This window comes from Hylaeus anthracinus, unplaced genomic scaffold, assembly GCF_026225885.1.
Source record: "Hylaeus anthracinus isolate JK02 unplaced genomic scaffold, UHH_iyHylAnth1.0_haploid 12001, whole genome shotgun sequence".
Lineage (NCBI taxonomy): Eukaryota > Metazoa > Arthropoda > Insecta > Hymenoptera > Colletidae > Hylaeus > Hylaeus anthracinus.
Window position 1 is genome coordinate 18,961,835 of NW_026534348.1, and position 62,647 is coordinate 19,024,481.

The 62,647-nt window shown below is 34.2% G+C and overlaps 6 protein-coding genes and 1 long non-coding RNA gene across 9 annotated transcripts; 5 read left to right on the forward strand and 2 right to left on the reverse strand.

Moving 5' to 3' along the window:
* Window positions 1–16,536: 16,536 nt before the first annotated feature.
* On the reverse strand, window positions 16,537–19,370 carry LOC128891211 (uncharacterized). Of its 2 annotated transcripts, XM_054150544.1 has the most exons (4): window positions 19,197–19,370; window positions 18,863–19,036; window positions 18,560–18,692; window positions 16,537–18,476 (listed from the first exon to the last, which is right to left on the reverse strand). In XM_054150544.1, exons 1-4 carry the CDS (start codon window positions 19,227–19,229, stop codon window positions 16,738–16,740), a joined length of 2,079 nt encoding a protein of 692 aa, XP_054006519.1. In that variant the 5' UTR covers window positions 19,230–19,370; the 3' UTR covers window positions 16,537–16,737. The 2 variants fall into 2 exon arrangements, with proteins under 2 accessions (XP_054006519.1, XP_054006520.1); XM_054150545.1 differs by lacking the exon at window positions 18,863–19,036.
* Window positions 19,371–19,389: 19 nt separating this feature from the next.
* LOC128891233 (protein phosphatase 1H) lies at window positions 19,390–23,748 on the forward strand. 2 transcript variants are annotated; one of them, XM_054150606.1, is made up of 7 exons: window positions 19,390–19,494; window positions 20,608–20,802; window positions 21,361–21,618; window positions 21,704–21,921; window positions 22,021–22,288; window positions 22,505–22,764; window positions 22,832–23,748. In XM_054150606.1, the coding sequence occupies exons 2-7, from the start codon at window positions 20,617–20,619 to the stop codon at window positions 23,085–23,087; spliced, it is 1,446 nt and encodes a 481-aa protein (XP_054006581.1). In that variant the 5' UTR covers window positions 19,390–19,494; window positions 20,608–20,616; the 3' UTR covers window positions 23,088–23,748. The 2 variants fall into 2 exon arrangements, with proteins under 2 accessions (XP_054006581.1, XP_054006580.1); XM_054150605.1 differs by lacking the exon at window positions 19,390–19,494 and adding an exon at window positions 19,978–19,998.
* Window positions 23,749–33,443: 9,695 nt separating this feature from the next.
* Window positions 33,444–37,422, reverse strand: LOC128891303 (uncharacterized). Its single transcript, XR_008460787.1, has 3 exons — window positions 35,094–37,422; window positions 34,842–35,002; window positions 33,444–34,758 (listed from the first exon to the last, which is right to left on the reverse strand). It is a non-coding gene; the product is annotated as an uncharacterized LOC128891303 (long non-coding RNA).
* A 10,056-nt stretch (window positions 37,423–47,478) lies between these two features.
* On the forward strand, window positions 47,479–48,155 carry LOC128891292 (probable salivary secreted peptide). The gene has a single exon (XM_054150711.1). The coding sequence runs from the start codon at window positions 47,555–47,557 to the stop codon at window positions 47,945–47,947; it is 393 nt and encodes a 130-aa protein (XP_054006686.1). The 5' UTR covers window positions 47,479–47,554; the 3' UTR covers window positions 47,948–48,155.
* Window positions 48,156–49,869: 1,714 nt separating this feature from the next.
* On the forward strand, window positions 49,870–50,550 carry LOC128891290 (probable salivary secreted peptide). Its single transcript, XM_054150709.1, has one exon. It carries the CDS (start codon window positions 49,965–49,967, stop codon window positions 50,364–50,366), a length of 402 nt encoding a protein of 133 aa, XP_054006684.1. The 5' UTR covers window positions 49,870–49,964; the 3' UTR covers window positions 50,367–50,550.
* A 4,343-nt stretch (window positions 50,551–54,893) lies between these two features.
* Window positions 54,894–55,455, forward strand: LOC128891291 (probable salivary secreted peptide). Its single transcript, XM_054150710.1, has one exon. The coding sequence runs from the start codon at window positions 54,953–54,955 to the stop codon at window positions 55,346–55,348; it is 396 nt and encodes a 131-aa protein (XP_054006685.1). The 5' UTR covers window positions 54,894–54,952; the 3' UTR covers window positions 55,349–55,455.
* A 2,010-nt stretch (window positions 55,456–57,465) lies between these two features.
* LOC128891289 (probable salivary secreted peptide) lies at window positions 57,466–58,135 on the forward strand. The gene has a single exon (XM_054150708.1). The coding sequence runs from the start codon at window positions 57,558–57,560 to the stop codon at window positions 57,957–57,959; it is 402 nt and encodes a 133-aa protein (XP_054006683.1). The 5' UTR covers window positions 57,466–57,557; the 3' UTR covers window positions 57,960–58,135.
* Window positions 58,136–62,647: the final 4,512 nt, after the last annotated feature.

Here is a 62,647-nt window from a genome sequence, read left to right on the forward strand (position 1 = left end):
ACACATATTTATCTAATATTCGCAACAGAATATTTTTTTCCGTAGATAAAACACATATTTATCTAATATTCGCAACAGAATATATGTTTGAACATGTAAAACAAAATGTTTATTCAATATTAGGAATACAATATTTTTTGTACATATGAGATGTGATATGTATGTAATATTTGGAACTATTCAGAATTACCTAGTAAATTAATTCTTCTAACTTTTTAAAAAAAAGTTCAAGTCATTTAGACCAATTTCAAAAGAAGGAATTGTATTTTAAAAAGTATCCGAATATTAATGCGAGTCACTATATAAGCCTAAAATATGAGTCAGTTTAGCAAAGTCGTTTATGGGTAAGTAAGGAAGCAGGTTGCGGTTTTGTAGTTCGAAAATCGTGAGTTCGAATCCCGCCGGAGGTAAATAAAAATTTGTTCCGTCATTTTTCATGGAATCCAGTTACAAGAAAATAAATACAGTTAACTAAAATCTACCAACAAATAAAAGAAAATATATAAAATAAAAATTTAATTTTTTTTAAAATCTCAATTTTACAAAGAACGTTCTGGGAATGTCCACATCGGATGTCCCAGGGACGTACATAGAATGTCCACGCCGGACGTCCCAGAGACGTCCTGCGATGTAACTGGAACGTTCCAGGGACGTTCACAGGACGTTCATGGGATGTTTGGACGTTATCTGGACGTCTATAGGACGTCCCGAACGTCCAGTACCGGACGTCTTATGGACGTACATAAGACGTCTCTGTGCTATCTGGGAGTAAAACTCTAAAAATTGTCTATTTTCATAATTTCGTAAAAATGTCGTTTTTCATATATAATAATCATAGAGCATATATTTAAGTGTAAAATAAAAGAAATTTCGTTGAGAAAAATGAAGTAGTTTTCGATTTATTGCGATTTTACGGAATGACCAAAATTCCGCGAGATTCCCGAAAACACGCTCGCTATACGCGTAAGTTCCCGGCGATGTATACCCACATGCAATGTATTAAAATGACTGATTTTTGGTATAGTGATTAACTACATGTTAGTGAATAACAAAAAAGTATTGCCAGACGTTAAGCGCGGAACAATCAGCTATTTCAAAATGATGTAAGTAAAATCGTCACTGACTCTTAGACTATAAGGTTACATTTGCATAAATATCCGCGGTTATATATCTTTCCTCTTGACGCAAATTGTCTCATTTTGATAGTTTTGAAGATGAGCACGCATAATAAGTCTAAAACCTGTACGAATTTTAACACATTCTATGCGGAAAACGTAGACAGTTTTATGTTCTTCGCGGTTTATCTCTTGAATGCAGGTCATGTAAAAGTATCTATTTAGTAGATTTGTATTGAAGACTTTACTACACTGCTCTATACTTACATATTGAAAATCTGTAGGTTTTAAACAATAATCATATCGCACATACTTGAGTGTAAAACAAAAAAACTGTCGTTAAAAAAATCAAAGTAATTTTCGATATATTTCAATTTTACTAAACTTCACAATCCTCACGAATTTCACGAAAAAACGCCCGCTACACGCATAAGTCCGCGGTGAAATATACCTGCATGCAATATATTAAAGAAAGTAGAGGACAAGACTAATAAATAACATGTTGCGGTTATATGTAATTTGTTCCCAATAACGTTACAATATATCAAGCTCTTGCTCTATAATATCGAATGGGTTTCATGTTACAAAATCCGTATTAAACGAGAAAAATCACAAATCGTACCCGTGGTACGCGATTGCTCAAGCGATTGTTGGTATAACGAACTAGGAAATATATCCAATGGGCTTTATGTGAGAGGTAGTTCTCAAAAAGATATTTGACACATATTTTCTTTTATCGGCAATCGTCCATATTTAAGGGGTGAAAACCGTCCCTAAAGTGGGAAGCAATTCTCCATTTAATATAATTATTGTTATATGGTGGAAAACAAAATTTCCAAAAACATGTATTTCTTATTTTAACCTGTAGTTTACACATATAATTTTCATGAACGAGAACAAACATTTAGTAAGATAATTTAACAAAAAAAACATTTTTTCAAAAATAAGTTATTTAAATAAATAAATAAACAATTTCTTCTGGCATGATTAAATTACTCACTCAAAAACACATAATTTAAAAAAAAAATGTTTGTCCTAGCTTCTCTAGTTTTCAAGTTATTTAAAAACATGGATTTCATTCCCCCCCCCCCACTTTAGGGGCTGTTTTCACCCCTTCAATATGGACGATTGCCGATAAAAAAAAAATACGTGTCAAATATTTTTGCGAGAACTACCTCCCACATAAATTTGATAAAAATCAGCGTGTGTCCATTAAACATGTTCCCTTTGTAAGAAAATAACCATTGAATTTTCTCTTAAAACCTCGCTAAAAGTGTTCTTTTATTTAGAGGGTCCGTGGGAGAACGAAGTTCGAGAAGTAGTGCTCCGAATAACGACCAGTTCGTCGAGGAAATTGGGTTCTCGTCGAGATGGAGTGTAAACCAGGAAAAGAGGTAAATGTGTTTCTTCTTAAACGGGCAGTTTATAATCCGCGACAGGGTAAGGGCTCGCCGCCGTTTAATATTCGCCATGCCGTTAAGAAATAATAACCATCAGCTAGGTTTATCTCTTAGCGACCAGGCGAGCATTAAAAGCGTGCTAACCGACGCTTTTGAACGAACCGAGACATGCGGTCGGTTAGCAAATCCCGTTATTTAACGTTCTGTGCAATCCAGGTAATCATATTTAATGGTCGAGAAGGTTCGTGTAAGTGGGGGAGAGATTTCTTCGATTAGTCGCGGACCGCATATGGATGGCGTTCGCGTATAAAGGGGAACGATGCAAATACGAGGTTCCCTCGTGCGCGGACACGAGTATGTCGATTGCATATCGTGAATTACGTTTCCGTCAATTGTGACGTAAACGTTCCTTTGCGCTAATGCATTATTGTCCCGGTCTGCTGCTTTCGTTTCGTGTGCGAATCCTAATGTCTCGGGAGAAAAATATTAACGTATCCGAAACCATGCAGAAGGTTGCTCGTAAATAACTCTTAGAAAGCTATCATCGACTGTGACTGGTGCTACCGATACTCTTCGACTTCTTACGCAACCCTTTGAGCCATCGTATCCGCGAGATCATTAATATTTTTGACATGTCGTGATTGGAAATACAGTGTTGTTCGAAAGCGTCAATAGAGGCTTGGAAAATTCTTGGAAGCTTTAGAGGTATAGCAGTGACTATAGCAATGCCATCGTCGCTCAGGATACAGTTTGCCGAATCTATGAAGCAAAATTAAAAATGTGTCAGTTACATCGAATAGCTTCATTATAATAAAATTCAAGCCTTCAGTGTTCGATAACATAGAGAGTTACTGCTCGTGTGAGAGTGAAATCAGAAACATTGTTATTTTTAAGGTGATGCAATATCTGTAATTACTATCGGAGGTATGTGTCTTGCTGTTTTATTCTTTTGATATAGTCACTAAAGCATCGCTAAAATGTACACACAATAAAATGAGAATTTATATATATGTAGAAGTAGTCATCAAATTTACATCACCTTAAACATGTCAATGTTTCCACTTTAATCATTGTTACTAACAATTATGATTTGATTTTTATTATTTTTAAATCAAAACAAACGAAAAAGAATATCTGAATTGTTTCTAGAATTTGTACACAAAATACACTAGACACTCGTGAGATTTTAAAATAGGTATGATTTGGCATCGATAATGTCTTCAGAAATGAATACAGAGGTAAAATTTTACTGCATTCGAACTTTATTTTTGATTAAAATATCTGTGATATTTTATAAGCCTAGAATGAATTTACGAAAGAATATTTAAATTTCTTTAGTAATTTTGGTAAATCAAGACTACACATATACATATTATAAGATGTAGGATTGGAGAAGGGTACCATTTTCATTGTATTATACCCATAGTAAAATGTGGTGGTGAAAGTGTCATAATCTGGGGCTGTGTGCCAGCATAAGCAGTAAGAGAAGTGTTTATACGCGATGGTCGAATGAACACGGAAACGCGTACAAGCATGTTGCAAAAAATTCTGGAGCCGTGACTACATAACATGGCAATTCAACAGCAGCTGCAGCAGGAACAATTTGTGATGTTTTCTATGCCTACTTCGCCTAAGTAGGACTTCGCCTAATAGAAATTTGATAAATAATGCTAAACGTGGAGAATCAGAAGTCTTTCTGAAGGACGTGCCAAAAACAGTAAATTCATGATAAATGATTTCTCCTAGATGTTTCATTAATTTTTAATCGAATAATTGTTCGTTGCAATTATTATATTTTAAACATACCTCATAATAAATTCATTTTACACTTATATTTATTTATTAATATATATATCCTTACAAGTACACTATATAATTATTTGATTGGACACAAACACTAATTGGAAATTTTCTTTCGTCTCGAGTTGTTCCAAGATAATATTTACTGCATTCGGTTATTACTTTAAATGCAAATACAGTAGTAACTCGATTATTCAAAGGCCAATTACCCGAATTCTTTTTTTATCATAACATTCTATTATTCGAACACTCCAGCATCTTTCAGAAAAGAGTTATACCAAAAACAAGCAATTTGACGTCGGGACTCCTATATTAGACTTTTTTACTGTTTTTTTAAAGAATGTGTCTCTCCGCATTTTGTCTATGTTTGATCAACCAAATTTTTTCGTTTGCCGGCCCCTTAGAAAAAGGTTACACTTCAATTAAAGAGAAGTTGCAGCAATACGCTCAGTTGCGTACAATTTTTGTCAATATTGTAGTTATTTGTTTACATCTGCACACGACCACTAATGTTTTTCGTTTGCCTTCTCTTACCTCCTCTTTAATTGAAGTGAAACTATTTTCTGAAGGGCCGACAAACGAAAAATTTGGTTGATCAAACGTGGACAAAATGCGGAGAGACACATTTTTTAAGAAAACACTAAAAAAGGTCTGTAAATGGGGTGCTGACGTCAAATTGTGTGTTTTTGTATAACTTTTTTCTGAAGAGTGGACAAATGAAAATTGTGGTTGGACAAAGGTGGGCAAATCGTGGACAAACGAATGCAATTTGATTTTTATAAAAATTTGCATTTGGAGTGCCAACTTCACGAAGCTCAACACCTGAATACATTTGCAGGCATTGCAATCTTAGGCGATCCATGGACAATACAATTTAGTGTACAAATCGGTAATGATTCAGTGAAATATTGTAACATATCATAAAACGTGTGGTGTTGTCAAAGAGAGCTAAATACGAAATAATTAAAGAATGAGAGTGGTGACAATACCTACCAGGAAAAAGATACGGTATTGGTAAGTCAATAATTACCATTATTAAAAAGCGGAAATATGCTATTGAGAACTATTTGCAACAGCTACTAGACAAAAAACTGCACAAGTCCCGAAAAATGAAACCTTAGACCTTAGACAATATAGTTTTTGAGTGGTTCATAGAATGTAGAGAAAATGGAATACCGCTTTATGCGGTATTCCAAAAAGCTATTTAATTTCAGAATTTGTGATTTCTATTATCAATATTAACATTCAGCTTTTTGTAATGCATATAGGAAAATCGACATTAAAAAAATACAAAAAATATTCTGTTATCCGTAAATTGCCATATTCAAACATCCATATCAATTAATTCGAATAATAGAAGTTCTACTGTACTTTCAGTAATACGATTATGCAAATATAACTTTAGAAACATTATGTGTCCTGATTCCCAAAAGACAGTCGATCCCTACTCCTTACCGATTTAATTCATAGATCCAGCGGTTCAAGAAAGAATCGATTGTCAAGAAAAGAAGTAGGGTCAGTGAAGACCTTAGAAGTCTTTCTAGAGCAGATACCCAACAACTCTAAAGTTTTGAAACCATACAGTGGGTGTAGTAAGTATTCGTACACCGATCAATTTGCATGAAAACTATGTACAATTGAAATTTATTAACTTATTTTTTATAAACAATGACATTCTACATATTCTCGGAAATCTCTAGAATAGATAGAGTACAAAAGAAAATAGTTATTTATGTAAACTGCGAAAGTAACAAGAAAAAAACAATTAATCGATAGAAATATTGAAGCAATAAGTATTCGCACAACTGTTTAACTTTTAAAACTTAATTAAAAAAAAAAAGAAATTTACATTAGTTTATAAGTATATAATACTTCCTTCGTGAGATGTACTTTTGATTTTATAATTATTGTAACTCTTCTAAGCATTAAATTAACTAAATTATTAGTTATCCGAAGTGGGATCTTCTTCAATTCCTCTATCAGAGCCATTTTTAAAAGTAATTTACTGGAAAATTGAGGTTTTCTAATTCGTACGGAGCAATAAACTAATGTGTTTACTTGACAAACTCTACTGTAAATGGTTCGTCATAAGAATCGTACAAATACTTATTGCTTCTATACTTTTTCTCACTTTTCGCATTGTTTTGTTAATTTTACAAATTATATTAACTAGTAAATGTTGTTTGGACTATATCTATCTTAGAGACTTCCGAGAATATGTAAAATATTATTGATTATAATAAAAGAAGTTAAGAAACTACAATTTCACACAAAAGTTTTTTGGCAAATTGATGGATGTAGGAATACATTCTACACCCACTGTATGTGTTCAAGGCTTGTGTTAAGTCTATCCCCTTTACCCTGACGGTCACGCAGGAAAATTCTCAATTATTTATCCGCTTGGCACGGACGTCGATTTCTATGCTTCCTCGTTCCCTAGAAAACGGCGCGATATTGTCGAGCACAGGCGTTTCCGCGAAATCGAAGCCCGCTTCGCCTCGCTGTAGACATGTCTGGCAACATTACGCAAGACGGTATAAAGTTTTTCGTTTTACAATTTTCAGAATCGTGACTTGGCGGTTGCATCAATCTCTATTGTGCCTTCTGTCGAGTGTCGCGAAAGGGACGAATAAGGAGGTCCTTTCACGTTCGCGCCACTTTTTTTCCACCGATATGTATGTACGTGGAAATCCGCGTTACGTCAGGATGTTTCCCACTATGCGCGCCGAACGCAGCGTAATGTTATCGCGCAATAACCATTCGTGTTATTATTTCCGCCATTTACTCGATTTTATAAGCATTACTTTTCGCCCAGCGATCCGATCCGTCGTTTAATTTACATGCCCGAGCATTATTACGAATGCTCGCGACTCGATTGCTTATGGGAACAGAAAGGCCTCCCCGGTACCTAGAAGCTTCCATTATTTAACTTTTTATGAAAACTCCTACTACCAGACTTGCTGTGCAGTAAGATGTGTACCATGGAAATAAAAAATATTTGAACCATCTAATGCATTCCAAAATAATCTTCTCATAGTTTCGCACAAACAAAGCAATTGTTCATATGTTCAAATACAGTTTCTTGCAATAAACCAGAGTTGCAACATGCGGGTAAAGATAAAGATTCTTCTATTTAAAAAATTGATTAATTGATTACTCTAACGAGACACCAGTATATAACAAGAAACCATTTGCGTAGAAATATTAATATGTACTAACAGCTTAAGCAATGGGGCGAGATTAAACAAAAATTATATCAACATTACGTCCAAATTATAAATAAACAACAATATTATATCAAATTTTCTTAAGTATATGTATATTGCATATGCATATATTTATGTTTCTTTCACTATCTTTTTATTTTCTATGCTATAAAATTGTATACCTATAAAATCGACTTAGCTACCGAGATTGTAAGAGAATTATCTTATTGTTAGATTTTATTTAATCATAAACATTTTTAAAATAGAACGTGATTCCATTTTTGGCAGAATCAGATAAGATAACAAATTATCTGAATGGAGGTGAATACAGGAAAAGAAGCTTAACGATAAACATGAAGTAATTCAAAATGACGACATTCTTCTTAAATTGCAAGAAAAAAAAGGCTTGATGACGAATAGGGAATAGTTGAAGTTAAAAAAGCTAAGATTTCGTTCTATTTTTTCTTTATTAAAATAGATAGAGAAAAAGTTTATTGAACTTTCATATATAAAATATAATTCTCTTTAAGATCTTATTTGAAATATTCGAAAGAATATTTACAAATCATGTATATGTATGTATATAAGAAAAAACTAAACGAGATAACCATCATTACATTCACACCACTGGATCATGGGACTTGCGTGATAGAATAACGATAAAAAAAACACAGATTCATTCATAGAACTTAAATTAGTGTAACTCCTTCTCCCGGCATTACTTTTTTGAATAATGTCTTCACTACAACCACTCTTACATGGTATCCTTTTACTTATATGAGAACAGTTTTCCCACTGCTTAATGTACAATTATAACAAATTAGGCGTGGTTGAATTGTATAGTCGCTTTTTGCAATGTTAACATGAAATGTTTTCTTAACCGCAATCAATTATAGAAATCTCGGCAAAAATGTAACAAGAATTTAGCTCGAATGAGCCCGAAAGCATTCCAGATGGTATCGAGCATCGTTAGAGCAGTATAAACAGTCTAAGTATCAATTTAAATTGATTTCATGTTAACCCAAAAATGGAAGAAACAAATAAAGTTTCACTTCAAGATTGATATCTACTCGGCTAAAAAACATAGTACAATTTGTGTAATCTACCATCTTTCAGCTTTACCTGGCGTTTTTCGATAATGAAGTTTGAAATATCAGGCTGAAAATTACGGTTCAGGCTACTTTACGATACCTCCGTGATACAATAGGAATAAAAAGCAGTTCCATTTAAGGAACTTACATTAGCGTGACTCCCTCTCTAGTTATTACTTTTTCTATAAATGTCTTCATTACAACCATTCATACGACGTGTTTTGCCCCGCTGTTTGGTTCCGTTGCTGTAATTTTTTGCTCTCCGCTCAACGTGAAATTGTAACAAATTATACGTCGATGAATATACAACAACTTTTTACTATATAGTACATAAATGTCTCATCAAACGCAATCACTTAAAGAAATCTGAACAAAAAGTTAACAAGAGCGTAGCACGAACGAATTCGAAAGGAATAACCAGCGGAAAGTGTCTTCGTGCTCGAGGTACTTACCATTAGTTTCGTACGATGCGCGAGAAACGCTACCATAATTGCGATTATCATCGCCAAATAATGTAACGCGGGAAGCGATAAAGTAACGCGGGAATGCGATTACGCGTTAGAAACTGACGTTTTCAGCATGTATGAAGAAATACGTATACCTACTTTTTACTCGCCATAAACCCTTTTTTCTCGCTGAATTACGAAATGCTCTTATTGTGTATTGGTACGCACAATTTGTGCATTCATTCCCTTTCACTTTCTATGCAAACGCGTGAACTTCGTGCGTATGTCAACAAAGCAGAACAAACAAGATCCTACGTTTCGCGAGGGAATAAAATTTGACGAGGCGTTTGTAAATATAGGTAGTAAAAATTTTCAGGTGAAATCGCTGGTGCATTATACCTTTGTGAGATTCGAGGCAAAATGGAATTTAGTATTACCATGTAAATAAAACAAACGAATAACGACAAGTTCCTTAATCAATCTTGTTTTATCGATACCAAACATACAAATTCCATAGCATAAGAAAAAAGAACTAACCTAAAACATTAATTTAAAATTATGATTTGTCTTTTGTTTGGTCTTGCAAGTATCAAGAATACATTTGTGAGTGATGTGTATTCTTTGGCAAGATCGAAGAACTTTAGAATATTAATAAATGTTTATTTGTTCTTAAGTTCTCATATGCACTCAATCAGTTTATGTTATCGAACTTCCATACTTTACGGTTTTTTAAGGCATTCGACCATTACAGTCGTAAATTTATAAGTTAAAAAAATTAATTAAAAAAATACTATATAAATTATAGTATTTCTATATAAATTACTATTCTAACTATTGTTACTATTAAATTTCTATATTAAATACTATATAAATTATAGTATTTCTTCTTGCATATGGTTCTTTATATTTAGTTCAAACTGATTTGAATTATTTGTATTTGTTATTATTTTTAAAAGGCTTTTGTATACCCGTATACCTGTAGAAAGTATTACTACGCAATGGCGCAAACATTATTTGGACAGTAACACACACATCTACATCTAATTGAATAAGTATTTTACTACCTTATTAATTTTGTTTGGTATATATTATTTTCAATACAAAGTACCGACAGTTTCATTAACTTTTCTTGTCAGAGGAATTCCATAATACAAATGTATTGCGTAGATGACTCTAAAAATGTCAATCTTTGCCGCTCCGTGAGTAAAGAGCACCTTTGCGTAAATTCATATTTCTGCGCTCCCATGAAACGAATTTTGTAAATTAGAATGAAATTAACTTTCAAAAACTTCTGTTTATTTAGTATAAATATAAGATATACATATGTGTAAATACATGAAAATAAAGCATTTCCGAAAAAACACTTTGGATTTTGATACGTATCATATGTCACTTATTATTGTATACTTATTCTCTCAGTTTTAAGCGTCACAAATTTCGTATCCATAATATCATTTTCTATCGATATTATTAATAAATCAATTTTGAAATGGCGTCCACCTAAACTGTTTATTTACACTCAGTTTTTCGAACAAAAAAACTTATTCTTCGTACATTATATACGAATAACAGCAATGAGTTTTTGGGAATTATTTCGGAAGGTTCCCACTAATCGGAACTCTAGATAAATGTTTCCTTCGTCTACCGAATAATATGCCACTGTAGACGGTAAACATTTTCTGTCAAATTCGAATTGACAAAAGAAACTTCTAGGAATCTCGTGCAATTAATACAATTTGTTACTGACACACAGAAGAATCGCGTCCTTCCATACTTTCCCCTCTAACTATGGAATCACAGAAGTTGTAGCATTTCACAGGGGTGGAGTGCGACACGTCGTAGAAACGTGAAAGGAGTATAGAATCCTTCGTTCTACACGATCCATCACGTACGTCGATAGACGAGCTTGTTTGCACGAGAAATGATAGTCAACGTTACGTTAATATTGGTACTGTCAACACCTACGCGCTTCGAGTTTGGGTGTTACTTGTACGTTCGAATCTCACCACCCGCTGAATTTCATGAAAGGAGCCGGGGTATAATTACGAGCTGACAAGCAAGAGAAACAAATTAACTGGAAAAGAGAATAATATTAACAAGCACCTAGAATGCATAAAATTATCGTACTGTAAAATCAATAACTTCGAAGAATTTAAATGAACATGTTAACACGGAACAAATTTCTCGTTTAATTAACTCAATTGTAGCGATGCACGGATTGCGACTAAAACGAGCTTGCAAATTTATCGCAATTATTAAGCCATAACTTCGCAAGCGTACGATAAATTACTTCCAGCGACTAAACCACGTCTCTCCTTAATAAAGCTGTATCGAATTCTCCAGAAACGGACAGGCATTTAATCAATGCCGTCGGAAATGAAAAGACTTAATCGTACACTACACTCGTTGCGATAGTTCGTAGATTGCTTGTTCGAATTGTCCACGTACCTGACGTTCAGGCGTCGATTTTACGTTTAATCTACTTCTAAATACGATGCACAGTTTTCCTACCCTAGTAGCAATAAAGCTAATAATAGTAGCAATAATATTGTTGGCATTTTGATGGGCCAGTGACGTGGTATCGATTGGCCAACGGTTAAGATTGTCGCCCTTTTCTTCAACTGAGCCAAAGATCACACCCAATGTAGGCCCCACGTTACTTTCAATATAAAGAGCCAACTGAAAATTTCTTCCCGTAGGGCCAACTCTTGATTACGTACAATAAACCAACAGTAGGCAGACTATTGGCTCTACTACGCTTCAATAAAACAGCTTTCAGAATGTTTCTTGGAGATTATTTCTTTTACATATGGGATTTATATCTTAATTGAATAATAAAATTGAAATAAAAACCAATTTGTATATTTGAAAAATATTTTATTTGAAATTTTGTAATGTTAGTCTTTTATTCAATTTTTGGATGTGTAACGTTCATTAACTGCCATTATTCCCCCTTGTGAAGCTTTATTAAATTTTGCCATTAATTTATATGGAGGCCACATCCATTCTTTTTTTAAAGACGTAAGCTACTCCGATCGTACAACACCAACACTTCCATTGTCACCATCTTGAGTTGCTTCAAATTCAATTACTTTGTACATTATGTAAAAATAAAATAGAAAAAATATTATATACGAAGCGCGTCTAATCGTGATAAATGCACGCGTTCAACTGCATTAGTGCCTCGTCTCTTCCTACCGTCGCCTTCGTCGATCAGTTTTTTGTTTTATAACCGTCGTTGTTAAGAACAAAAATTCACATGAACTAAAAATGTATATTAAATAGAACGCAATAAAACAATACGCATTCCTGTTGTACGAATGGATCTTTCACTTTCCATATTAAATTACTACTTACCTGCTTTACATTAGAACGGATCACCAAACGGACTGCAAGACGCCGTGCAACTGCACACAGTATACATTTCACAAGAAACAGTCATTTCACCTTTAACTCGAAAGATAAAACACTCGCGTTGCGAATTATATTCGTAATTCATTGGCTTTGACTGGCTTCACGCACGTCATTTTCAATCATTATTTGTGCTTTATTGTAAATGTCAATGCGTAACATAAAATAAAGTAATGGATAATAAGAATTAACTGTCTGATGACAACGGCGGCCGCCCAGCATCACATCGATTAAAAATTAAAAGAAACAAGAGTTGAAAGACTCGCCCCGTCGTTGTGCCGGCAACAAAGCTTTTCATTTGTTTTCATTTTTGCTTTTAGTTGATACGACGTAGTATTATTGTTGTAACGTTCTTGCTAGTGTTGCAAGTTTCTTGTTAATTAACCAACTATAGTAATTGTTAGCCCAACATTGGGTATTTGTAGAAAAATTGTCATAATCCTTTTAACGTAGGCCCTTATTTGGGCATTTGTAGGCAAAAGCACTAACTATATCCCAACTGATTCCCAACTATTGGAAACCGTGGGCCAACCATAAATGCTACTAGGGTAATTCTTTATTAGAATATGTACGAAGTTGTTATATATATTTATATATGTTATATGTATAGCTTCAATTAGATTTCAATGATTCGTATCAACAGTCAAGTCTTCTCGTAAGTCTTTGCATATTTAATTATGCGAAATTTTGATTCAAAGATTTTGTATCAAAAGAATTGAACTTGAATTTTGTTGTCAGGATATATTTAAAAATGGATAAGATACAGTAAATCTCCAGGAACGTTTTTTTCAATATACACGATAATTTGAGAACGTTTCATTTGAAACATACCAAACAAATTATTCTGTTATAACTCATCAACATCTGCTGAATGGACAAAGGATTTTTTGAAATTTTGATATTCACCAAAATAGTAGTAGTTTAACTGAAAAACTTCATTTTTCAACGTTCGAAATTTTGCTTTTCCCTTAATAAAATATCATTATGTAGATGCCTCTAATAGAATATCTTGTTTGATACGTTGAGATGAAACGTTCTCAAATTTCGTGTACACCGAAAAAGGGAAAGACGTTCCTGGAGATCTACTGTATCTTAGTCATTCTTAAATACATCATAATAAATCAATTTATATGGTAAGTTCAATACTTATACTCTATAATTATGTTTAAAATCTTCAAAAAAATCTTGAATTTTGGCTACGACAACTGCGTATATTCCCTTAGAGCGAATAAAATAATTTAGTGTCCGATAAATAAAATAATTTATTGTACAAGAAGATGACCACTCTGTGGATAATTGATATCTTTTATGTATCGGTACTAATTTTTCATCAATACATTTTATTCAAAGAAACATACAAAATCATAGAAAAGAGTGCTTGTTTGTAATGGGATCGATTAAACACGATTCAACATAAAATTATGAACTTTTAGAAATATCTTCCAAAGGAATCTAAGCACGATTTAGTAAAGGTTTAATATCGAAATTCCAACTATATTCTACATAATTAATTAAAATTTCCAAAGAAACATGTAATATTTGACAAATTTTCCGCTCGACTCTGCATAGCTTATATTATCCAAGTACAATGAATGTTATAATAGTATATGTAGCGTCGGAACTGAAGTTATTTCTTGAGTTATGGCGTATTGAGTTATTTCGTGATTCAGATAATAAAATGCAAATAAACATGCTAGTAAATAAAAAAACAACAATATTTGGGGGTAAACCCCGAGGAAAAAAGACCTTGCGGTCAAAAAGCTCGTAAAATATGTTTTACATTAAAGAATACATGCATGCATATGAGTGCGTAAATTGTGTATTTATGTATGTGTGCCAGAATGACTGCGTATGGCACAATCATTCTACGGATCATGCATGATCGCTATAACTCGGATGAGTCGTCATCGGCAATACCGATTAACGGTAGCGTTTATAATTTAGATAATTTTATGTTATGCGTTATTGTTTTGTGGTAATTGCGTACCTTTAATATAGCAAGATTGCGGATACAATGGAGACGATGCGTCGTGGATGATGTTTTCCATACAATTGAACGAGACTCGGTTTCTTTTTACAAATTTCATGTTAAACCTCTTTTTTTTTTTGTTTAACGCCGACAACGCATCGTGGTCGGCGACGTTGATTACTTCAGACATGTATAGTATTTGTCTGAGAAGTTTGTCACGACCAAACTAGTCGCGCGATATTCAAACAATTGGATCTGTTTCGATCCAACAGTATATAATCTATAACAATAACAGAATGGAATAAATATAATAATATTTTAAAAGGTCCTGCACAAATTTGAGTAAACATTTGTTTCCAAAACTTCCCTCATTGTCAGTATCTACAAAATTCGACTAAATCATATCCGATACGCAACCCCTTTTATTCAAGTGTTCTATGAAAAAAGTAACCGTTCAGCAACATGCTTCCGTAATTGGTAACAAATTGTACTCCCGCGTGGAGCACAGCTCACTCGGCTAATCGCTAATAACATCACGTTGATGGCGGAGTTTAACCAGAAACAGATAAACAACATTCCATGAGGAAGATAAACGCAAATAATTATACGACCTCGTTACTAAGAGCTATTTTCCATATTACGCGAACCTAATCTGAGAAATTCCTTGTCGACGAAACAGTTGCAGCGTTTGTGACGTTCAAATTTATCGCCATATTAAGTGGTCTACCGGTTCGCGGTATTGTAAATGCAACTTTCATCGGAAGTAGACCATCCAGAAATTCCCGGTGTTGCGCAACGACGGTGCAGGATTACTCATTTAAATTCTACTCGAACCTCGTCAACAATCTGTCTCGCATGATGCAGAGCACTATCGACCTTTCTACTCTCCTCGCGAAGTTGTCGGGCTCCCAGCCTTTTGTATCTCTTATTTGCATCGTCGCGGAGAAACTTTCCAAGTTCCACGGCACCGGAACCACCCATCGCGATCGAAAGTTTCTTGTGCCAAGACCGTCGCTGGTTCTGAAAAATCTTTCCAACGGTACTGGTGTCGTAATGCTCCCGTGCAGCATTCAGAGACATGCAACGACAAAGTCAATGAGACTACGTGCGTACCAGTTACCGCATTTCCTAGGTCGTGCAAGGATCATTTATGCGCCGCGATAAATGCATACCGCTTTTCACGCGCGTCTTGGCTCAGTCGACTTCCGCACTGTCCACGTGCCGATTGAATTGAGCCGTACACTATTTGTATATAAATGGGTTGTTCCTCTTTTAGAACAAGATGACAATACCATACTATTTGGTTGACCCAATAATTATTTGCTGTATTTCAATTAGATGAGAAAAAAAAACAAATTTATTGATAGAAGGAATTCACGAAATGACTTATCACCATCGTCTTGCAGAATATTTCTAGGATTACAATTCTTATTAGACAAATAATATAACGATCTGCCGATGATGTAGAAGTAGCTGAGATTGTAATTTTAGAATATCGTTCCTCTTATGCTAAGACTATGAATGTGTGATTCAATAAATTCTCGAAGTCGAAGTTCTGGCATTGCTACACTGATCTATAACTCACACTCATAAATCGAGCTTAAAGTAGGTATAATTGCACGTGTTATCTGACGTGTAGATTTTTCATTTCTGCATAAAGATAAGAATACAAAAAAACATTCAACAATCCAAAACACATATGCATTTACTCAAAAAAGGGAAAATCCTATATTTCCAGTATATGTATACAAAACATAACATACATTAAAAATGTCTAATTAATTTAAGGACATGATTAGTAATTAAGTATACACCTAATTAAATTATTTACAATACAACAATAGGTTGTCTGCGAAAATAAGGAAAGCAATGATCAGATCTTTGTATTTATCACATACACGAACAATACATATCATCTTGAACATGGAGATTGAAATCACATTGTAAAGTATACTAATATACCAGCCGGATCAACAGCTGTTATTAATGTAAATTAATGTGGAGAGATCGCGTTAGTAGAATCGCAGATTTCAATATCCGACATGACACTACCTTATAACATAAATATTAATGTTATTAAAAACTTTATTTTAAAATCAAAAGTGAATTAAAGCTATTTATTACGATGTCTGTATATACAAATAATTGTTATCATTAATACAATAATACATTATTACTTATTTAAGAATCTCGATACATCATACTATAACACTGTACAATTTATTTATCCTATTTCACATATTACATAGATGACTTCAGATTCAAGCAGTACAATTATGTCTTTGATATTCAAATTGTATTAGTCAGAATGTGTACTAATAATTGCACTTGTTAGCTTGTCTTTTTTTATCATACTTGAGTTATCAATATTTGCATTATCACCTAAATCAGTTTCTTTGTTAACATTGTGCTCCTCAGAATGTACAATTGATGTAGAACTACTTTCAATTACTGAACTCGTGTCAGTACATGTAATGGAAAATGCATCTTTATCTTTTAATATGCTAGAATCAGTATTATTATCGGTAGTACCGAGACTTGTAGCAGTAGTTTGTTTTAAAGCTAGATACTCGTTAACCGAACCTAATGGATCTTTCTTCATACCTATCTTAGTTCCCGTTTCTATTATGGGAGACGATGATAGAGAATTTGTATTTGGAGATGTACTAAGCTTAGAAAGTCTTTGACGTTCCCTCAAACGTTTACGAATTTCTGACTGTATCTTGGATTCTTTTATCACATTTTGAACATCATCTGTTTGATAGTATCGACTTGCCCAAGTTTCAGGTCCATTTGTTTTTTGAGTAGAACACATTCCTGCTTGAAATTTGGAATCACCACTTTTGGTAGTTACTTTATTTTTATTTTTATCATTTTCACTGCTTTCTATATCATCCATGTCATCGCAGTAATTATCTAAGTCAATTATTTCATCTAAGTCGATGGACTTCTCCTCATCTAATAATATTTTTTTCTGTATATTTATTGCTTCTCCAGAATTTTTATTTTTTGTTGAATTATTGTATATTACTGTTGATTTAATATCATTTTCTTGTTCATTTCCATTTAATTTTATATTTTCAGGTACATCATCTACTGACAAACACTTATCTTTCTTTACACTCTTTGTATGTTGACTTTCACTGCGTGATTTTTCTTTCTGCATATCTATTTTAGAACTAGCATTTTTTGATTCTTCCTTAGTATGTAATTTTTTCTTCATTTTCCGTCTCTTTCCATTAGATTTCGACTGAGTATCATTATTAGCTATATTATTGCTATGAACTCGTTTAGAAATGTCAGTCTTAAGTGTATCTAATTCTTTATGACTTTCTGTTCCATTTTTAGACACTTCATTTTCTTTCAACTTTTCTATGCTATTTACATTATGTATATTGTTAGTATCTTCATTCTTAGCACCCTCAATATTGTCCTTTGTGTTCATAACACGTTCGTTCTCCAATTTTTTATTAATACGTACACCACCATGAGACTCTCCGTCACTTTCACTAGACAATAATTCAATAGTCGGAGTTGGTTGAACCACTAAAACTACATCTTCATCCTCAGCAGTACTACTCTGTTGAGCACTAATAATCCTTTCCAACTGTCTTCGACAATTTTCTTTTTCTTTCATTTCTTCTTGTTCAGCTTTAGATACAGCAGTACCAGTTGCAGCATTGTCACTTCCTTTAGATTTAGATGCATTTGGTATTATGTCTTCCTCTTTCCTTATTAAGGCTCGTATTGCTCTTGCACGCATTTCTAATTCTAACAAATCTAACAAACTATCACCTTCCTTTTCTTTACTTATTTCTGCCTGTTCCTCTTTCTTTATTTGTATATTTTTATAAATATTATCAGGAACCTTTTTATGATTAAGTTTACTATCGCTCCTTTTATGTAGAGATTTTCCTTTTTGTTTAACTTTATCCTTTTTTACCTTTGCTTTAAGAGATTGCATACCTTCTTCCTGTTTTATTATATCCTCATCAGTAAACCATTCCTCAGTGTCAGAGATGATTTCAAGAGAAGGTCCTATTACCATAAAAATATATTATATACAACACTTAAATCTTTACACTTTTGTCTACGATATATATGCTAGTTTTTCTACATACCTGAATCATCTGACTCAGTTGTATCAGATGATTCTACCATGGCTTTCCCCTTTAAGATACACAATATACGTGCCTTTGACATACCACTTAATTCATTAGCACACCATTCCTCTAACTGCTCAAAATCCATTTTCTATAATAAAGTAGTATAACAAAATTCTAATAAACTTTTGAGAGTTAATACTTAAGATACAAAGAGATAATCTAAGAACAATCTTTATACAAACATAGCTTAATGCATTATGTTTTATTACAGAAAAAGCAAACAAAATTTTATTTAGCGCATTATGTTAATAAACTTACTCTTAAAACTTGGGGTAACATCATTTGTATTTTATCTGCTTTAACAGACTTAAACAGTTGACGAGCTAATTCTCGACGATTTGACAAATAGTCTCTAATTGGTTTTAAATCTTGTGCATCTATTTCGTCCCCTGACGATGGGGAGGTAGATGTATCGGATGAACTACTGACATTCTATAATTTTATTTTATCTCATTACAATAATTTATTAGATACACTTTTTCGTAAGTATAAAAATAATATTTTGAAACAATTTATTTTCCAGAAGGATATTGCACAGATATTGTTCATTTATAGACTAAAGATAAAATATAGTACGAAAAAGGTTAATTACCTCACTATGTGCTATCTTCTTTACTTTAGACATGTTGTCAATGAAATATTTCAAATACAACAAATTTGTGTGAACTACCTTTAATTCGATTAACTTCCACTACATTTAAGGAACATTTCCAATTACTTATTTACCCCACAATTCTATGTTATTGTAAACATCAAATAATGAAAACATCACGTGACTACGCGAGTACACGGTCACTGCCTTAACCACTCAGCTACGCACGAATTTTGTTATCGATAAAATAGAAATATCCTTCACAGTAAATATCAACAAAATTGTAATCACAGACGAGGTAAAAAATAGATTTTACCTCTATTTTTTATTGTTATCATTAATAGAGCAGAACTCTTCTTTTATTTTGAATTCGTAACATGAAAAGTGACACGATATTGATAAGGGAACTCACAAATCCCTTTACTTTTTCCTGATTGATTACATTTTTTTACGTATCCTACATGTCCGTCTTTCGATACTCAATGAATCACAAAGATTACAAAGATTTGTCCAATGTAAAAATTTTTACTTTAGTACAAATACAATTGTTCAATATATTAGCAACAATGGAATGAAATGGTTCTTAGAATTACTGTCTCTGAGTAAATAATTCACTTCAAAATCATTAATTTCTCACGAAGTCGGTAAGTTAGTCCACGGGATACAGACTTAAATGACCGATCTATCCTAGACCTTGTCGGTGTAATAATACATAGTCACTTCATAATCAGAATAAAAATTAGTAGTTATCAATTTTATGTAAAACCAAAATAGTTGCGTAACAAGAACGTATAAAATGAAAGTAAAAAATTATACAAAACTATTAAGAACATTTTAATGATAGAAAGACATGCAAAAAATTTTCCATTACTTAAATTGCTTAACTTACAAAATAATTAAAAATTTATTGCAATTAAACTTGTTTTTGAAAAGTAAATGTCAAAATAGGAAACGGTTCGAGTGATTAGGTGTCGACAGTAATGGTGTCGCTATGTAAAGCTGCTACCTGCTACTCGTGTCAGGATATAACCTCTGTCACTGTTGACAATTATTTGTCAACAAACTATTATTAATCAAAGAAATTACAAATCTATAAACAATTCGATGTTTAATGATTCCTATTTTTTAACATAGTGTTGACGAGTTTATATGAATATTGTTTTTAGTGCGAAATTAATTTTGTGAGTTAGAACTGACAGATGACAGATAATCAAATCAGCAATTACAACTTTATTATACTTTTTCGCTAATGTTACCATACATATACGCCAATGATTATACTCTAATACGAAATAAAACATAATTGAAATGCTGTTGCCAAAAATGTTATTTTACTTTTAAGATATATGTTATGACAGAATGTATTAAATTTGTCATATACCACATTTGTTATTTTTGTGTTCATAAATAGCGACAAAACATGCTAAACAGATTTAAATCAGCATTGATGAATGCTGTAGGTGCTACTGAACTTGGCCTACAGTATCCTAACGATTCAGACAATGACGCATTAACAGATTATATCAATTCAAACTTTATCGCAAAAGTAGAAAATAAACCGTATAGTCGACCTAGTTTCCTAGGATTAACTACAGAAGAAACTGAAGTACGTGCATTAATATATAATAGATATTATTGTTGACAATTGATATTATTTCATTCAAGCTGCTCATACACCTAGCAATAACAGCAACATGATCTAAAATAATGATTAATTAAAAATTGACTATACATAAATTGGTAGAAAGATATTTCAGAGTATTATCTAGTATGCAGACCTTTTGTGCTAGGTCTATTCATCAGAATAATTAACACTATCTTTGTTTTTTATGACTAAGTGATAACCATAAATAGTGTCACCTATTGACCAATGCCATTTTGTTACACACTCTTCTACTTTGTCTCATTCTTTAAACACAACTACTAAGCCACAGGTACACATAGCTGCGTCACTAACAATAAGTCGGACTTCCATTGAAGTATGGAAGGAATGAAGACTTGTGTATCCACTTCTGGAATTTCTTTCTTTTACCCAACTTTATGTATATTAAAATTTTACATTATATTACACATCTAATTTTGTTATCATCTTATAGTTATATTGCTGAGGTGAATGAATGATGTAAAATAATCAAAATATATTTAGTGTGAATATGATCGATAGGTAAGTGCTGATCATAGAGTCAGACCAATTATAGTTCCAAGAGATTTAAGTCGGTTGCCATGGTGTGCTGGTTATGCAGAATGTATAAATGCTGGGAAAAGTACATGGAACGAGGATCAAGCCTCTGCAACCAGAGGAGATCTCAAACTATCAGATGTTAATATCACATTGCCTTATATTATGTTTTCCATGTTTGATGGACATGCTGGATACCAAGTTGCTTTAACGGCAAGATTACACTTACATAGGATAATTCTTGTAAGAGTAACAAAAAGTTTTGTGTACCATTGTATGTATTTTATGCTCGTAAATCATGTTCTTAAGTGTATGTAATTGTTTCTAGGAAAGGTTAATGGCAATACCTGGAAACATACTACTAAATGAAGATGAAGATGAACTAATAAAAGGACGAGATTTAATTATCGGTGCTATTGAGTTAGCATATAGACAAATGGATCAAATGGTAGAAGCTCAAGCTCAAGGTGGAGGTGGTGGTTGCACAGCCATCACTATTTTATTTCTCAATGGAAGATTGTATGCTGCAGGTGCTGGAGATTCAAGGTAAACTCATAAAATTTGGATGCCTAACATAGATAACAAAGAGCATGTAATATAAATAATAAAGACCTGAATAACTTATAACAAATAATTAATGAATAGAGCTGTACTTGTTCTGGGAGAACATCAGTGTGCATTGACAAGAGATCACACTCCTGATTCAGAATCAAATCGTGTTCGAGCATTAGGTTTCTTAAGTAACGAATTATTGAAAGGACATTTCACACCACTGGAGTTTCGAAAACGACCTATGCAAAAGGAATTGGGTTCCACAGTTCTGTACAGAGAACCTTACATGACGGGTTGGGCATACAAAGTATTAACTGATTCTGATTTAAAATTGCCTCTCATCTCTGGACATGGCAAAAGGGTAACTAATTTTCATATACAAAAAAACAATGATAGTTCTTACAATAGACATTTAAAGCAATTTTGATATTTAGATGTATAACATCTAGGAAAAGTTAACAATTCTCATTCTACTAAAAAAAGGAAAAAATTAATAAGAAAGGAGTACCTTATCTTAGATGTTATATGTTTAGTTTAAAACCAACATGTAATTATGTAATCTTCATTTGATATATAGAGTCGCGTTATGGGTACTATAGGAGTGACACGTGGTTTTGGGGATCATGGTTTAAAAGCAGCTAATACAGGAGTTAATATAAAACCATTTTTATCGTCACAACCTGAAGTGCAGTCCATACATTTAGACAGTTGTAATCTCACAGAACGTGATTGTATTATTGTAGCTACAGATGGACTTTGGGATGTTGTATCTGACAAGACAGCAGCAAATATACTTAGAAAGACGCTTGCTCCTGACACACCTTCGTTAGAGTACAGGTACTGTCTCTTAGAAATTAAAATGTATATTTTAAAAATAGGAGTTACAAAAACATGTTAACTACAGGCTCACAATGGGTGCTCAAGAATTAGTACAAGCAGCAAGGGGCAAGTTGATTGGACGAGTTTGGGTAGGTAAATCAGAAAATCCTGAAGAAACGGATGAGAAATTCTCACCTATGGCATCGGTTGATGATATCAGTGTTCTAGTGGTACCATTATATCCCTATTTGTGTGAACATAAGCAATGGTTGAAAACAACACATCAAGAAAGAAGATATTCTATGGATTCATTACACATATCAGTTAATAATTTAATTTAATTATAATTATGTATAATAGATAATGAAAACTGTAAGAACTAAATATTTTACACTTTAGTAGGAAACTTACAGCTGAGATCGAGTGTATATTCGCAAGTTAACGTGATAATGAATCACAGAAACATAATTGCTTTTACATCGCTTTTAACAAATAGTATTTATATGTATATTATAATTTTAATTCAATGGATTTTTTTTGGAGTGATAGTCTATTATATACTGCTACTTTTTAAAAGTGTGGTTAAAAAATGCCATTATTATTTAACAGAACATTCCAATTTTAAAGTGTTTAATATAATATAAGTAACTTAATTTTAAATGTTATGCAGCATCCAAAGTAGACGTAAAGTCTGTTTAATTTCTTACAATATATACATAATTTTGAATGCATTACAAAGAACAGTAAGGAAACAGAAGTAGCAAGAATTTGTACAAAATTAATCTTACTACAAATACATATTGCATCTAGTTCAATGATTGATCCATTCAAGCCACTAAAAACAAAAACTATAAATAAAATGTGCATTGCTTTATTTGCAAGAATAAATAAAGAAATGTACGTTTCATTATACCTTTATACAATTTAATTTCTTTCTGGTGTAATCAGTGTAATTGAAAAATGAAATAAATGTAATATTGCATTCATTTAAGGTATTTTTAACTCATTTCAAACCAACCTTATTTCAGATTGGTAAAACAATCTAATACAATTGTAACAAAATGATGAAAGTGTTATTTAGAAGAAAAATATATTCTATTACGAACGTTGAAAGTTTACTTGACAGGAAAAATATTTCTGCCACTCTTCGTTCACTACATCGCATACACAAACGCATACACACACATATATACATACACTTCATATTAATTAGACAACAATTAGATAAAATTATAATACTATCTCAATTTGTCCGTTTTTCTCAAACGCTCGTGGGAAACAACGGAACCTTGTTCCGTTACAGTTTGCAGTTTGAACTATTCCAGTTCTGCGCATGCGCCGCGTCTATTTCAAGTTGCGTTACTTTCAAATTAGAAATAACGTGCATTTCTCAATTTCGTATATCGTCGAACTATAACGTGAAATATTTACAAGTGTATTTACAATATTTACAAATATTTACTGTGAAATATTTAAGAGCAAACTGTTTATAAGACATGTATAACTTAACTATTTAAAAGACTTGTTATAAATCTACATATACCCATATTACTTTATAAAATCAAGTAACTCTAATATTTCCCAAATTTCATCTTCCTACAAAATACTTAATAAATCAAAGTTTTTAGCGCATCTTCTCAAATAGCCGTTTATTATTAGATATTTACTAAAGCAATGCACACAAATTAGTATGAACAAAATTGTACTCCTTTTAAATTAATAAAATAAAAAGATAAAATTGTCTGTTCTAACTTAATTTATTATTTTACGTTCATTATTTATATTGCAAGTGAAAGCTCTAATTATTAATTTCGTCCATATGAATTTATTGGAAAAGTATTAGCCATTTACATGGTCATATACTTGTTTATTTAATTTGATCTTTGTGGTATTGTAATTGATGATCTCCATCCTTAGATAAACATTGTATATATATTCCAATCGACATTGTATTTTAGTAATTTCTTTATTTTATACATTGAATACCTATTTTGAAGGTCTCTGACCATCTCAGATCGTCATCTTCTTCCGAAGAGGATCATATGTACTCTTCTCTTATGATCCTGGAATGAACAGTTTATGTGTAGTTATAAAACGTCACAAAACGTCAGTATAATTAATTCTAACAAAACGGAAAGTAATACATTTTCAAAGAATGTGGACAGACAAGGAGAATAGATTTGAAAGGATTAAAATATAGTTTGCGAGAAACTCAGATCATTCGTGAATCGTCGAAAGATTTCATACAACTTTATTTTAAATAATGCAGATGTGTGTGCACATGGCACACGTACGCACAATGTCTAGCGCCATAATAACGTCAAATGGATTTTAATGCGTCATCAATGCCGTTCCATACCAGCAGCGACAATATAAAAGGGCACAAAGATAAAAAGCGTCGCGAATCACCGTAGGTAAGTGCTCTCCTTCACGCGGAAGTACGCGCGCTGCCTGCGGAAGCTAAAGCCACTGTGACAGCTCCCTGTTGACCTCGGCGTCGTCCGATTTTAAAAAGCCACCGCGGCTTGAACTGACAGCTTTCCGAACTCTTCCTCCCCGTAAGCCATCAAAATTTTCATCGCTGTGAAAATATCATTTCTACCTATCCCAGCTTAGCCAACGAATTATACATGGCTGAAAGTCGCGTTATCGTTAAACAATTACCCTTTCAAGAGTTGAGATTGTACTTCAAGAATTAAAGGATTATACACCAATGAAAGTGTCACTTTCCATTTCACGGGACATTTAATGTAGACATAGATAGAATTTTCAATTTTTTGAAATAATGAGATATTTTGCTAGTTTTTATTAGAATGTCGGTATATGAAGAGAACGGCGAAAATGTTGTGAACATTTTTAAGTCGTTTAAGCAAGCATTTATCTTCTGTTATTGAAATTAACAATTTTCTTTGACAGGACGGTACATGAAGATAAAAAAAGGTATACAAAAATAAAGATACAAATGGAAGTAATAAACAGAATTCAAGAATAAATTACAGAAACTAATATATATATGAAAGTGCATACGTGAAATATCTCTGTGAATGAATAATAACAAATTTTCTCCTTGAAACAAAAATTTCTTGTCTAATTTGAGCAAGAATAAATAAAGTATAGTATGTAACACGCCCCATTGTTTCATTTTTATAAACCACGTCATTTACAAGAAATAACTTCCTTTAAAACATTCTATTTATGCACTTTCTTTCATACAATTTTTTATTTACGATCTTCTTTCAATTTTCTCGTATATATTTATATTCTTTATTTCTTATTCTGTATTTTATAAGCATTTTTAATGCTAACAAATTGGACATCATTTTCTCCCCTATCTCCAGGAATGTTTTCAGTTACATAGTTTTAACATAGTGCAGAATAAAATAATTCCACAAATACTTTTAGAAACGTTCTGCGTAAGATGTATTCAATCCTTCGTAAATGGCAACAAAAAGGTTATGCGTTTGGTTGTAATCCGCACGAATAGTTTACTTTATCACGGGAAAATTGATGGTGTTACAGAATTTGACCGACATAATTTACGTCTACCTTTTTGATCGAGAAAACGAGTATGCGTTACTTTTTTAGCAAATGTCAGACCGCAAGATACGTTTTTCGTGGCGGGCGAGTTATGACAGGCTATCTGTCACGGTCATCATCGATGGTAACTCCGTGGATACCAAGGGACGCAATGCTTCTCTCGGCGAGGGGTGGCGAAAAGAAAAGATAAAGGAGAGAAAGCGAGAAAGAACGAGTAACTTACGGTGTATCGGAATGGCCGCAAGTTAGGGGTCTGGTACCACCTCGATACATCATCGTTAGAGAACTTTGGACGGCTTCCCGGTTACGCCATTGATGGCTTCCTCCGATAGGACATGATGTATCTGCCTCGCATTGCTGCAACGTGGAAGTAGCAGCCGGATGCAATTTGAAAGTAAAAATACAAATTAAGTGGTAGTAAAACATTTGTCGGCGGTCGTGTTTGTATATCAATCATGTTTCTCCATACCACGCGGCGTTCAATCTGTCCTTTACATGGGCTGACGCATAAATTATCAGTTAATTCGATCGCATTACATACAATTAACGAGATTCAAAACATGTGTAACTTGAATATATTAGAAATTCCTTTCACCGACATCGTTGAAACTTATAAAGAAAAAGCTAGACATAACACTTTGAGTATGATCAAGGACCAAGGTGCCTTTAAAGGGATGAAATACTTTCAATTATATTTCAATGACAGTAGCAGACCATGGTACTTTCGCAGTAAACATAAAAGAGAATTTATTGTCACAGTAAATCGTATCAGGTCTGGCCATTATAATCTTGCTGCCTTCTTGCTCGCATTAAGATAATAAGCGACCCTAAATGTAAATGCAGCTATGAAATCGAAGGCATCAATCATGTGATTTGGCAATGCAGGCTCTACGATAGCTCAAGGATCAAGCTAATTAAGAAGCTTCAAAAGAAGAAACAGTGTCTCTCACTTAATGTTGAATCGCTTGTCGCGAAACCTAATATTGCAGCTTGTCTATGTATTTTTGATTTCTTAAGAGAATGTAAACTGCGGATATAATGTACACGTAAACTGTATTATACATACTACTGTATATATGAACCTTATCTGAGGTTCTTAAATAATAAAAAAGAAAAAGTTCTAGAACTTTTACAATAGGTTCCGTTGAAACAGTTGAAATGGAATTTTGATAATAATAGTTTTGATATAATATGTTCTGATGAAAAGAGATAAATAAGATAAATAAAAATTCATAATAATAATAAATTTATTTATTGTCGCATCAGCTTGTAAACCATTAGCGACCACTGTGAGTTACATTCTCCACATTTATATTCATACGCGTGTCATAAATAATTAACACGGGTAATGAATATTTGGATTCTCCTTCAAATTTATATTATTTTTATCTAATTTCGGACAATACACTATACAATAATACTGTTAAAATAAAATACATAATCTAAATTAAAATTTTGTACTCTTTCTCCAGCGGTAAAAATGTAAAAGATATAATTGCTGCAGACGGATTCAACATTTTCGGTTGTTATGCTTTGTTCTGTTATCAGTGTTGTATATGTTATGTTTATTAATAATTTGGTACATGGTTATTGCGGCGGGGGAACAGTAGAAATAAAGTTATTTCGAAAATAGAGGCAAATAAGGCATCGAACATACTTGTCCATTGTGGAAGTGTATTTTTGTTAACATGGAGATGTATGTATTCGAGATATTTTAAGTAATGATGTTAAAGGTAGCGCATGGAGAGTGAGAGCATAGGTATACATTTTATTTGAGAGAAGAACTTTCAGCTTGTGCAAGTGCGTCGGAAACGTAGGTTTTCGGCGGCCTTGTAAGCCATACGGATAAGGACATCAGTCCTTAGGCCAGAATAAACCTCGATAGGGTCGCAAAATGCGCCCGGTTATGCAGGTAAACGAGGACCGGTCGACCCTATGGTCGATCCGGGGCCGTCAAGCTACCCCACGCAAGCATGAAAGTTCGCGCCTTTAGAAATTTTGCCAAAAAGGAGAGGGTATAAGGGAGAGGGGATAAGTCCGAGGTATTTTTGCCGGGTTGATCGAGACGAGGCCCAGTTGCGCCCGAGCTCTTCAAGCGCTTACTTCATACGGTTTAATTAGTTCATAAACGATATACAAAACCAAATTTTGCCTTTTCCTTCTCCTTCGAACACTTCCTTTCGTTCTTGTGAGTTACAATAATGTACCGTAAGTGTTCTACGAGTTTCGTTTCGCATGATTTTCAAATATTCATAAAGGATTTCGAGTACCTCGATGTCTACAATTTTGCTAAGACTTCGAATTCCCATTTTGTACAACCGGTCTTGACTATAATTTGTTTGACACGTTTCTCAGTATACGAAGTCAACTTCGTCTCGTTAGTTGCTCAGGTGGCTCGTGCCTGTTGTCAACTCTCTTAGCGTCCCTGTACCTAATGTCCCTTAGCGGCAAACTAACGCCTAGTTGCCGAACATGATGCAACGGATAATGCGACAAGTTTGCTGCCGAGGGATTATGCGACTGACCAGTTACCTGCTCGAGTCCCCTCGTGCATTCTAGTCACCAATATTTTAGGTAAGACCCAAGTTATCCTTCTCTGGCCTAATATTAATTGATTAAAACTTGCTAGTGTAACCAATTTATATTAAAAATAAAGCAAAATGTTAGACAGTGTTAAAAAAAGCACGTTTACTTATAAAAGTACGTAAAAATATTGTCGAAACACTTATATAATTGATATAAGTTAGGATGTATGATTTCACGTTTAGATTGTAACTTCTTTTACAGGGATTTATATTTGTTACACGTATCATCTTCTGGAAGCTTTGGTGCATATATGAGTATTAGGCAGTGAATAAGCAATTTTATTACATACTTTATACATTTTTAATATACAAATTTATTGTTTAAGGATAATTAGTTCCTTACTTTAAAAACATGAAAAAATATTAGTTAATTTTAAGTAAGTAGACATTATATACCCTTAACAATGAAGATGCTCGTTTAAGACTGCCGAATAGTTTTCCTAATTTTTAAATTCACAATCTTTATTGACTTTATATAAAAAATATTTAGGAGATGATACGTCTATAAATAATTGATCCGTGTAAAAAAAAGTTTTAATCTAATCGTGATATCACTTCACGACATGTAACAATTACACAAATGTTTCACCATCGCCGCGCTGTAAGAAAAGTTAGAGTCATAGTGGTAATCGATCGATCAAAGTAAATTACTGGTAGCGATGTTTGTGTCATCGTCGTCGTGAAAAAAGCTCGAGAAACATGGTGGAAATCGATTGATTAGGGAAAATTACTGCCACTGATTTTTCTCCATCTTCTGCGATAACGACCAAGGAAAAGGAACAACAAACGATTGGAACTTGATCGATTAAAAATACTGCGACATGAAAAGGGAATAAGGTGGGACGGAAAGAGTCAGGTTCTTTCCTTCCTTTCTTCCTTCTTGTCTCTCCCGGTTCGCGAACTTTTTCCTACCATTAATTATTTTTTTCCTACGGAGATAATGGTGGCCCGTTACAACGTCTGCAGATTATAAAACGACTCAGGAGCGGGCAGCGTGGGTTTTCTCAAAAATTTGTATCCACGGGGAGCGGAAAGGTAGGAACGATTACCCGCATGTCGACCCACATGCATGCACGTACACCTATCAGGAACTAGATGGTGGAACTAAATTAAGTTTTTTTTATCCCCCGTCCACCCTTTGCACAATGTCACGGAAATAGGCTTCTGCCGGCTCTTTGAGAACCATTCTCATTTTCCGTCGCAAAACTCGTTGGTAAACGAATGTTCGCGACAAGCGAAAGAATTGACGTAAATGGAAGACATATTTTCAATGAAACGCTGAAAGAGCTACGGATTCTAATGCGATGCAAGAGTCCTGTTAGTCCCTAGGTTGAAGCAGGACTTGATCGTTTTCGTGCGCAATCTAGGGAACGGGTAGACACTTCTTTTTGCTATAGACAAGTCACTTCTGATTTAATTATAAAAGTACGTTGAATCAACTTGATTTTTTACATATATTTTTATTTAACAGTTGTAAATCACGTGTAAAGTATCTCATACTGGTCGCTATTCTCATAATTTATTATGACTCGCGACAGATGTACAAAATCAGTTTTCAATATCTTAAAATCTGTCTTAATATCTTTAAAACAATTTCATTTATTGATAAAACTATTCTTATAAAAAACATAATATTTAATACTTTCGTTGTATCAATCAATAGTTGAGATGTAACATTACGAAAAACTTCAATCTTGTGTTCGGTCTAACGTCTTTATAACTCCAACATTTAACATTTATTGTAGTACTTATTTTTAATTATTCTAATTCCTTTGTAAAAAGTTCTGTCACCAATACGTGGATGACGTGGTGGTCAATTTGTTAATGTTTATTTTCATTTACTTCGTCACTGTTGGAAGATGTTTATTATTAGCTAAAGTAGATATTAAATGGTTGAGGTGTTTCGGATGCCAGATTGTAATGGATCGTTTATCTTTCACGTTGAACGGAACAAATTACCACAAAAAAAACAAATAAACGGAGTATGAAAAAGTGTATGAATGCTTGGCTTTGAAAACGATTCCCTTTGTCTTCCTTTGCCGCAGTACCTCTATTTTGGCGCTGACCTGTATGAACTCAATAATCACAATGTGTCAGAAGAATATCATGTATATATTGTTTGTTATATATCAAATAAATATCATGAGATGGTTAATTTATTTCATAAAAGCTTTGAACCTTATTTTGTGTCCTATTCGGAATACGAACAATAGTGATAAACACTTAGAAAAATTTGAATGTGTAAACAATTTTAAACAATTTTTAGTGTACATCTATTTACCCATGTTTTACTGCCATACTTTTATGTATTTTTATACTAAAATAGAACTCAACCGAAGTTCTAAATATGTATTAAATAAATACAGTATACTTATCTAAATTAAAGATACAATAGTATTTCTGACTGATCAAAAGAGATGTCTTTAATAAAAAAAAAATATTACGTTGAATATTATCAAAAAGAGATTACAAGATTTTGATACACTATTTCACATATGTGTGTGTATTCCTTTGTTTACTTTCAGAGTATGTTTATCGCTTATATACTTCCTGTTAGAAGAATCTTTACGGACGAACTTGTAACTTTTATCTGCAATAAAAACTTTACATGAGTACCACTAGTACTCATTACTAATATTTCTACTTCTCTTTTTATGATATAACGTATCTTATATTACGTAATCTAATCTACTACGTGTTTTCTTATAGACGATATGACAAATTGCTATTTTTAATTTTCATACAAGGTATTAATTTTATGATTTGTTAATAGTCATTCGATTCCAAGCTATCATCTGGACTTATCTACATTTTTCACTAGTCTATTTTGTTAACCATTTTAAATTAATTTTTATAAGTTGACACATTAAATTTACATTTCTAAAATAGGAAATAACCAATCAATTTGGGAAATATTAGAAGGAGAAATCTATTACGATAGAAACACTATTTATTTAACTATTTTGTGACAATTAAATTTTCAACTAGCAATTGATTATACTTTGTATTATTTAAAGTTGTGTTGAAAGGGTCACTCATTAAATAATTACTCAACTATATTGCCGTACAATATTATTAGACAAGGTCACACTTTGGCGTCAACTTACATTTCATAGTATAAAATGAGCAAACGGAACAACTAATCTTTTAATTCAAACCAGTAGTATTCTACGCTTGTAATATTGAAAAAAAAAAACACACAAAAGGTTACACCTAATTTTTCAGTTAATTCTACATACTAACAGAAGCAAACGAAACAACTAATCTCCAAGTTCACAGCAGTAGTATTCTATGCTTACGAATATTATCTAATTATAAGATCACAGAACGTAACTGTTCCGGCACCAATTAATCTCTACTTTTCCAATCAATTTTTTACTTATGCTATTATAAAATCCTGATTTTTTTCGTACAGAGAATTTTTTTCTCATCGAGTGACACTTCGAGGGAATGTTACCTATCACTTTTTGCGCATTAATGCACTTTTCGAGGAGGGCCCTGGCCGATGTGTGCGTGCACGCCTTCAGAGGCTCGCGCTTCGACGGGAACGGTTATCCAATATCAAATTAGCGTACGTCAGGGCAAGTTCTTCCGTGGCGTATGCTCGTGCTCTGTGCACCAATAACTCCATTTTCGCTGACATAACTTGTAATCGTATAATCTGCCGGGCAGTCTGCCCAGAACGAACCTGCCCCGTTCTTCTCCGATCACGGAGAATGAGAAACGTCCGCTTTATATACCGACGCCGATCGTTTAGCCGCAAGTGATCTAAATCAAATTTCCGTTAACGTTGAAGGACGCTTTCTCGTTAATCCGTCGAATCGAACGTTTCTCGCGAGATCTTCATTAGATTATCTTCATTTCCCGCTATACTTACCCGCTAAATAAAAATGTTCCCGCACGACAAAATGATCGGAGATAACAACTGACTCACGACCTTATTAGGCACGACCTTTTTGCACTGATAAGACTCCCATTGATAACGAATTATATTGTATCACCGACGAGATACACGATAAACATTGGATGCAAGTTTGCATTTTACGAGCTGGAAGCATTTTTTTCGATCTCGAGAAAAATCTGTGTTTAAGGATCGGTGGCTCTGAGAGTTATATTCAAACAATTCATCGATTTCGGTGAACGTAGGACATGTAAACAACTTGTAGATATCAGGGAATATTCTAATAATAATTTCTATCCATTACCTCAGCTGACGTAAGGATAGATGGGACTTGGATCATTAGAGAGATGTTAGACGATATGGAATGTGGAATATTCTAAGAAGAAGCTAGAGAACATGAAAATGACAATATTTATAGAGGCGCAGCTTCCCTGGCACAAGTTTTTACATGCGATTATTGTTCATTTATCGGTACATGGCGTTGAAAAACTTAAAAAAATTGCAATGGAAAGAGGATCATTTTATCTGAATATAGATTAATTCTACGGAAACTGATAAAGCACGAAATACGAAATAAAGTTTTAAATGTAACAAACACTCTGTAATAACGAATACAATATTGTAACGCGTAAGAATGTATGGAACTTTGATTTTTTAACGAACTGGAGAGGAGAAAAATACAAAAACAGAGTAAAATTGGAATTTTTGTACCTTTAGTCAATTGTTCCCAACTCCGGTATTTATCCATAGATTTTCCTCAACACAAGCTTGTTTTCTTCGTAAAAGAGCGATCTATACGTAAACAATAAAAAAACTGGACATAATTTAACAGTTTCTATTTTTGCATGACGATGGAAGAAATTGTTGTGTTCGATTTTAGCCGAAAAAATCGAAATTTCTCATATTTTTTGGCCCGTGACACTTAAACTATTGAACCGATTGGAAAACAATGTGAAAAACAATTTTTGGAAAATCGACTACCTTTTTTTATATGGCATCTTGCGCGACCCAATCGGACGTTTCTAACTAGAGATATATGGCCTAAAATGTGAAGGTATCTCGAAAAAAAATCGAAAAATAATTCAAAAATTTATATAAAAAAAACCTATCTATAGAAAAATTTTTCATTGCAGTTTTCGAGTTTAGCAAACCAAAATACATAAGAAGAAAATTGTGCCATTGAATGTACATTTTTCTTTTTATTTTGTAAACATTGTCGTAGATAAATTTTAGTTAAAATAAATGTGTTATTTCTCCTTCACTTAATATGTATCCATAGCAAAATAATTTTTGTTCTCTGTTTACAAGAGGTCAGGTCTAAAGAGGTTCAAACGGAGCCAACTGGAGTGCCTCAAATTCAATAAGCCTCGCGAGAGCGAGAGCCATTTTCTAATATTTGTCGATTATAATTTTTTGTTTAATACTTAAATATATGCTGAATCACTTCCTCGAATTTTATTAATCTATTACCATTTCTTCCATCCAACCAAAATTGACAAAGAAACACCTTTTTTTGTTTAGTCTGTTACAGTGATGTCACCCCTTAATTGCATGTATGAACATCAAGAAGATAGTACGAATACACTATTCATTTGTTTACTACCAGAATATATTCTAAGCCAAACAGGATTTTTTTTTTTTTATTATTTAAGAACCTCAGATAAGGTTTATATATACAGTAGTATGTATAATACAGTTTACGTGTACATTATATCCGCAGTTTACATTCTTTTAAGAAATCAAAAATACATAGACAAGCTGCAATATTAGGTTTCGCGACAAGCGGTTCAACATTAAGTGAGAGACACTGTTTCTTCTTTTGAAGCTTCTTAATTAGCTTGATCCTTGAGCTATCGTAGAGCCTGCATTGCCAAATCACATGATTGATGCCTTCGATTTCATAGCTGCATTTACATTTAGGGTCGCTTATTATCTTAATGCGGGTAAGAGAGGCAGCAAGATTATAATGCCCAGATCCAATGCGATTTACTGTGACAATAAATTCTCTTTTATGTTTACTGCGAAATTGATAGCACTCGAAGGATGTTCTATAGCTCTGTTTTCATGCTTACCGTTAGAAATATTAATCTTATTTGATTCCGAATCAAAGAAGACTCTAGAGCCCTCGAGTAATCGGACAGAAAGCTGGATTGACTCTTCTGTACATGCTATATCTAGTCCGTGATTACGTAACGTGCTCCAAGGGCCAAGTACCAGGAGCTCCAGGGTAACCCTGAGTAGTTAAAGAAACAGCGAAATCATAATCGATCTCTTGTGGCGTGTAGTCGAGAAAGTTTCTTTTCATAGGGCACAATAATGCATACCCGTGAATTGTTCGCATGACCGATTCGGGGCACCGTTGCCGAGTAACAAATGGATAGGTGTTACCTAAGCTAGTTACGGATCCTTCGATAAACACAGACGGACAAACGTTTCCTAATTGTGCTGGGAATTGTTTACGCTACCTCGCAGCACCTTCCGGCCTTCCTGCGTTCATGGCTATTCCGTGTTTGCCTCCCCGTTTCTTGCTCGTCTCTGTCACGTCTTCCGGAAGAATGGACGGCGAGAATTTCGCAGGAGGATCAGCGACGGTGGATCTTAATTAAGTCGTTGGTGTCTAGCTCTCCTTGCAGAGGGAATCTTTTCCTTCGTTACGTCATGTTCTTCTAACGGACGAAAGATTCTGTTTGAAGTATTAATTTCTGCTAGCGACTCGATACTTGGAGAATCCTTTTCAATCGGACATTTTCATGGAACGTCTCGTAACTAATTTTTTAAATGTATCATTTCGGATTTAGTATAATTTCGCGTTAGTAAATATAGTTATAATTGCCTAGGAGGAGGTAACTCTTTCTTTTTCGATGGCTAATAAGATATCATTTATTTTCTCGCGTTAATAAGGGAGGAAGAGCTTTTACAAATATTCATAATCGAACAAAGAACTATATTAAGTTGTGTGGGACATTAGGCTCCTTATTAAATATAGGTCTTATACGAAGAGTCAATCGAAGAGCAATCGACCATTTTTTTTAATCTTATATGCACTAGCACCTTCGTCAGGGGGATGGTTTCATTTGAAGGGCTGGAGGAATCGATTTTTTCTTTTACCTGTACATATATATGTACAATACCATATAATTTTGAAATCGACTTAATAGTGGCTATTTCATGAAGGTCTAAAAAAGTGGCATTCCATTAATTAAAATATTAACGACTTTGAAATCTCATGAAAAAATGATCCTACAAAAAATAATGTCATATCATTATAAGTATCCTTTTTCCTCGAGTGAAAATGCATTACGCATACTCGTGTTCTCTGGGGGAACCCGGGTTATGTGGAGCTATCCTAAGGGAGCGGTCACCGATAGCTTATCGTCCGCATCCCAATTCCCAAGGTCTACCTACTAAAAACACGCGTTCGCCTAAGCTGCAAGGGAGGTGCCTGGATCCCTTAAAATAGTGCAACTTTGTCCTGAAGAGTGTATTCATAGGACTATAAATAACAGAGATATTCAAGGTGGACAAAATCATTGTCCTATCCTGTGTACTATTCTGAAATTTGGAATTTCAAATATGTGTTTCATATCTCAGAATTGTATTGACCAATAAAGATTAAATTTGACACGCATATGAACGAAGCGTTATGCTATAGACTCCACCAGATCACAAGCTACAGTAGTTTGTATCAAATGAAAAATGTATGAAGGAGTCAATGTTTCTTTTATCTAGATCTGTTATTTTATCAAATTCTATTCACATATATTATTTTAGGAGGGTTGATAACAGAATTCGTAAAAGTTCAGGTTTTCTTAGATTTTCCTGCTTCAAATGAATAGAAGAACGCGGATTGTAATAGCAACACGGTGAAATTAGTACGACATGGCGAAGACAATAGCTAATAATTTTACAGATACGCGAGATAATTTCACATAAATTTTCTTATAATGTCTTCAAAGACGAACGGACTTTCTCGATATCACTCAGGAGACAAAACATCAAACGAAAATACAATTGTAATCAAATCCCATATTTTTAAATCTCAGTCCTGAAATTTAGATGCATCCGTAAGGAATCCCCATTCGTCGTGCACGTTAAAAATAGAATAACTCTTCTGCATACAAACTTCCCAAAAATGCAATCACTGTGTTTGGCCCAGCCACATAACTTAACGGTGTCTTTCAATATGTCCATAGCGCAGGCGCCATTAATTTTGTGTTTGGCACTTGGCTATCGAGCTCCAACGATTCCCCTCATTTTTCTGTTTCTCGTTTAGCTCGTACCGTGTTTGGGGACCGTCGTCGCGACGATACGTCGATTTACTGCAGTTTTACTACTGCCGCGGCGCGGCTGGCTGTTTTAACGATGCATAAAGACGGCGGTGGGCAAGGAGACCGTTCAGAGCGACTGCACGATAGCCGCAAGATAGGATACACGACAGGTGAGACGTGTAACAAATCGAGACTGGCGTTTCCTCGAGAAAAAAACGAAATATCGGTCGTTTAACACTCTTCCCCCATTCGTGCTTCACCATGAGGCCGATACGCGACGAATTATTGCATCGGTGCCAATCTACGGGGATTACCCGCGAGAGGAAAAGGCCACCAGGACGTTGTTCGACGATTTTACAGCCGTACACATAGCCCCACTCTAAAAGCGCATCAACACCGTTTCAGCCTGAGCTTGGCGAGGATTAGCCAGGAACTTGCGACATCGAGAATTTCGATTTCACGGGTTCTTAGCGGCCTACCATAATTTGCGATTTTATTGCATTTGACGAGGGGAACGGTGGGGTATCGTCAACGAAAATGAAAAGACAGTCACGGGTCAATGGGTTCCTGGTATGCGATGGCTTGAACGACGTAGAGTTTTTTTCGTAAATCAACGAAAAAACACTTTGCTCAAAGTAGGAATTTCAGTTCTTTTATCCTTGCGTTATATATTATTTGGTACTAAGAAGGACGAGGGGAGGCAATTTCCGTTTCGTAGAGGCAAAATTATACTTGTTTGGATGTCTTCGTTACTACGAGGTTTATGAATCTTTATGACAAAGATTAATTATTTTAAGGGGTTAGTCGCAGTCAGGAAAATGGAAACGGACAGTTTCTTATGTGTTTTTTTTAAGGTGTTAAATAATAATTTTTCTAAATGAAATGTAAATATATTACAAAGTATGTCTTGAAGGACTATAAAAGAATTTTTGTTTTAAAAAAAGGTTAATTCATTTCGTCATAACAGCCGATGGCGTGGGTGGCCACTTGGTTTGCGGTGAGCAAGATTTCTTCAAACTGGTGGACCTGAAAACAAAACTAAAGGTAGATTTAGAAAATATATTAGACTAATAGGTCCCTGATCGAAGGACTTTTTATTTTCTTGTATACTTTTTTCTTTTATCCTGTATCGAATCGCTTAATTTTAGTGAAAAAGTTGAAAATCAACTTCAAATGTACGCCATTTTGTTTTCAATTAACTTTTTCAAAAATCCTTCGTTCAGGGACCCGCTAGACTAATATGTTTTTGAAATCTACTTTTGTTTTTGTTTTCAGGTAAACCAGTATAGAGAAATCTTGCTCACCGCAAACCTGTTTTTAAATCATCGTCTACGTCATCGGCTGTTATGACGATATAAATTAAACGTTTCTTAAAACAAAAAATGTTTTTTAGTTCTTTAAAACATGCTTTATAATATACTTAATTGTTACTTATGCAAATTATTATTTAATAACTAAACAAAAATCACAAAGAAATGTCGTTTTTCCTTTTCCTGACTGCGACTAACTCCTTAAGGAATGTGACTGAACTGTAACTGTTGACTTGAACTGTAACGATTTTATAATTAACTGACAATGACAATTCGAAAAGTGTCCTTTCTTTAATTTTGATGGGTATTTGCAGATTTGTAGGATGTCGAAAGGAATTAAATATAATTAAAGAAGTTAACATTAAGAAAATTAACGAGGCTACGAGGGAGGGCTTATGACAACTTCACCAAATCTACTAAACGTAACTTACAATTTAAGGCTTTATATTGCAATACATAATCTTACATTATAGGTCAATGAATTCGTCTCAACATCAGCATTTATAATATTGTTACGCTTTTGGGAAGTCGCTCTTTCTTGAAACATTATTTATTAAAAACCAACAACAGATTGTAATTAAGGATAATATAAATGCATCTATTAGAAATACCGTATGTATTCTTTGAAGTTCTAAGAACGTCTGACAAACAGTTTAATCGATATATTTTCTTGTTTTCAATAAATATTACATCTTGTTAGCAGACTATGATTTTTTCTATATGGTTGCTTGTAACAATATATAAGAAAAATCTCATTGTTCCATTTAAAAGAAATAGCGGTGAAAAATACACAAATACAACAAACGTAAACCAAGCAAGTTCCAGATTAATTTTCTCGAAAATAAAACAATACATATAAAAGTCTAATTTATATTTTTAACTTTTTTTTTAACACCAAACTTTCTGGCAGGTAATATTATCTATTGGAGAATATCGCGTATAAAACAGTAATCGTTATTCTACTCAACAAATATCACACCTTTGTTTATTATACTTTCAGTATTTCCTTGTTATTCTTAGTTATTAAAAGAAAACTGAACGCAGATAATAAAAATCCTTTATCGGAATATATTAAAGATAAAGTAACAAATAAAAAATACTCGATAAAAATTCGAGGTACTATAGTTGAACGTAATAATATTGGCGAATCCGTAAAACGATTCAAATGTCGGAATTGCGGTTGACGCGAGTAACTATTTAACCTTATCGTATCGCGACGAATGCAAATTACGGGTATAAACCTGCGTAACTGCTACATTGAACTCTGCAGGGATGAACATCATAAACCAAAACTATCGCAGATCAATGCGCCGGAGTTTCTCTTCATGCTGCATCATCAACGTACGATATTCATGATATCTCGTATCAAAGACGAAATAAACATATTGACCAGTGCTTGTTTAATCAGCAGCGTAACGATGATTCTCCGAAGTCATTTTCATGGATAATATCGATGGAGCAACATGAAAGTCCAGGTGTTTGCGCGCAATCATGAAGATATAACGTTACGTTCGATCGAAATGATTCTGGAAACAGCTCTAGATTATACTAATCTTGTATCAAGTGTATTTCACAGAAGACGGACTACATTCTCTTCGTTATCGTCTTTTTTCGCCAAGAGCCATGCTCCACAAACACCTTGCGTGTAAAGATACACTCAGACGTTACAGTGTGGATAATCGATAAAAATAACCATTTTAGTATTTACCTGCACAGCATGGATGATTAAAGCTTGATTCATACAATAGGTGTCGAATGGGAACACTATTCATCCATTTATTCTTGACTATTAACCTCTTGAGGTTAAATAAAATATATTCTGTAATTTTAACCTAACATACAAACAAAATAAACTACATGAAATTTAAAGTCTTTATGAGAACCTCGTGATTGGTTACGTTTGCAAAGTTTAATAATACTTTCAACAAAATATGAAGATGTAAACATCATAATTAAACTTTAATATTCATTCACAGCACTTTAAATGTATCAAATAATATATTTTTAATTAGCCCATGTTATGGGACCATCGCACCTCGAAATCAGATAATCAGATAATAGTTCACTTCAAGGTGTCAATCGCCCACCAGGGAACGATATCGCCTACATCAAAAACAATGATCCAGATTAAGGATCTATAGAATATAGATTTTGTGAAAAGTACATGTGTGGTTTACTGCTTAGATATTGTAGATAATTATTGATTCCTGACGGCCTTCTATGTAAATCGAGTCGTAGAATCTATAGTGCTCAGAGAAAAATCGAGTTTTTAAATTTGATTCATAATCATTTATCAAAGAAACAAAACTAAGAATAGTTCACTATGAAAGTTATAAGAACAACGTAAACATTTATTGGTTGTGTGAGAAAATTAAATAGGTATGGTTTATCTACATCCTTCGAGCAAAGTGTATTTTTATAATAGTGTGAAGTGTAAAAAAATCCAGGGATAAAGAAGCAACAAATACACTTATATGAATGATGTAATAATGATTAAGTAGTAATGATGTAATAATATATACAAAGGATAAGATATTGAATCTCGGAGATATAAGATATTGTTTAATGACTAATAGGTAGCATTGAGCAAAATAAAATACATCTTTCAGAGATTTATCTCTTATTATTTACATTGAATTTGTATTTAGATAAGAAATTTGCCAATATTTACTGCAACGACACCTTCATTTGACGCACTCAATTTTATCCGTGTAGCGAAAGTTTGGTATAATATGTTAATTCCCGAAAAGATGTGGTCGACTTCGAGTAATGGAAAAAACTAGTAGCTGTCGCTCCAACTCTTATCGGGACGGCTAGGAAGCTTCAAAACTGCAATGGAACTTTTCTGTTCGCCTAATTGTCCTAACGGGTGACCTCAACGCTCATTACTCTCTTACCTCATCTTTGGTCTCACACCCACATCATTCTGCCGTTATCCTCGTCGCAAAGCGATTAAGGGAGACATTTGATTCTATTCCGAGTCGAAACAGTCGATATTTTACCTTTTCTTTGTACATTTTCTATAAGCGCACGATGCCTAGAATCTGCACGTTAAATTGAAAAAAAATAATGTTTGTAATAGTATTCAATGAAACAGAACAACGTTGAGGTTTAAATGTATGATTTGGTCATATTATATGTAGACACTTCGGCCTTTGTGTTTTGAACTCTTCAGTATTTAATGTATAATACTAGGGTTTTAAACATATCTATTAATGTAATGTTAAAATATCCAATAAATAGTCATTGAAAAATATGAATATTTATTTCCGAGTAGAACATGTAAATATTACAATGCATTGATTTTGTTTACCAAAAGTATCTTTTAGAAAATGTATTCCATGGTAACTGATAGGTAACCGATCAATTTCCTTATTTTCTAGGTGGATACAGCATTACAAGAAATTAATTTTTGAAAAAAAAAAAAAATATTTTGCAAAACGAAAATACATGACGAATTGAGTAACCTCCTCCTTTTCGAAGTCAGTTAAAAATAGATCTTAATCACGATATACTCATTTACTTTAATATATCTCACTTTTTGTAACGATTGTGATAGAACAGAGGTTCCCAACGGGGTCGGTACCGCCCACCGGTGGACGTTGAAGAGATCTAAGGGGGCGCTTTTGGTCGAAGACTTTGAGGGGCGCTGAGAACCAACTGCCGCCCCCTGGGCAATACTCGCAAGAATGCGCCAAAAGTTTGATTAATGTGTACTAAAAATCTTCGAACGGATGTTTTAACAAATATCTTCAATGTTCAACAAATGTTGTAAATGTCAGTGTAATCAACAATTTAGCAACAAAGAAAAGAAACAGACAACAGAACAGAAACAGTCAATAGTGGAACGCGGCGATTTAAGATTGCTGATGACAAATCTGACACCAAATATCGAAAAATTATTGTCGTTACACCAAGCTCAGCCTTCTCACCAATAATATTATATTAATTTTTTTAATAATATATATTTGTTTATCAAATTTTAAAGAATACATCAACATGTTAAAATCTTTCAATAAAGTAATTTTAATAATAACCGGTCCTTGTTTTTAAATATATGTATAATGTAGTAGTATAGTATATTTCACCTAAAAGAGGCGCCGTCGAATGTTGCCACTGTTTGAAAAAAAAATATATATATACATGTCGAATTGAGTAACCTCCTCCTTTTCGAAGTCGGTTAAAAAGGGGGCGGTGGGTCAAGAAAGATTGGGAACCTATGTGATAGAACATGTCCGGAATTACCCTGCATCTGTACTTACCCCATTCTCTCCTACCCCCTTAATTCTTAGCATAAATACTTATAATCCATGTCCAGACATAATGAAATATACAAGCAAAGCAATAGATTAAATTAGACCTTTAGACGTCTTAAAATAAATCAGAAGCGTCATATATTTTTGTCTCGAAGACCGTGAATACACCCTTAACATTTCGAAACCCGCAATATTTACTGTGACACATTAATAATTAACGTTGCTTCGCCGAAATCCCCCGTTGTTTCGCCTCATCGATCCCGTACACCGTGCGACGATTCATCCTTCTTATCATAATCCAATTAAGTTCAACCGAAACGTATAAATTATTCGACGATACGCAGTCCGTTGTATGTTACCGTTCGATTATGCTGAACGTTCACGAACGATCGATGGAAAATTTGTCGTCATCTATGGCGTTGTGCGTCTACCAGGTAGATCATTCTGAGCGCTAGGAAAGCGGATTCAGCATCAGGACTCGGTATTATCGGATAGCTTGTTAAGACAGTTGAAATCGAGCCTTGCCACGGATTTTCGAAGCACAAGGGCAGGATAATTAATGATAAAAGCATTCGTGCTCCTGATACCTTCTGTTCGGCATGCTCGAGATAGGTGCCAAGAATCGAGTAGCCCCATAGTCAAGGTTCGTCCGTCGAATGAATAATGCGAGCTCGGTTGCACTCTACACTGTCGTTCGTAGCTGGGAAGCTAAAGTCGAAACACTCAGGCCGGGACGTTTCTACTCGTGTGTACGTAAACGTATAACCCGTTGCTGGATGTACCTGATAGTAAGACGTCCACGTTAGTATTCGTGGAATATGCACGTCTACATTCCGAGACCCCAGGATGGATTAGACACGCGAAAGTCTTCTGAGCATAAACATCCCCATATGTGCAAAATGCGCGAACAGGAATTGTGTTACATTAAATAGTCTAATTTTGAAACCGTCTGTTTTTTGTATTATTAGACTTGATTATTAATTCTTATAGCTCTCTCTTAAAGCGTTGACACTACTGCAAACATAAAGGATCTTTCAAAAGAGGTTTCAGAATTTTGTTTTTTAACGTATTCAATATATCCTATGATGTTTTATATTATTGGAATATGTAGAAATGCGTTTGAATTTCGCGTTCTCATTATGCACCGGTCAGTGGTACTGACCACGTCGATGTGTGGCTAGGTTCATGCATGATTGACAACTGTAATGTTTATGTTTTGTTTTTTGTCGATGCATGAATATGTTCAATTGGTGTATTTTAAATAAAGTACACATGATTGTAATTAAACATAATTGAAAGTGTCCACTATGCCGCGTTGACAAGTATATTTTATTATTAAAATTAAACCCCTAAAGCCTCTTTTTAGGAAACCCTTTACTTCATACTCTTTCCACGTAACGCCTGTTCATATAGTTTTCTCTAAATCTCTGTATATGTATACACCATATTTTGGTTTGCTTTCTCGTGCAATTACAATAAGAAAACTTCAAGGAAACATGCATTTTTTTTAAATTTGCCCTAGCATAAATTTATTCTACATACCCACTGACAAAATTTGCTAGACGAATGAAGAGCGTTAATGTATTCGAACTGCATCGAAGTTCTTTCAACAAACGATATCGTTTGTTGTGATTCATAAACTATGCAGAATATGAAGAAAATGTTCAAATAAACATTAGTTGCTATTGCAAGCACTATAAAAAACAGTAAAAATTTAATTTGGCGTTCCATTTAAAAATATGAGGCGTCGTGCTCCCTACCCCCTTTGGGAACTATCCAACAGTACCTCATACATCATGTGAAATGCCGATATCACCAGTAATTTTCGAAAAAAAACAACTTGTAACAGTTTAGGCGATCTCTCCTGTATACTGTGTTCAGTTCGTAAAACAATTTTATAATTTATGCTTTTGATTTTCATATATAAATTACAGCTTGGTCACGTTATTTACAATATTCGTTACTTATGAGAAAAAAGAAATTTTTACTTTAGCTCTTCTCACTAACCAACAAATAATTAATCTCTCTTCAAGCATTCTTCGTGATTACTAGACTAGTACATCAGTATCTACACGAGATAATTATTTAGAATAATACTTTTATCACAAAACATGTCATGTCTAATACAGACAATCTCAATTTTTAAAGAAATAGGGTCATTACATGCGATTTTTAAAAATTTCAAAAATTGTCGACTTTATAGTTATTTGGAGTCCAGCGTTACTCATTTTCAATAAATTATAACTATTGAATTAGTAAATGAATGAGATTGAAATTTTGGGAGATAATATTGAAGACATACTAGTAGCAAATAGAAATTATTACATTTCAATTACTAAATTTCAATCGAAAACTTGCCTGAGGTTTTGTTGCAATTTCGAAAAAAAGAAGACACAGTCCTATTGTCCTCTCCATATTCAGACTTTCAAAAATATTGACATTTTGAAATTGGTTGAATATATTTTAGCTGAAAAATTTAATACTATGTCTGTTGATATACACGAATACAAATGTTTCGTCATTTTGTTATTTTTTTTTATATCAGCATTTACCAAATTGAACAATTTTTGTAGTGTTGCGATTTGTCATTCTAATGATCTTTGGAAACTGACTTGGAAGCCAAAATTTAATCAATTGTATTTGTTACTAAATTTAATAAACAACGCAATACTAAAAATTCAAGTGTGCTACCATTTCCTTTTAGACTGTGTACACAGTAGGGTCGTGCTACAAATTGATGAAGTTGAGTTCACGAAATCGTGACTATATTCAATCAAGAAATTGCTAAAAGTAGATGACTCACTTTGGCATTCCGTTGTCAGAGTAATTTCCCTCTGCGTGTGCATTTCATGGCTGTTTCGACCCATATTCTATCATCGTGTATCCAGCAATTGACTTAATGATCCGAGTGAATCTACTCACGATGCGGGAACTAAGTGCATACACGAGGTAACATATTGGATGCTCACACGGTTAACAAGCATTCGAGCAAACAACCTACAACGACCTTGACAAAGCAGCTTCAGGTCTTGTAATGGAGGGCGTTAAGTACGAAACTGCGCAATCTGCTATAATTGAATACCGATAAAAATACAGGGAAATGATTAAAACCGTAACAGCTGAGTAAGGATCACATTAGAGGAAATGACGAATCTACTAACACTCCGTATTATGTTTGGCATGTGCGAAAGCCTTTTATCGGTATGAATAAATAAGCCTTATCTCGCATATTTCTCCAAGAGCACAGTCATTGCCTGTAATTCTAATGAACTTCTTTATAACAGTATTTTAGGACAAAGTGAATCTCAACGTAATTCTTCGCACATGGGTCAGCTACGACATAACTTGTTATTTATTTTATATTTTGATGAGGAAGTATTCAGTTCTGTAATGGGTACTCATATCTATTCTGCTTTGAAGCAACTATTATACAGTATTTATTCACAGGTGATACTCTTACTTAGCAGTTTACATGTTGATCCTTAACTAATATCGGGAAATATTTTGGCGCACTAACGTTAGATATATTTTTGCAATAATAACGTATATACAATTGATACAGAGCTTTATTATTTTATGCAATTTCTTAACATGTACTGATCTCAATTTGGATTTACAAAACAAGTAAAACTTGTAATATTATTGTCTATCAGTATTAATCTTAGTCTAACAACAATATGCAGAAAATTACATAAAAAGTTAAATCCACGTATCAGTTTGTGGCCAATGAAAAACAATTACTATTTATTCCTTCGGTTACTAAGTACAAACCCTGATGATTAATCCTGGATAGAACAGTTTCATTTTCCTGTATTCCTTAGATATATGTATTTATATATAAATATTTGTATTATATTCTGTAAACAAAATTGTACTTTACATTTATAATACCTTTAACTGTATGATTGTACTGTGTATTTAACTGTATAATATCAAATGTTATTATTTTTCATATTTCTATAATATATTCTGGTGCGATGAAATAGCTGTTAGGGGTTAAAATGCTTTTACAGTAGTCTAGATCTATAGAAGTTAAACTGTTGCATAACAAGATAACGTGGGTGCATTCAAAGTCTTCGTATCGAGTGTTCATGGATGCAGTCTATCGAAGGTGCATAGAATCTGAAGGTATGTGCATGCGTGCACATATGGTGAGCAGGGTACATGCAGCAAGATGCAGCAGGACGGAACATTAGATAGAGTTGGGTTGCTCATGAATTATAGAGATCGCCGTCAATTACGAGATTGAAGCCAAACACCTTACACGCGGCAGTATATCGCTGATAATAATGGTTATCGCCTGCATCTGGAAAGATATCGGTAGCTGGGCAGATCAGTTCCGTGAATTGTAGTGTTTATTAAGCTTCTAAGAAAAAAACAAGCAAAATGTAATGTTAGCTAACATTGACGCGATAAAACTGTTTGCTAATGATATCATGTACATGCGAATGCCTAATTGCTACTTCTGAAAATTGGAAGAGCGGTTTCAGCATAAAAGTACAAAACCAGAACACACCATTTAGTAAACATTATGATAACCACGAGAAATGGTTCTCCTGTTTACATTAATTTGCCAATAGAAATTTAAATTTCCCTAATTATATACATGATTAATATTCAATCTATAATGGAGACATAAATTAGAACAACTGAACAGGAAATATTATCTATTAAAACTATATATAACCATTTGATTGTAAAGCTCACTTTTTGTAGGTGACGATCGATCGATAACAGATTCAACAAGAAAACATTTTCATCAACCAGCACTCCTGTCTAGAACAACTTTTTCAGCGTAAGACTTTTATAATTGTACCGTGATAATTGAACTGATAAGCTGAGCGTAGATGGTATTTTAGTGACCGCGCAGCAGGCTACGCTTCAATATTCAGTCTTGATACGTTGCTGTGATTTTGAATTTTTGCAGATATTCACGTAAAGAAACTCTATCATGGCTCAGAAGTTCGTAGTTTTGTTGGCAGTAGTGGCACTCGCTGTGCTGACTACCGAAGTGAGCTCTGCTGCTCAAAAAGTTTACGGCAGTGGCTTGAACAAGTCTCACAACTTGCTTCTTGGAGTCCGAAGACCTGGGGACAGACTTGTTCTGAGACAAAACGTAGTGAAGAATTCTTCGTTCATGCAGATCGTGGTTGACGAGAAATCCTTCAACACCCCGATGTACGAGCAAATCACGGCGGTCCAAGTTCTTGATCAGAAGACTGATGGCAACGGTGCTTACGCCAGCATTGTCTCAGGTGGACCTGGATCCAACTCTGTCAGCCTCAGATTCAAGAGTCAAAGGGGCCATGGAATCAACTTCGTTGTTGAGGTCTACGCACGTTAATCTAGTATTACTAGATCAATACCAATCGTGCCAACCAGACTAATTTGATTCTTTTATTTGTTAATCGTCACTTATCTTTTTAAATTTATTTACTTTTCTTCGCATTGTGAACCATGCTTTTATGAATTAATTTTCATAACTGCTTCTTTGTAATTCTTACTCATGTTATGTTAATGAAATAATAAAATTTTGGAAACTCTTGCGCTAATTGAGGTAGTTGTTATTACGTAATTTTCGTACGTTTTAAGCTGTTAAAATTGAAAATAGAGTCGTTAGTCGAATTATTAGGAGCATTCGGAAATGAAAGAGATTATTTCGTTTTGAAATAGACTAACAAGACTTGAATTTCTAACTAATAAATTCATGCATTGTTGGTAAGTGCTAATAATTAAATCAGCGACTGTAAAAATGTGGGACATCGAAAATAAAGGTAAACAAATATTAGGGTATATTTATTTCTCTTACTCAATTGACTTTCACTGTACTGAATGAAGTGGAAACAATTTTTTTACCTAATTTGTGACAAAAAAGTATGTTACACTACTTAGAGTAGTACACTGGGTGTAGAAAGTATTCGTACACTGATCAGTTTACAAAAAAAACTGTGTAAAATTGTAATTTATTAACTTATTTTTTATAAACAATGACATTCTACATATTTTCGAAAATTTCTAGAATAGATAGATTACAAAAAAATAGCTATTTATCTAAGTTGCGAAATTAACAAGAAAAAAACAATTAATCGATAGAAATATTGAAGCAATAAGTATTCGCACAACTGTTTAACTTTTAAAACTTGATTAAAAAAAAAAAAGAAATTTACATTAGTTTATAAGTATATAATACTTCCTTCGTGAGATGTACTTTTGATTTTATAATTATTGTAACTCTTCTAAGCATTAAATTAACTAAATTATTAGTTATTCGAAGTGGGATCTTCTTCAATTCCTCTATCAGAGCCATTTTTAAAAGTACTTTACTGGAAATTTGAGGTTTTCTAAGTCGTACGGAGCAATAAACTAATGTGTTTACTTGACAAACTCTACTGTAAATGGTTCGTCATAAGAATCGTACAAATACTTATTGCTTCTATACTTTTTACCCACTTTTCGCATTCTTTTGTTAATTTCACAAAGTATATTAACTAGTAAATGTTGTTTGGACTATATCTGCCTTAGAGACTTCCGAGAATATGTAAAATATTGATTACAAAAAAGAAGTTAAGAAAGTACAATTTCACACAAAAGTTTTCTGAGAAATTGATCGGTGTACGAATATATTCTATACCCACTGTATATAACGAGAAATTAATCTACAATATAAACTACAACTGGCAATGTCTCCTGGAACTTCTTATTTGAATCTATAGCCATACAACAAATTGGAACAAAAATCTATAATAAATTAAGCAGTTTTCCAATATTTACTAATAAGTCGGAATTACTATCTACATTTGTGTGATAAAACTGTTTGGGAACGATTAGTAAGGGATTTCTATGTTTAATTACGTTTCTGAAAATGAGTCAGAAACGAGCCAAAGGTTCCAACACAGATAAGAAACAGCAAACTAAAGTGTAACGTAAGCGTACAAATAATTATGAGAAATATCTCTCAATATTCCATTATTATACTAAAACAAACTACAATTTCTTTAAGCCTGTATATGATTAAGTTAAATCTATAATCCATAAACGAAATCAATTTTCTTAAAATTATTCAACATTGCGTTTAATCCCCCTACCAAAACAAAATATTTATCAGGAACGATAATCGATCGATATAAAATACAAAGAAAACATTCTCATCTTCAAACACTTGTCCCTGGAATAAATGTTTCAAGAACCAGTCGGTAAACTGATGCAATCATATCGCGATAAGTGGACTGATAAGACGACAGTTGGGACTATTTTAGCGACGCAGCAGCAGCAGTCTTTGAATTAACAGACGATCTTCTGCGGTGTCGTGAAGTATCCGTGATATTAAAGTACGTGCAAGAAAAATAGAAAAAGAGTTCATTATGTCAGCTCAGAAGATAGCTGTTTTCTTGGGGATAGTGGGCGTTGCTATTCTTGCTACGCAAGTAAACTCTACTCCTCAATGGGGTTATGCCAATAATGGCACAAACAAGTCTCATAACTTGATCGTTGGATATAGAATGCCTGGTGACAGGCTTGTTCTGAGACAAAGTGTGGTAAAGAATTCATCCTGGATGCAGATCGTCACTGAACAAAAGTCTTTCAACACGTCAAGATTCGATCGCATTACAGTAGTCCAAGCTCTGGATCAAAAGACCAACGGTAACGGTGCGTACGCCAGCCTTATCGCAGGTGGACCAGGATACAACAATGTCACGCTCAGATTCAAGAGTCAAAGGGGTCACGGAATCAACTTCATTGTCGAGCTGTATGCACGCCCTTAAACTAATTCTGCTGCATTGATGCCAACCGTGCTATTCAGATGTTTTTTTCAAATCTTCAAGAGTAACCTGCCTGTAAGACTTTTATATCCTTTATAAACCGTGTATTGGATAATCATTTTCTTTCTTACCACTCTTTTATATTATGTTAGAGGAACAATAAAATGTTTTGAAACTCTTGTGTCAATCGAACTAGTCGTTATTATCATGTATCTTTTTAGTTTGCAAGTTTAAACGTGTACCTTATATTTGAGTAACAAACGTTAGGAAGTAAACAATCTCATTGTACACTTACGTATTTTAGTGTATACGTATACTGATTTATAGACAACATTTTTATTAAGTTTTTGCGCAATTATACCAGTAACGACATTATCGTCATAATAAATACATTATTTTTAATAAAATAATTTTCTGATTACTTTTGATCCTATTACAGAATACTCAATTCGTTCATCGTGATATACAACTTCATTCTATAAATTACATTATAAGTATTATGGTGTTATATGTTAAAATAAGTTTTAATTTAATATATAACGGGTACAAATTGATTCTTATTTCGTTATTAAAAATTTATATCTAATTAAGAATTCCGTACATCGTGGCATTGGTGATTTAGTCTAGGTTTCCAAAAAATATATAAATTCTATTATGTTTTAAAAAACTGTATTTAAAAAAGTTGAACTGAAAATAAAATACAAATATAGATAGAAAATTAAAAGGAAAAAGTATTTATTTATACCGAATTATCGACTGAGTCGTAACTTCGGAAGGCAAAAATTATTTCTTTTTAACCGACTTCGAGAAGGAGGAGGTTACTCAATTCGACATGTATATACATACATATTTTTTTTTTTTTAAGGTATATTCACCGATTACGCCGAGATGGCTTGACCAATCGGAATGAATCCTGTTGCATCTTGTAGAGCTTGCCCCCCCCTCGGTGGTCCCATTTCACGACTTTTTGCGATTTGTCATTTTTTACCCGTTTTTTTTTACCAAAAAACCGTGATTTTTAGGTATGCTTGCCGATTACGCCGAGATGGCTTGATGAATCGGAGTGAAACCTCTTGCATTTTGTCGAATATTTCTTCCAGTTGGTCGCGTAAAAGAAACATTTTGTGATTTGTCATTTTTTACCTGTTTTTTTTTTTAAACAGAAAAATTTTGTCTTGCTTCTTATTCCGAGACGGATGGACCAATCAGATTGAAACTTCTTGCATCTGGAAGAACATTTGCTATTTGGTCCCATAACAAAACATTTGTCCTTGTCTTATTTTTTACCACTTTGTATCACTTTTTATCGCAAAAAGCATACTATTTCACGTATGTCTGGCCTGAAACCGATGAAATCGATGAAACCCCTTACATTTTGCTGCCGGAGAGGTTTTCGCAATGATCACAGATGCAAAAATTTATGAATTTCTGTATTGTTTATAACTATTGTTATCGCAAAATTCCTATTATATGCTGTAACTCGGTGAGGAAATTACCGAGTGCGATGAAACTTTTCGCATTTCATAATAGATGAATTCGTGATGTTCCCATTTGCAAAAATTTCTGGACACTTTTATTCTTTAAAATTATTGTTGGTGCAAAATTGCTATGCTCTGGTGTAGCTCGACAAGGAATTTACCAAACGCAATCAATCCTTTCACATGTAGTTGCACATGTATTCGTGATAATCCCATTTGCAATTATACAGGGTGTCCAAAAATGTTGGATGTCCTTGAATGGGGTGTTTCGGGGTGATGCGTGATTTGAAACAATTTCTTCTTAACGAAAATGTTGCTCGAGGCTTCGTTAAGGAGATATTCCAGAAACAGAAACCCCCGACCAATCAAAGCGCGAGTATGCCGGTGGAGCGCCTGCGGTAGCATAGGCTCGAAGCCTCGAGCTACATTTTCGCTAAGAAAAATTGTTTCAACCCCCCCCCCCCCTCCCCCACCCGCGGAACAATCCTTTTCAAGGATCTCCAACGTTTTTGGGTCATCCCGTATATTGCTCATAACTATTGTTATTGCATGAAACCTATTGGTTATAGATTGCCACTAAAAAGAGTGAAATAAAATAATTTTTTGGAAAAAAAATTAAACCGACTTCAAAAAAGGTACAGTGAAAAGTATGAAATAATTTCTAGGTAATTTATATGAATACGCGCTAGCTCTAGATGTAATTGCTTAAAAGTATGAGAAAATGCAGTGAAAAGTGTGAAATAATTTCTATTTAAACTACATTGTTATTCACCATCGTTTGATGAATTTGGTTAAATTATTAAATACATCATATTAAATGCAATGCAAATTGCCAAACTTGGTTTAACTTTCTGTCAGAGAAACAAAAAATATGGTCCTTAATTATTGCTATCATTACATCCACTTTAGACATCATATTCATTAACACTATTCAATATCGCCGCCGCCACCAAATACTATCCCAAACCTATGTGGATTGCATTTAATATGATGTATTTAATAATTTAACCAAATTCATCAAACGATGGTGAATAACAATGCAGTTTAAGTAGAAATTATTTCACACTTTTCACTGCATTTTCCCATACTTTTAAGCAATTATATCTAGAACTAGTGTGTATTCATATAAATTAACTAGATATTATTTCATACTTTTCACTGCATTTTCTCATACTTTTATCTAGAGCTAGTGCGTATTCATATAAATTACCTAGAAATTATTTCATACTTTTCACTGTACCTTTTTTAAAGTCGGTTAAATTTTTTTTTCAGAAAATTATTTTATTTTTACAATTGTCTTACACCCAATATAACCTGCTTACCCTTCTTCATTTAAATATAGATAGTATGAGCCACTCATGACGAGTCAAAAATATTGTCCTCCCGATACTATTTCTCTTAAATTAACCAAGTTAAAGTGAAGTAAATTGAAGCCTTCAATTTCTTTAAGCATCTACACAATTAACATTAAATCTATATGATACTATATTTATATCTATGATTTTATCTCTATAGAATCATCGCAAATAATATTTAATCTTATCAAATGATATTGTACTACAACAATGATATTTAATCCTTTTCCCAAAATGTTGATTTATTGCGTATATAAAACAATAATATCTTCATTTAGAAGCCCTTCTTAGAACAAATATTTCCAGAAATTGCCATTGTACTGTTACAATCGTATCGTGATAGATGGACTGATAAGACCATTGGTATCTCTAGTTAAATGACAAAGTAGTAGGCTTTATATGACCAGTCAAACTGCAGCTTTCTTTGATATACGCGTGATTTCAAAATTTTGGTGTGTCTACGCAAAGAAAATCCGCCATGTCAGCTCAGAGAATTATTGTTTACTTAGCAATAGTGGTTATTACCGTGCTCGTTACGAATGTGATCTGTATTGCTCACTGGGATTACGTTCGTAACAACACCAACAAGTTTTATCACTGGTTCCATGGGCAGAGAATGCCTGGTGATAGACTTGTTCTAAGAGAAAGGGTGGTCAAGAGTTCCCGTTGGGTGAAAGCGTTTGTCGAAGATAGAGTCTTCAACGCATCAAGATTTCACCGCATCACCATGGTTCTAGTGGTCGATCACAATATTAACAGCAATGGCACACACGTTAACCTCCTGGCAGGTGGTGTAGGATATAGCAACGTCCTGCTTAGATTTAGGAATCAAAGGAGCTATGGAATCAACTTCATTGTCGAGTTGTACGGGCGACCGTAAACTTATATTGCTGAATTAACTCTATATTAGGAACTCTATAGCTTAGGAATGCGTCCGATACGCGATTCGGAAATCATTTCTTGAAATCCGAATCGCGCAAACCGCGATTCAATAAGATGCATGTGAACGTTACAGCGAGTCAGAGGAATTTGGTGTCGTTCCGAATTCGTGGGATGACGAAAGTAGGGTTCACTCCACGCTAGAATTGGTAATTCCAATTGTTGATTTTTAACCTCCGTAGGTTAACGCGGACAGGTTAACCTCACGTGTACGCTTGGTTACCGTGTTGTTACCTGAAAGTCCGGCGTGAAAGAGTATAGTTCCGTGTCGCGAGTTAGACAAGTGGATTCTCGCAGCAAGTGAGCCCGAAACCTGACCACGAGTCCGAACCAGCCATAGAAATAAGGACATCGAGTAGTATTGTTAAAGAATCACGTTTATTGTATATTAATCCTTATAACCGCAACTTGTACTTCAAATCTTCTTTGTTACAATGATATATACTATATACCTTAAAATCGTTTCACAATCACTTGAAATCCACATTTATCCCTGACTCCTTGAAGAAATACAGATAAGGTGCGTTTTAGTATTTTAACTGAAGACCAAGATATCAGAAAAAGTCCCAGGCGACCTGTGATGTAACACTGTAATTGAGTGGTAACTTACACGAAATGGAAGTATCTATATCCACTCGTTCCTAGAATCTATTTGTTCATAACTTGTCGATACGTTTATAACATTCTATTACTATCTATTTCTATCGTGATAAGTGAACTGATAAGTTCATCAGTGTTTCTATTTAAGCGGTGAAGCAGGTCCACACTCAGTCTTCAGATTTGAAAGTTGTGTGTATCCATAGAAAAGAAGTTCACCATGTCGTATCAGAAGGTTGCGGTTTACTTGGCAATTGTGGTTATTGCCGTACTCGCTACAAATGTTAACTCCTCTTATCAAGAGGCTTACGCTCGTAATAATACAAGTTTGCCTCACCACTTGATCCTTGGAAAGAGATTGCCTGGTGACAGGCTTTTTCTAAGCCAAACGATAATCAAGAATTCGACCTGGTGGAACGATGTCGAGACCTGGAACTTTAGCATTGGAAGATACTCTCGTATCACCATGGTTCGTGCTCTCGATCAGATGATTAATGGCAACGGAGCAAACGCCACTCTTGTCCGAGGTGGACTAGGATTCAACAACGTCACACTTATGTTCAAGAGTCAAAAAGGCTATGGAATCAATTTCATCGTCGAGTTGTACGGTCGATAAGTTTATTTCGCTGGATGAATTAGAACCGTGTTATCCAAGCCAATCATTGCTTGGAAGCCAAGCAAATCATTTGTCTTTAATTTATTAAATATAACTTGTTTATTAGATATTTCTAATAATTAATTTACATTCCTAGAGAAGCAATAAAGAACTCATAAAACTTTGAAAATTCTTGTGTCAACTGAAGCGCATTTTTCTTCTTATTATGTATCTAGTTCCTAAATTTCTTAGAATTTCAAGAATCAGAGTCATGAAGGTAACAAATATTAATGCCGCATTTTTCTGATATAATACATTCTAATTATGTATTCAAAGTTTGTTAATCTCTGTCTCGAAGGGAGGATAATGTGTTACTATTGTCATACAATATAGCAACGTCCTGCTTAGGAAAATTTGACAGAAAAATTTATTATATATCTCTTGTTTTTATGATTCTATATCGTTAACGTATTATTTACTTTTGGGTAATCATCATCTTAAACATAAAAAATGGAATAGGAAATATAAAATCTACACACAAGACTGTCGTGGATAAAATGCAAAAAAAAAAATAATTCATTGAAATACGAAATTATATATTTTCTCTGATAAATGTATAATAGCTGCAGAGAATCGGCGCCTTCTTCGTTCAACTACTAACATAAATGACTACAATAAGTATTGTTAAAATCGTAAATCGATGCATATAAAATAGATAAATGCATTATCATTTGAACAATCGATGATATTGCGATACTCTAAAATATTGCGACGCAAAACGATTCATATACATCAAGGAACACAACTTTATTTTTGTACACAAACATCGTTATTAAAAAACATCGAAAATTCGAGACGTTGTTCCTCTATTCGTAAACTCTTTCTCATAGATTCAAATCGAAGGCAATTTTGTTAAACTTTTAACACGATCTCTTGACGACGTAAGTGAATTCAGCCACGATGCAGGAGCTAAGCGCATACACGAGGTAACATATTTGATGCTCACACGATTAACAAGCATCCGAGCAAACAACCTACAACGGGCTTGACAAAGCAGCATGAGTTTTGGTAATCGAGAGAATTTGTAATGTTACGAGCCGGACACGTAACTTCGCAATTCGTTCTAAGAAATGATCGAGGTAATACTTGGAAGATGGATTAAGACAGCTGAGTACAGAGAATGCCAGGAAAAATGTCAATATTCGTTCAGTAGCTATATCGATTCTCTGTAGTGTGTGTTCGGTTTGCACGAAAGTCATTTAACAGCATGGATAAACAATTTTTTTTTATGTCAAAGTATTCCGCCAAGCGTACAGCCGATTCCCGTTATCGTAATTAACGAAAGTAGCGATTTCGTCACTCATATTATAGGGAGGGATATCGGTACGTAGATAGATTCAGCGAACAGTTCTGAGAAAAAAAATAAGGAAAATTTAACGTTCCAGAAATATGTAGACACCACGAGATTTCACGTTCTTGACCATCGATGCAATAAAACTTGATATGGTGATTGTTACTACTTACTCATGGAAGAATATTTCGCGATTAAAGGTTATTCATGTTATTGAGCTTTGGTTTTGATAGATTTGTTTGTTAACGGCATTGAGAACGTTTGTGTGCTTAGTTACATTCGTTTCAGGAGCTAAGTTAGAGATTTAGAAGAAGCTTGAACGCACAGATACGAAACTGAGATATAAACTAAACACTTATGTATATACAGAATCATTCAAACATGAATATATTGTTTTAGGTTTTGATCTTACACAGGTGTGAGTTCTTTTATAAAGTATAACGATTAAGGGGTTAATGACATTATGAGATCGGTTATTGTTTGTTTATACGTTCAACAAAACACCTTGAAAGTTTGAAAACAATTCAACCCGTAGTTTCTTTATAAAAATATTTTCTGATAATACTTTTCTTAGAAGTGCCGTTACAGTGTTGTGCTCCATTAATTATTTGAGGAAAACAATATACTAATTGCACACATTAATTAATCGATAATCTAAAGTGCGAACATCTTTGTCTATTATCACATTTCCGTCGAACAAATCTTTCCAGTACAGATAAGCAAACTCATACGATCGTATCATGATAAGCAAACTGATAAGACGATCGACGATGATATTTAAAAGACGGAGCAGCAGACTATCTATCAACACGGTCTGCAGAGCTGTCGTGATACAAACGTGTTTTCAAAGTTTGTGCGTGCCTTAAAAAAATATCCACCATGTCCGCTCAGAAGGTTATGGTCTACTTGGCCATAGTGGTCATCGCTATGTGCGCTACAGAAGTGAACTCCACGTTTCCATGGGGTTCCAGCAACAATGCCGCAAACAAATCTCACAACTTCGTTGTTGGATACAGAATGGCAGGAGATAGACTTATTCTGAGGCAAAATGTAATCAAGAATTCGTCCTGGATGAGAATTGTTGTCGAGGAGAAAACGTTCAACACCTCGTTGTACGATCGCATCACAGTTGTTCAAGCTATGGATCAGAAGACCAACGGTAACGGTGCATACGCTAGCCTAACCGCAGGTGGTCCAGGACAAAACTTTGTCACACTTAGATTCAAGAGTCAAAGAGGCCATGGAATTAATTTCGTCGTCGAAGTATACGCACGACCTTGAACTAATTTTACTAGACTGATACCAACTGTATCATTCTGATCAAACTGCTCTTCTCTTTGTAACGTGAACGTAACATGCACTCGATATTTTATTTTGGGCAATATTTAATTTGTAACTCTTCTTTAAGCTATGTTGAAAGAACAATAAAATTGTCGAAACTTTTATGTCACCTGAAATAGTATTACTGTGATGTGTCTAGTTGCTGAATTTAAGAGAAATCCCTGTTGAAGAAAAAAGAGGTGGAGGAGAATGGAGGCGAGAGTAACAAGATTTAGCATTCAATCGTTTTTTTTTAGACTAATCACTTTGTTTTTTGGTTTGAAAATATTATTTTCAAATGATTATGTGTTGTCCGTTATTTTGAACGTTTACAAGGTAAATTCTATTGTGACGTTTGTAGATTTTGTATAAGACTCTGAAATAATAAGTTAAAACTCAAAAAAGCGTAATAATTGCAACTATTGCTTGTGACAGTTTGAGAGTTCATTTATTTAATGTATCAAAGTTTACACAATTGTTTTGTATCGATTCGACAGTCAGCTATTTCAATGCCAATGCAATGTATTCATAGTATCTTTACAAGCTTCAGTCTTATCACGACACAGAGGTAGTGTTGATAATATAGCAATTAGCGCTGATAGGAAACAGCACTGTCTTTATCGAAGAACAGATTGCAACATTTTTCTTATACAATGCTTGGGATCCCCAAAAAGGACCATATGATGTCTCGTTTAGCTATGTTATATTATTTATTTCCAAAGTTCCATTATTTTTAGAATTTAGTACTAATTTTATTTTAGTATATTTCTATTTAATATTTTATGTTTTGTAATATTGTATATCTTGTAGTTTGTACTCTTAAGTACCGCGTTCCGTTTCTTTATCTACGCGTATACTATATTTTTATAAGTTAGAATTTTCATAATTTTGCTTTTCTTTGTTTACTCGATATTCTAGGACTTACTCAACGACACTAACCCTAAAAAACGCATTTTAAAAAAAGTGTTGTTTGTCCATCTAGCCGTCTGCATGTTTCTGAGTCTAGAACTCGGAAGTGACTCAACATATTTCAATAAAATATATACACATGCAGACATCTTTCCTATTTAGAGAATACAGTACGGCTACTTTATATCGGGATCAGCTAGAAAAAGAAACTTTTTAACATTCACTCGTTCCGATTAATCCTTATGCATATAAAATATTAATTTTAATGGATTCTCTGAAACTGACATCTGAAGTTAGTACTACATACCATACCGTTCGTAAATATTTAACCCCTTCAGTAATCATTAAAAAATTAAAAAATGGAAAAAATAACTCATTCTTTTTTATGATCGAATTTTATTTACTGAACATAGATATCCCTCATAAAAGCCATTTCGGACCCAAAATGGGACTAAAGTTGATATCTACCGATTAATTTTTGTAACATTAATCCTAATACAAATATGTGAAAATAAAATTAAAACGACTCGCGTACACTGTACAAAAATGTACACAGGGTTGCCCATCTGTAATCTGCGCTTTTTCGCTGGATTAATTTCATTAATGTTTCTGCTAATATTTGTTTTCAGATTTTCGATAACTTCTGCCACCTGTCTTTCGTGCTTTGTGGTAGCATGGTTTTTGTCTTTCTATCTAGCTCATCCTCCAGTAACTGAATTAGATTGTGACCCGGTGATTGTGGTTGCGTCATCATTCTGTTCATAATGTCAGTTTGTTGGTGAAAAGTTATCCTTCCAAAACGACATGCTTCAATTAAATGGCATTGTACAGTCGAAATCTACATGTTTCGAATAGTTGTCAGCGGTACTGTACATACTATAATTGATGAATTAATAAACCAAGCCAAAATAACTATAAAGAGGGGGAGGAGCGCACATAAACTTAGAAAGAAGTAGTAAAAGATTAAGAGACGCTGCACTAATCAACCATATCCAGTTCCCAACCGTGGCTTTTGATAATTCTTTCTTTCGTCCATTTTCGGTTCCAGTGCGCTCGAAGCAGAATCCCAGCGTATTTCGTAGTTGTTTCTAAGTGGTAGAGAGATCTTCCGTTCCCAAGGCTTACGTACAAAGTACATTTTGTGCATGCATGCGTGACGGCACGGAGTAGGAACAACTGACTGGAAAATTGTTGTCGCTTCGCGGTGCATTCTACTAGCGGGATTCTACAAGCGGAGAAGAAACTTCGAATCGAGTTGAGGGCCACTGAAATTGGTGGTGGTATCTCAAGCTTGCGAACGACCATTTTGTTAACCTACTTATTCTCTCTCCGTTCTACTAGCAGGCCGGGTCTGGAGTGACTAGTTGTCTACATTTCCATCCATCGCAAAACGCACCCCCGACCCAGAGGGAAATACAGTTTTCTCTTTCACGGATTGTTCTTTAACGACATCAGCCTCGTGGGAGGTCAGTGGACATCTATTTCGTAAACAGAGACGAACTCGTTAATTAGCTTAAACATTGCCGCAGCGGAATTTCATATCAACGTTGCTGTGGAATTGAAACCCGTTCAATCCCCAAGTATGAGACGCGAGCGCACCGCTATTTGCGTAGTCGATTGTAGAGCAATCCATTACACCCTCCAGGGTTATTGTTCGTACTTCTGATTCAGAAATAGAATGGCCTCCTCGTGTATTCTATGCCGAATGCCGTGCGGACGTATTGCCGAGTCCGTCCAAGCATGAGTTCAGCGGGTCATTTCATAAGCCTGCGTACTTTGCTGTACAAACTTTGCTAACAGTACAAACGTATATAAACATAGCCCTACGCGTTTAAACCGCGAGGAGATCATCGATTCCTTAAGGGGTCATATACGTTTCTCCACTTCAAAAAATCGATCTTTTTTATTACATACTTTGACAGGTGCACGTCGTAGAAATATTTTACGCCCAAACGAACACAAAATTCGTATTATTGACAAAGTTACAGGCGTTTATATGGAACGGGTCGTGCTGCATTACGTATCAGAGCGTCAGAGCGTCGATTGTCCTTGTCTGATTTGATTTTTGAAAAGTACGGGCAATTGTATCTGTGATTCTTCCGATCTAAAATCGTAGAAAATTGTATGATCCCCACGATGCGCGTTGTTTAGGGCTACTCAATCCGTAGATCGTGGAAAAGAAACTCTAACGAGTGTCTGAATGCTCTTAAATGGAAGGTCGCTCCAAAAGAAACAATAGCGGTCCTACAATTGTTGAAATCGCTGCATACATTGCGACATTAATATTCAATAAAGGCCACATGTCTTTATTAAGAATTTTATATACATTAAATGTTAGCATTGACAATGCAGTGTACAGCATGTATCAGGAGGCCGATGCCGACGCGGAACGAGTTTCGACTGGCGAACTCAGAGCTCAACAAACGACAAAAGGAGAAAGAATTCATCTAAGGCAAAGCAGATTACAAGCATAGGAGAGTCACATTGCAAAGGAAGATCAACTATATGATGCCGGTATTGCAGATTGAGGATGCGTTACAAAATATCTCTATTATCAAACTCTAAACTCTTCTAAAACTATAAACGCGTTTTTCTCGAAACAGTATTTCTTACGATGGGTACGATAACTGCCTCACCATTTATTCAATTGACTTTATCTTTTGTATACATGTTCTAAATAAGATTCTTTATCGGCCAACGAAGGCTTTTTTAAATAAATTAAACCATTTTTTAATAGCAAATAAAAATGTATTGATTCTTATACGAAAAGCATGATCCTACACTAACGATCAAAACTTAACGGACAAAGTTTTAAACGGTTCAAAAACATGGAATTGTTCAATCGATTGAAATTAAATTCCGTGAGGAGTAGTTTTGTAGTGTCCTCTGGTCGTGTGTAAAGTTACATGGGCTAGGGTTGATGCAAAGGAGTTAATTCACCCCCCTAAAGGGGAGGGTGTAGAAAAACGCCTCTTTGAAACAGGCCAGGGATGACGGAAAGGGTTGAAAAATTCAAAAAAACCTTTGAGGCGACTCTCCTTGATGCCCTCTACAAAATGCACCCCTTGAAATCCCTCTCGGAAAAACCCACCCTCCACAAACTCCCACCCTCTCCAAAATCCACAATTTTTGGACGACAGTCTCGATTTTGGACTCAGTGCATTCTCTGGACTCCCCTGATCCAGAAAATGCCATCATCCATACCGTGCTCCCCATAGGCGCCCTTTGGGGGGGGGGGGGTAAAACAGCTTGCAAATTTTCAACCCCCTTCGTAAAAAAACACTTCCACGCATCGGAGGGCGATGAAATTCACTATGTTTGTTCTCGATACGTCAAGGATGAATGTCGAAAAGGTCCCGTTTCGAAAACTGCCTCCGGAGCTGAAGGGAGGGCGCCAGTGGTAGGGGTGGTCCACCCCCTAGTGTAAGGGTTGGAACGTTGTTTCGTTGCATGGATCACATGTCCAACAGTCCAGGGCATCGGGCTGACACAGTTTTGATGTCTTTTTCCCGCGTGAATGGCAATAAAATACGAAAATGTCGTTTTTTTGGGAAAACCCACCCCCAACTTCAGGCCCATCTGCAGGGTGAACGAGTAACCCCACGTCAATGCCGTTCATGGTATCTGATGCGCGAATGCTTTATTAACAGGTCCCCAAAAATTCAGATTTTTTTAATCACCCTTTCGTTGTCAAATCATAGCAGATTTGAAAGAGTAGTAAGTGAGCCGGCATTCAGAAG

Excerpts from the sequence above, each read along its gene's own strand:
- LOC128891211 (XM_054150544.1), bottom strand. The coding sequence starts at position 19,229 with ATGTCTAAAGTAAAGAAGATAGCACATAGTGAG. Across the intron at positions 19,037-19,196 it reads AGAAGATAGCACATAGTGAG|AATGTCAGTAGTTCATCCGA; the intron begins GTAATTAACCTT and ends ATAAAATTATAG. Across the intron at positions 18,477-18,559 it reads AACTGAGTCAGATGATTCAG|GACCTTCTCTTGAAATCATC; the intron begins GTATGTAGAAAA and ends TTATGGTAATAG.
- LOC128891233 (XM_054150605.1), top strand. Across the intron at positions 22,289-22,504 it reads TCTCTGGACATGGCAAAAGG|AGTCGCGTTATGGGTACTAT; the intron begins GTAACTAATTTT and ends TTTGATATATAG. Across the intron at positions 22,765-22,831 it reads ACACCTTCGTTAGAGTACAG|GCTCACAATGGGTGCTCAAG; the intron begins GTACTGTCTCTT and ends TGTTAACTACAG.
- LOC128891292 (XM_054150711.1), top strand. The coding sequence starts at position 47,555 with ATGGCTCAGAAGTTCGTAGTTTTGTTGGCAGTAGTGGCACTCGCTGTG.
- LOC128891290 (XM_054150709.1), top strand. The coding sequence starts at position 49,965 with ATGTCAGCTCAGAAGATAGCTGTTTTCTTGGGGATAGTGGGCGTTGCT.
- LOC128891291 (XM_054150710.1), top strand. The coding sequence starts at position 54,953 with ATGTCGTATCAGAAGGTTGCGGTTTACTTGGCAATTGTGGTTATTGCC.
- LOC128891289 (XM_054150708.1), top strand. The coding sequence starts at position 57,558 with ATGTCCGCTCAGAAGGTTATGGTCTACTTGGCCATAGTGGTCATCGCT.